Consider the following 72,089-nt stretch of genomic DNA (forward strand, 5'->3'; position numbering starts at 1 on the left):
TGGCAAGCTGAATAGTGACGTCAATAGGCTCTATCTCAACAGGTGCAATCTCATCTTTGATTTCATCATATAAGTATTGAGGTATTGCACTAACACTAGCACCCATGTCACATAAACCATGATAACAATGATCTCCTATCTTAATAGAAATCACAGGCATGCCAACAACAGGCCTATGTTTGTCTCTAGCGTGAGGTTTAGCAATTCTAGCAGCATCTTCATAGAAGTGAATATTATGTCCCTCAACTTCTTCAGACAGAAGATCTTTGATAATAGCAATGCTAGGTTCAACTCTAATTTTCTCAGGGGGTGTAGGTGTTCTAATATAGCCTCTACGTATCACAGTTGAAGCTTTAGAATGATCCTTTATCCTAACAGGGAAAGGCGGTTTCTCAATGTAAGCACTGGGAACCACATGATCATTATAGGCAATGACTTTCTCTTCAACTGGAGTGGGTATAACTACATTGACTTCTACAGGAGGATGATATTTAAACCACTTCTCTTTGGGGAGATCAATATGAGAAACAAAGGATTCACACAATGAAGCTACTATCTCAGAGTCAAGTCCATACTTAGCGCTAAAATCACAAAAAGTATTTGTCTCAACAAAGGATTTAACGCAATCAAACGTGAAATTCATACCTGACTCCTTACCTTCTTCAAGCTCTCAATCTTCAGAGTTGCGTTTAATTCTCTCCAATAAATTCCATTTGAAGTCAATATCTCTCTTCATAAAACAACCGGTACAAGAAGTGTCAGGCATGGTGCGATCATCATGAGAAAGCCGAGCATAGAAGTTCTGAATGATAATTTCTCTCGAGAGCTCATGATTGGGGCATGAATGTAGCATTGATTTAAGCCTCCCCCAAGCTTGAGCGATGCTTTCTCTCTCACGAGGCCAAAAATTGTAAATATAATTCCGATCACGATGTACTAAATGCATAGGATAAAACTTTTGATGAAATTCCAATTTCAACCGATTGTAGTCCCATGATCCAGTATCATCACATAGCCTATACCATGTCAACGCCTTATCCTTCAAAGATAAAGGAAATACCTTCTTCTTGACCTCATCCTCGGGCACACCTGCAAGCTTAAATAAACCACAAACTTCATCTACATAGATTAGATGCAAGTCTAGATGTGATGTTCCATCTCGTGTAAAAGGATTAGCCAACAGTTTCTCAAGCATACCCGAAGGAAATTCAAAGAAAATATTTTCAATAGGTGCAGCATGTTGACGAGCAACTCTTTGTTCTTCCGTTCGAGGTGAAGATACCCCGAACAAGCCCCTCAAAGGATTAGTATCCATAGTGACAAGTGACAATAAATTTCAGCACACTATGTGAATGTTTCCTTACCAAGTTCCACTTACCAAAGGCACTTCACTCCCCGGCAACTGGGTCAGAAAAGAGTCTTGATGACCCACAAGTATAGGGGATCAATCGTAGTCCTTTCAATAAGTAAGAGTGTCGAACCCAACGAGGAGCAGAAGGATCTGACAAGTGGTTTTCATCAAGGAAATATCTGCAAGCACTGAAATTGTCGGTAACAAGTGATTGTGTGGTGAGATGATTCGTAGCAAGCAACAAGTAACAAAAGTAGAAACGGTGCAGCAAAGTGGCCCAATCCCTTTTGTAGCAAGGGACAAGCCTGGACAAAGTCTTATAGGAGGAAAAACGCTCCCGAGGACACACGTGAATTTCTGTCATGCTAGTTTTCATCATGTTCATATGATTCACGTTTGTTACTTTGATAGTTTGATATGTGCGTGGACCGGCATTTGGGTACTGCCCTTACTTGGAAAAGCATCCCACTTATGATTAACCCCTCTCGCAAGCATCCGCAACTACGAAAGAAGAATTAAGACAAAGTCTAACCATAGCATTAAACTAGTGGATCCAAATCAGCCCCTTACGAAGCAACACATAAACTAGGGTTTAAGCTTCTGTCACTCTAGCAACCCATCATCTACTTACTATTTCCCAATGCCTTCCTCTAGGCCCAAATACTGGTGAAGTGTTATGTAGTCTACGTTCACATAACACCACTAGAGGAAAAACAACATACAACATATCAAATTACCGAACGAATACCAAATTCACATGACTACTATTAGCATGACTTATCCCGTGTCCTCAGGAACAAAAGTAATTACTCACAAAGCATAATCATATTCATGACCACAGAGGTAATGAGTAGCATCAAGGATCTGAACATAAACTCTTCCACCAAATAATCCAACTAGCATCAACTACAAAGAGTAATCAACACTACTAGCAACCTTACAAGTACCAATCGGAGTCGTGAGACGGAGATTGATTACAAGTGATGAACTAGGGTTTGGAGATGAGATGGTGCTGATGAAGATTTTGATGGTGACGAGTCCCCTCCGATGAGAGGAGTGTTGGTGATGACGATGGCGATGATTTCCCCCTCCGGGAGGGAAGTTTCCCCGGCAGGATCGTCCTGTCGGAGCTCTAGATTGGTTCTGCTCAAGTTCCGCCTCGTGGCGGCGGCGAATCCACGAAAAAGCTCCTCCCTGATTTTTTCCTGGACGAAACCCTTCATATAGCAAAAGAGGGGGGCAAGTGGGCCTGCAGGGTGCCCACAAGCCCTCATGGTGCGGCCTGGGGGGGTCGCACCGTGCAGGCTTTTGGCCACCTGCACGCCCCCCTCTGGCACTTCTTCGGCCCAATATTTTTGATAAATTGGGAAAAAAATCCTCGTTGATTTTTACGGTGTTTGGAGTTGCGCAGAACAGGTATCTCAAACTTGCTCCACTTTCAGGCCAGAATTCCAGTTGCCGGTATTCTCCCTCTTCATGTAAACCTTGCAAAATAAGAGAGAAAAGGCATAAGAATAGTACCGTCAAGTGAAATAACAGCCCAAGAAGCGATAAATATCAACATGAAAACATGATGCAAGGTGGACGTATCAACGCTCCAAGCAAAACACATGTCATGTGGTGAATAAAAATATAGCTCCAAGTAATGTTACCGATGGATTGAAGACGAAAGAGGGGATGCCTTCCCGGGACATCCCGAAGCTTTGGCGTTTTGGTGTCCTTGAATTTGGCTTGGGATGCCTTGGGCATCCCCAAGCTTGATATATTTCCACTCCTTATCTCTTTGTCCATGAGAACATCACCCAAAACTTGAAAACTTCACAACACAAAACTTAAACAGAAACTCGTGATATCATTAGCACAAGAAAACAAACTACCACCCCTTTAGGTACTGTAGCAATCTTGATTTCATTTATATTGGTGTTAGGCTGCTGTATTCTCACTTTTCCATGGCTAGTACCTCCCGATACTATCCATAGCTTCATCAAAACAAGCAACCAACTCAACAAAAACAAAATCTGTCAAAAACAGACCAGTCTGTAGCAATCTGTATACTTCGTATACTTGTGGTACCTTAAAAATTCTGAAAGCTTACGACTGCCTGGGAAAAAGGTATGTCAACCAGTAGAAAAAAGAATCAACTCAAAAGCTCTTTATGAATAAAAATTAAAAATTATCTCGTGAGCGAAAATTTTCTGTCTTTTTCGAGCAGGATCAAACAACCATCACCAAGACTAGTCATAAAGGTTTTGCTTGGCTCAAACACAAAAAAGAAACACACAAAAAAACACAATCATAACAGAATTATGATGGCGTGGATGCAACAAAATAGAAAGAAAAAGATAAATTCATTGGGTTGCCTCCCAACAAGCGCTATTGTTTAATGCCCTTAGCTAGGCATTGGTAATTCAATGATGCTCACACAAAAGACAAGAATCGAAGCACAACAAGAGCATCATAAAGCATGTGAAAATCACATCTAAGTCTAACATACTTCCTATGCATAGGCATTTTATAGGAAAACAGATTGTCAAGACAACCAATAGTTGCCATATGCAAGGAAGAAGAAAGAGACAATAGCAATCTCCACATAACGGGAGGTAATTTGGTAACATGAAAGTTTCTACCACAATATTTTCGTCTCTCATAGCAATTACATGTGGGATCATAATCAAATTCAAAAATATAGCTATCACAAAGGATATTCTTTTCATGATCCACATGCATGCAAAGTTGACGCTCTTCAAAAATAGTGGGATTATCATCAACTGAAGTCATGACTTCTCCAAACCCACTTTCAATATTATTTCAAATATCAAATTCATCATGAGGCTTAATCAAAATTTTAAGACCATAAGAAAAATCATCGCCCTAATCATGATTATTGCAACAAGTAGTGGACATAGCAAAACTAGCATCCCCAAGCTTAGGGTTTTGCATATTTTTAGCATGATTGTCATTAATAGAATTTACAATGAAATCATTGCAATCATGCTTTTCATTCAAGGAGCCCTCGTGAATCATTTCATAAATTTTTTCATCACGATTTTCAGATTCACACATGTCAAGCAAAACTCCATAGAGAAAGTCAAGTGCACTCACCTCACTAGCAATTGGATCAACATAATTGGATCTCTTAAAGAGATTAGCAAGTGGATGAGGATCCATATCAATAGATTTTCAGCAAGCGAAGATGCAAGCATATTGAAGGCACATAGCACACAAGCGAACATAAAGCAAGCGAGAGAAAAGGGCGAACGAAAAAGGCAAATCTTTTTGTAATTTTTTTTCACAAGTGGGGGAGAGGAAGACGAGAGGCAAAAAAGTAAATGCAAGATATGAGTTTGCGACACTTACTTGGATGAGTTCTTGACTTGATCCTCCCCGGCAACGGCGCCAGAAATTCTTCTTGCTACTTCTCAAACAACATCGCCAGAAACTGACACGTTGACGGAGACTTGCTTGCGTTGGTTTTTCCCTTGAAGAGGAAAGGGTGATGCAGCACAATAGCAGTAAGTATTTCCCTCAGTTTGAGAACCAAGGTATCAATCCAGTAGGAGAATCTCGTCAAGTCCAGAGTACCTATGCAAACACAAAAGAGCTTGCACCCAATGCTTTTAATGGGGTTGTCAATCCCTTCAAGTTTGATTGCAAAGTGAGATCTGAAGGCGGAAAGTGCAACGAAGTAAAAAGTGTAAGGCTGAAAATATGGTGTGGAGTAGACCCGGGGGCCATAGTGTTCACTAGAGGCTTCTCTCAAAATAGCAAATATCACGGTTGGTGAACAAATTACTGTCGAGCAATTGATAGAACCGCGCAAAGTCATGACGATATCTAAGGCAATGATCATACATATATGCATCACGTCCGAGACAAGTAGACCGATACTTTCTGCATCTACTACTATTACTCCACACATCGACCGCTATCCAACATGCATCTAGTGTATTGAGTTCATGACGAACAGAGTAACGCCTTAAGCAAGATGACATGATGTAGAGGGATAATCTCAAACCAATGATGAAAACCACATCTTTTTACCCTTGATGGCAACAACATGATGCATGCCTCGCTACCCCTTCTGTCACTGGGTGAGGTCACCGCACAGTATGAACCCAAAACCAAGCACTTCTCCCATTGCAAGAATCATAGATCTAGTTGGCCAAATAAAACCCACAACTTGAAGAGAATTACAAGGATATGAAATCATGCATAAGAGAGATCAGAAGAAACTCAAATAAGATTCATAGATAATCTGATCATAAATCCACAATTCATCGGATCTCGACAAACACACCGCAAAAGAAGATTACATCGGATAGATCTCCATGAAGATCATGGAGAACATTGTATTGAAGATCCAAGAGAGAGAAGAAGCCATCTAGCTACTAGCTATGGACCCGTAGGTCTATGGTGAACTACTCACGCATCATCGGAGAGGTCATGGTGTTGATGAAGAAGCCCTCCGTATCCGAATCCCACCTCCGGCAGGGCACCAGAACGTGCCCCAGATGGGATCTTGCGGAGACAGAAGCTTGCGGCAGCAGAAAAGTACTTTCGATGATCTCCTGATTTTTTCTGGAATTTTTAGGAATATATAGGTGAAAGACCTAGGGCAGAGGTGGCCCAGGGAGCCCACAAGCATGGGAGGCGCGGCCCCCCTGGCCGCAGCTAGGGGGCTTGTGGGGTCCCTGGTGGCCCCCTGCCCTGGTTCTTAGGTTCCCCAATCTTTTTCTATTTTGGAAAAAATATTTTTGCAAGTTTCATTCCGTTTGGACTCCGTTTAAAATCCTTCTCTGAAAAGGGTCAAAAACATGGAAAAAACAGGAACTGGCACTTGGCACTGAGTTAATAAGTTAGTCCCAAAAAAGATATAAAAGGCACACAAAACATCCAAAGTTTGACAAGATAATAGCATGAAACCATAAAAAATTATAGATACGTTGGAGACGTATCAGCTCCTCGCAGCCGGCTTCATCATGGAGGTTTTCCACCCGGACTGGTTGGCCAATCCAGTCCTGGTGCTGAAGAAAAACAATACATGGCGAATGTGTATCGACTACACAAGCCTGAATAAGGCGTGCCTGAAAGACCCTTTCGCTTTGCCCACGATAGATCACGTGATCGACTCCACAGCCGGCTGCGAATTGCTGTTGTTTCTGGACGCTTATTCAGGCTACCATCAAATCAAGCTAGATCCAGCTGATCGCCTGAAGACCTCCTTCATCACGCCCTTCGGGGCCTACTGCTACACCACCATGACGTTCGGTCTGAAGAACGTTGGTGCGACATTCCAACGCTGCATGCAGCAATGCCTCCTGCCGCAAATTGGCAGAAACATCCATGTCTATGTGGATGATATCGTCGTCAAGACCAAGCAACAATTCAGTCTCCTCGGCGACTTGCAGGAGACGTTCGCCAACCTGCGCGAGTACAAGATCCGGCTCAACCCGGAGAAATGCGTCTTCGGGGTTCTAGGCGGCAAGCTCTTGGGGTTCTTCGTGTCCGCTCGTGGCATCGAAGCGAACCCTGAGAAGATCAGCACCATCGAGCGGATGGTGAAGCCGGCTCGAATCCTCGACGTCCAGAAATTCGCCAGCTGCCTGGCGTCCCTTAGCCGGCTCGGCAAGAAGGCGCTTCCGTTCTACCAACTCATGAAGAAAACAACCAAGTTCGAGTGGAGCGACTAGGCGGACGGAGCCTTCAACGACCTCAAGCGGGTCATCTTAAGCGTGCCAATCTTGGCAGCACCGGCTGAAAGGGAACCCATTCTCATATACATTGCAGCGACCACTCGCGTGGTTAGTGTAGTGTTGGTAGTAGAGCCCAAGGAGGAGGGCAAGGTACTGTTAGTGCAACGCCCTATCTATTACCTCAGCGAGGTCTTGTCCGCTTCCAAGCAAAACTACCCCCACTACCAGAAAATGTGTTATGGTGTTTACCTCTTCCGCAAAGAAGTTGAAGCAATACTTCCAAGAGCATGCCATCACTGTGGTGAGCACTGCTCCGCTTTCAGAAATCATGGGCAACCGTGATGCAACTGGCCGGATTGCCAAGTGGTCCATCTCCATGGTCGACCATGACAGACGCTATGAGTCGCGCACTGCCATCAAATCTCAGGTGGTGGCCGACTTCCTTGTCGATTGGGCCGAGACACAATTTGAGCCGCCGCCTCGAGACTCCACTCACTAGCGGATGCACTTCGATGGCTTGAAGATGCGAACTGGTTTGGGAGCCGACATTGTCTTGCCGTCTTCGAAAGGGGATCAACTCAAGTATGCTCTCCAAATACACTTTGCTGCCTCCAACAACGTCGCCGAGTACGAAGCGCTCACTCATGGCCTCCGGCTTGCCAAGGAGATTGGCATCCAGTGGCTCCTTTGATTCGGTGACTCGGATTTCATGGTGCAGCAAGTCTCTGGCGAATGGGACGCCAGGGACGCCAACATGGCGAGCTATCGCTTCCTCATCCAGCAGCTCAACGACCCTTTCGAGGGTTGTGAGTTTCATCACGTTCCCAGGGCGGACAACGAGGCGGCGGATACATTGGCCAAGATCGGCTCTACAAGGCAAGCAATTCCAGCCGGCGTCTCCCTCGAACAACTGCACAAGCCATCCATCAAGCCATCTTCGGAGTCAGCGTCAATTTTTGTGCCGGTAGATCCCTTAGTACCGGCGCCGTCGGCTACACTGGCTCTGCGGACTCCAATTGATGTGCCGGCTACAACTACTTCGTCGGCTACGACCGCTTTGCTGGCTACAACAACAAATCCGGCTACGCCAAGCTTCGAATCCTGTCATCTCGACACCCAATGGGTGGACGTCAGGGAGGTAGACGACATGCTGGCTGCCATGACGGCATCGGAGACAGAAAGTCTCGAGCCTGCGACTACTTCATCAAGCGCGAGGACTGCACAAACCCCTGATACTCAGGTCGAGACGGAGCAAGCCCTTGTGTTGGCTCCGTCATGGGCTCAACCCATCTTGTCCTTCCTTCTTCGCGGCGAGCTTCCTCAAGATGAGGCGGAGGCAAGGCAGATTCAGCGCAGATGAGCAGCCTACGCTATTATCAATCGCGAGCTCGTTCGGCGTAGCATGATTGGCGTGTTCCAGCGCTGCGTCGAATCAGAAAAGGGGCAGGAGATCCTCAGAGACATATACCAGGGTGAGTGTGGGCATCATGTCGCCTCCAGAACCCTGGTGGCCAAGGCGTTCCGCCACGGATTCTACTGGCCCACGACCCTCGAGGAGGCCGTAGACATGGTCAACAAATGCGAAGGCTGCCAACGCTTTGGCGCGCAGAGCCACATGCCGGCTTCAGCCCTCAAAACCATCCCCCTGGCATGGCCGTTTGCCGTGTGGGGGTTGGATATGGTGGGGCCATTCAAGACCGCTCGAGGCGGTATGACACATCTCTTGGTGGTTGTCGATAAGTTCACCAAGTGGATCGAGGCTAGGCCCATCAAGAAGCTTGACGGCCCCATGACTGTCAAGATCATCAAGGACATTGCGGTCCGCTACGGCGTCCCCCACAACATCATCACCGACAATGCCACCAACTTCGCCAAGGGTGCTTTGGCACTCTACTGCTCCAAGGAAGGCATCCGGCTCGACTTGGCGTCGATGGCGCACCCGCAATTCAACGGCCAGATGGAGAGGGCTAACGGCTTGATCCTGGCCGACATCAAGCCAAGACTAGTGGCGCCACTCATTAGGTCAGCCTGCTGCTGGATCGAAGAGCTGCCGGATGTGTTGTGGAGCCTCCGCACCATGCCGAACCGGTCAACCGGCTTCACACCATTCTTTCTAGTATACGGGTCGAGGCAATCATCCCCACAGATGTCGAGTTCGACTCGCCTCGGGTCACCTTATACACAGATAAAGAAGCGAAGGAGGCAAGAGAAGACGGCGTCGATCTGCTCGAGGAGGCACGGGATCTAGCCTTGAGCCGGACGGCCATTTACCAACAGAAGCTGAGGTACTACCACAGCAAGAAGATCAAGCCTCTCTCCTTCAGTGAGGGGGACTTGGTGCTCAGAAGAATCCAGCGAATAGCCGGCCAGCACAAGCTCTCGTCCCATGGGAGGGGCCTTTCATCATTAGCCGGGCATTGCATAACAATGCATACTACCTGATCGATGCCCAGAAGTCAAGGAAGCGCAAGAGAGATGACTCCGACCAGGAGACGGAGCGTCCATGGAACGCGGCGTTGCTTCGCCCGTTCTATTGCTAGAATGTAAGTAAGAAAAATGAAAAGAGCATGTACGTATGTATCTTCCTCCCTCTGCGGGATTTCCAATGAATGCAATGGGTGTTTCAAGCCGATGCTTGGGACATGCCTCTTTTGGATTCATGACAAGAGTTTTCACTCATTTGTGAGTCCCTTGGTCCGGCTCCACGGGTTCGGGGGCTCGCTAGCCGGCCCGAACGATTTCCTTAGTTGTAGATGAGCGTATAGTGTACGCCGGGTCGAACCCTTATCGTCTCGTAACAGCTCCAGACTGGCTCCCGGATGTCCGGCTAGCGAGGCGGTGGCAGGGAAGGTTGGTTGCATGAAAAGTTCAACTACAAAAAGGGTTGCCGTCTCGGGTTGGTTTGATCATCTTTCGATCTTATTATTCTAGCTGGCCTCTGCTGGCTTGTGTTTGAATCTTTAAGTCTTGATGGCTTCGAAAAATCTAAGTCCAATCCTCTCAAAGGCAGAAGCCTCGTCCCAGTCACAGACTGGCTCCCGGCTGTCGGGCTGGCGAGGTGGATGTTAGAGGGAATAAGGGAGTTGGAGAAAAAGGAGTCAAACAGGAATCAAAAGATGAAAATACAAGGCAGCAAGCATGGTGTTTACGAATTTAATGCGGAATATATACATTCAAAAGCATTCAAAAGGCCCACGGCCGAAGTTCATTACAATAAACACCCCCAGTGGGTGGAACTATTGGACTGACGATACATTGCAGAGATAATGAAAAAACAAGGGGACCAGCTAAGGGGTGGCGGCTTCGTCTGTTGCCCCGGTGCAGCTCCTGAAGTGGTGGCTTCACCATCGCCGGCTACTCCCGAGGCGGATGCGTCGTCTCCACCACGAGAGCCTTCGGCTCCATCCCTTGCGGCCGAGTCCGCATAGGCCAAAGCAGTTGGAGTCGGTAGCCTCCTCCTCAAGGGCCGCCTCGTCGGAGCTGCCATCGGCGTCATACGGCTGAAGATGGAACAAATCCTCAGGGATCACGTTTCCATCTTCGTCACGGTCCAAGTTGAGCTCATCCCACGTGGCATAAGAGGCGATGTCGCTGGCCCTCATCCGCAGCTGGTCCTCCACGGCCTGCAGCTCCCCCTTCGAGCCGTCGCGCTGTGCGACAAGCTTGTCCAAGTCCAGGTTCCGATACCAGGACTTGGCCAAGCGCAGCGCCATGTAGGCACTAGCACGCGCGGCTGAGGTAATCGCCACCGGCTGCAAGCCAGCGGGACACCTGGCTCATTGACGCCAGCTCCACGGCCTCGGGCTACAGAGCCCTTATCATCAACGCACCGGCACTCTGGATCCGCTCCAGGGAGTCGGCCAGGACAAGCAGGCGGGCTCTGATGCCCACGACAATCTCCTCCACAGTCCAGCCGGCGTCGGCATCCACCTCCTCACCAGCAGCGCGACGCTCCTCACGGCTAGTCTCTACAGCCGTTTCAGCCGCTTCCCGTGTCTGAGGGAAGATTCCTGGGATATGGGAAGGGGTGCGAAGAAGAATAAGAGGGGAGATCAACAAAGAAGAAAAGATCAAGACAAAATAAAAGAAAGGCTTACGGTTGAAATGGATGTCGATCTCGCGGGCCTCCTCCAGGGCCTCGCGCTCCCGCATCGTGCTCGCTTGAGCTGCGCGGGAGAGCTCTTCCTGGAGGGCCACGGCCGCCTCCATCGCCTTGGCCAGCTGTGCCTGCTTCTGGATCAGGACCTCCTCCTTCTCCTTTAGGACGACGTCTTTGAGCTTCATTCCTCGAGATGAGCCGTCTTGAGACGCTCCGTGTCGGTAGCATGGGAGGTGTCCTTCTCCCGAAGGGTGGCGCACAGCTGCCCCAGTTCGCCCTGAAGGGCCGCCTCGCGATCCTTCTTCTCCGTCTGGAGAAGACTCAGCTGCTGCTGGAGCTGCTGGTCCGCCTCGCGCAAGGCGTCTCGCTCCGAGACGGCAGCGCCCAGCCGGCCCAGAAGATCAACAACTTGGTCATAAGCCGCCTGGGTCTCGGCCCGCAACACGTTGTACGCCTGCACTTGGGCGTCATGAAGCTCCTATGAGCAAAGCAAAGAAAACAAGAAGTAAGATTCGGCCCGACTAATTCATAGCCGGCCCGATTCTCGGGGGCTACACCCAGTGGGTGCGCTAGCGCGCCCCCACTGAAAAAGCAAAGACAAAGCATAGCAGAAGGAGATTCGATCCGGCCAATGCTTGGCTGACGCGATTCTCGGGGGATACACCCAGTGGGTGTGCTGGCGCGCCCCCACTAATTCAAGAGCAGAAAAAGAAAAAGCCAAAACCAAGGCAATGAAGACACAAAAGATGAAGGACTCACCTTGGCGTGTTCTTCCAGGTGCTCCAGATCGCTGTGGGACACCCGAGTCGCTTGCTTCACCTTATCCCGGCTACTGGTAAACAGCGCCACCAGTTCCGGGACACCGCTGAGCTTGGTGCCTGGGGGCAGCGTTATGCGCTCAGCGTTGGCCACGCGCCAAGTCTTCATGGGCCGGCTCCCGGTGATGGAGCCGGCTCCTGGAGCGACTGGGCCGCGGTTTACCACAATGATGGTGCCATCTCCAGGTGGTTGGTTGGTGGCCGGCTCCATGGACGTTCCGGCCGGTGTCGTCTCTGCAGCTGGGGGAGGATCGGCCGCCTCCGACGCATCCATGGTCACCTTCGGTGCCTCCAGGTTCATCTCCGGCGCGCCGTCTACGCCAGCCTCCGGCATGTCACGGATCACCTCGAGGTCTGCAGGTGTGGAGGCGGCCGGCTCGGGAGACTTGGCCACATCGGCTCCCCGGGCGTGCCTCGGTGCCGCCTCGCTAGTTGGCTCCTCCACGCGCGTTCGCTTGGAGGGGTCATGCCTGGCTTTGGAACGCTTCTCCTTGGGCTTCTCCTTGGGCTTATCAGCCCGGCTGGGCTGGGGTTGGCCCCCAGCCATCTTGTTCACCGCCGCTTCCCAACGGAGGGTGGATTCATCCTCCAGTGCCTTCTTGGCAGCGTCAGCAGCTGCCCAGCCGGCTCGCTCGGCGGCGGAGGAGGTTCCTTCCTCCACGTCTTCTGCCTCCCTGCCAAGTACTATTTGAGGAACCTATCCTTGCACGGCAAAACAAAAAGATATAACAAAGGACTCTTACCCCGCCATGACGGGCACCTGCTTCCTGCTGGCGCCGGCACGACGCTTCTTGGCGCCGCCTGCTCGCCCTCCGGCTGGAGGTCCTGTCGCGGCGCGTTTGGGGTCCGGCTTGGAGATGGTGACTCCCTTTCCTTTGTTCATGGCCGCCTCACTAGCGTGGCGGCGGCCTCGTGTCAGGGGAGGGCTGGTGACTTCCTCCTCAGAGTCCTCCCCGAAGGCTGCATCATATTAAGAAGGCGACATATCATCATCATCCATCCAGTCAACAAGGGGATGCTTCAGGTGCTCATCAGACGGCTCGGAGCCCTCCGACTCCAGCGCTCCCTCCGAGACGGCGGCCCGCGGCTCAATCATCTCCTCGTCCTCAATTTTCGAGGGGTTTGATGTCTCCACGTCGGCGGCTAGCGGGTTGAGCGCTTGCAGGCTCCCAAATAGCTAAGCAATAGAGTTGGCAACCGACTCAATATAGGAAACAACAATTTCAAAAACAAGATCCATGAAGATGCTTACCACTGGGGCCGGATGGGCTCTGTCGTAAGGGACTAGCCCCCATTCCCAATCTCCACCTTCATCCATGTTGGCGGAGGAGATCTGGTTCATGTTCTTGGCCACAGCGTCGGCATGGAAGTTTTTGGTGGAGAGCCGACAGGGGTCACGCCTGCCGCTCATCTGACAAATCAGATGGGGCCGTCTGTGCAGAGGCAGGATCCGGCGGGTCATCATGGTGGTAGCAAGTCGCGGCCCAGGAGGCCGCGAGCCTTCATGCTTTCGGGTATTTAGCCTGCCAGTTCTTCTTCGCCGTCGGAGGATCGATGGCGAAGGGGGGCATGTTGATGGCATCATGGGAGGGGTTGGCATTCTTCACGTAGAAGAATCCCCTCTGCCACTGCTTGATGGAGTCCTGGAGCGGCATCTGGGGGAAGCCGCACATCGTTTGATGATGCACCGATGCTGCGCCGCACGGGGTCATCGAACGAGGGCCCGTGAGCTTCTCCGCCTCGCCCTTGTCCATTTTGATGGACTGTTGCTTGAAGAAGAAGAGTCTTTGCCAGAGGTCGAGGTGGGGCTCGATCCATAGAAAGCCCTCGCACAGGATGACGAAGGAGGCGAGTTGAAGAATGGCATTGGGCGCCAGATGATGCGGCTGCAAGCCGAAGAAAGTAAGAAAGTTGGCGAAGAAGTTGCTCGCCGGGAGCCCGAAGCCTTTGTAGAAGTGTTCATCGCACACAACTACTTCTCCCTCCCTTGGCGTCGGGGCGGTTTCGGCTCCAGGAATCCGCAGGGCCATGAGGGATGCCGGAGGCAGCATATGGCGATGGCGGAGCGCATCGATATGGTCATCGCAAATGTCGCTGCCGAGCCAGGCACCGTTGTGCTGGGCCTTCTTGGAGGCGCCGCTCGACATGGCGGCGGGCGACGGGAGCTCGAGGGGGTTGGCGACGATGGTCTGCGCAACGGCGAAGAGGAAGACGAAAGCAAGTCTCTCTCTTTCTCTGGGCTCACGGAAGGAGGGGGCGCAAGTGCGGGGCGAGAAGGGGGCGAATGGCCTCCTCGGTACCCTCGCACCCCATTCAAACCCCACGATGGATCGTGGGGAGGGGATCCGGTGCGCACATGACCCACCATACCTGATTATTACGGGGACATTACGACTCTCAAAACCCAACCGTCGCGGAGTAAATCCGCAGAGGATCCTCCACGCGGGGGCCGAGGGGGCGTCGTGGCGAGACCCAGGGCTTTGGCCCAGTCCCGTCATCTGAGCAAACCTTCATCATGTCAGGCCGCGGCCTCGCACGTGGCGCAATCTGCGCGACTTGCGACGAAGCCGAGGCGTCTCTTGGAAGCCAGCCGGCTTCCGAGCCGACGTCTCCTGCCGCAGGCGGCGACAGGAATTCAACAACAAACAACTCAAGCCGGCGAGGCCACCCGCTCCAAGGCGGCGGGCCTCCCCTGCTTCGGGGACTACTGTCAGGGGGATAACCCCGGGGTAGGCTCATCGAGCCTACTCCTTTGCCTTCTACCATGAAGGAACTACATGAATCATTCTACAAAGCCCAAGTCCCCCTGGCCGGCTAGGAAGCACCTGTCGGCTGGGGGCGAGACGGCCAACTCTCTGGCCGGTCAGGAAGCTCCTGCCGGCTAGAGGCGAGACGGTTACCTCCCTCTAGCCGTCTAGGCTAAGCCGACCGGCTAGAGGCGAGGCGGCCGTGTCCAGGCCGGCTAGTTAAGCGACTAGCCGGCTAGGGAGCTCAAGTCACATCAGACCGTAGGTCATGACGAGACCCTACGGTTAAAGGTGGCTACGCGTCAACCAAGGTACTGGATTAGGGTGCACGGCACGTACAACGTCAGCGGCCATGCCACTGACCTACTCCGGCTCCGATTCATCATCCTGCACAGTGTCGGCCCGTCAAACTCCCACTCCATTACCGCACTCGACGTGGGAACAGTGGAGACGACCGTACTGGTGGCCCATGACGAATCTCTTAAGACGACGCCGGACGTACAATACGTGTCCTGCGTCATCCTTACACAAGAGTCTCACTGGCTAGCCGGCGGGTCCCACAGCCAGACAGGACCTCGCAGCCGGCGGGCACCTCGAGCGACAAGACAAGACCACCGTGGGCCCCCCGGCCAGCCGGCGAGGCTGCCAGCCGGGTCCCACTTCTGTACTTTTATCCTTATTGTAGGTCGGTGGGTTCGTCTATAAAACCCCCCGGCTCCCCTCCATGCAGAGGGTCGGTCAACTCAGCACACACACACCATACATGAGAGGTAGACACGAGCCGACTGCTCCTTCTTCTTCCTCCGCAGAACAGCTCAAGGAGCACATTGTAGCCTCATTGATACATTATACACTCCGGCAAGATTAGGGGTGTTATCTCTACGGAGAGCCCTGAACCTGGGTACATCGTGTGTTCCATGCTTGTACCAACCTCGTCCCGAGCGTCCTCCGGTGCCACTTCGGTTCCCACCATCTTTAGCCTACCCATGGTTTATGTTGTGAGTAAACACCGACACAATTTCTGATCTCTTATGTTCATGATTATGAAAGAACTTTATTTCCAAGCTCATATGTACTCCCTCCGTTCCTAAATATAAGTCTTTTTAAGATATTTCACTAAGTGACTACATACGAAGTAAAATGAGTGAATATACACTCTAAAGTATGTCTACATACATTCGTATATAGTCCACTAGTAGAATCTCTAGAAAGACTTATACTCCCTCCATCTTAGTTTATAAGTCCGGCACGTGTATCTAGGTCGTCGATTTGACCAACTTAATGATAAACATATATTACAAAAAATATATCATTAAAAACTTTAGATGTTTTATTTTCTAATGATATATTTTTTTATATTAAAAATAGATTTTTTATAAGTCAAATTGACGACCTAGGTACACGTGCGTGCCTTATAAACTGTGACGGAGGTAGTACTCCATCCTTTCCGGTTTACAGGGCTCATCTCAAAATATTCAGATTTCCATTATATTAGGCTTATTTTGAGTCTAATTGAGTTAAAGTGCTTTGAGTCACACGTCATATTTAATGCATAGAGTTTAGAGAAAGGAGATGAGTGGCTATACATACATCATTTTCTACATCCACTATCCAAGTCCAATGAGAAGGAGGTTGCTACATTTATTGCCTTGGAAATTGAATATGTGAGAAATATTTAATTGAGTAGTTAAAACTAGTGTCATCCACTCACAATTCACCTTGGTTGATGAGATTTCAGATTTGAGCCCTATAAAGGCATCTCCAATGGTCCTATGATCATCGTTGGTAAAATTGTCACATAGATGATTTTGATGACATGTCACATAATAAAAGAAGAGAGAGAATGAAACCGTATGAACTTGAAGCAACGGTTCATGCACAAGCTCCAAGGCAAACATGGTTATTTCTTCAACATTTAATGGACTCACTTAGTTATTTTACATACAGTTAACATACACTCTATTGAAGAGCTTGTATGATGTGCTGTTGGTTGATGATGTGGACACTTATAGCAACGATTGAACATACGGACCGTTGGAGATGCTCTAAACCGAAAAGGAGGGAGTATTTAGGAACGGAGGGAGTGGAGTAGATGCAATTGATAGACTTCAATAAATAATCACATGACGGCGTAGTAATCTATACCTAATAATAAGAAAGCGGCTATTGCTTCCGTCGGAAAACCCACCGCGGCATTTTTATAAAAAACCCCTATAATTTTTGTTATTCAACCCACACTCCATCATTTATCTGCAACGTAAAATGAAAAAACGATTTATATTAGTTTACACAGGAAGAAACTACGATCGGAAAAAATACATGAACTACACTGTGCATGCAACACCGGGAAGATTAGCTATGACGTGGTTGCCCAAGGAGCCAATAAAATCAGGAGCATGCTTCTGTTTCGATATAGAAGATGTGATGAACATAAGATGTGCATCTGTGATAGGAACACATAGTATATTGCATTATTATAAATCGACTACGTACGCATCTTGCGATACCTAATAATAAAGCGGCTATTGCTTCCGTAAAAAAACCCACCGCGACATTTTATAAAAAAACCCTGTATTTTTTGTTATTCAACCCGTGCTCCATCATTTATCTGCAACGCAAAAAGAAAAACAATTCGCTGCAAAAATTATACCCGTACGCATCGCCTCCTCCCGTCGACCCTGGGCCACCCTGGCCTGTGCCCAGGCCGCTGCCACACCACTCGCCGCCGCGACCGACCTCAACCGCCATCGCTGCCGATCTCAACCCACCCGCCTCCGCGGCCGTACCTCTCCCCGCTCACTTCCCCCGTTGCGGCGCTCGAGCACATCGCGTCGACCCTGATCCACCCTGGCGTGTGCCCAGGCCGCTGCCACACCACTCGCCGCCGCGGCTGACCTCAACCACCACTGTTGTCGATCTTAACCCACCCGCCTCCACGGTCGTACCTCCGTCCGCTTGTTGCCCCCGTTTCGGCGCTCGAGCACAACTTCTAGATCAAATCAACACGACGGCTACAGTGACTAGGGATGATGCGTCTGCTCGATGCAGAACAACGGTGGCGCAGATAAGGCGCGGCGGAGCGAAGTACTTGCAGGTGGAGGCGGGCCTCCATGGCTCACACGGGGAACTCCGAGGCTACGACGCGACAACAACGACTCCTTATGGCCAGATAGAGGCGGCTAACCCTTGCTCCCCTCATCGTATCCCCTCCTCCGCCAGGAACTCATCATCTGGTGTGATCCCCTCCCCATGCCTCCAACCGTGTGCCAAGCACCGGCAAGAAATTTTGTTTTGTGGGGATTTGTTTGCTCATAAATGAATGTATTGAATGTAAGATTGTATTGTTGTAGAGACAGAGAATGGAACACCACCTTGAGTTTGTCATCTGATCCCACCGTGACATTTTTTTAAAAAGCCCTTGTTATTTTTGTTATTCAACCCGCGCTCCATCATTTATCTGCAACGCAAAAGGAAAAAAACGATTCGCTGCAAAAATTATACCCGTACGCATCGCCTCCTCCCGTCGACCCTGGGCCACCCTGGCCTGTGCCCAGGCCGCCGCGGCCGACCTCAACCGCCACCGCTGCCGACCTCAACCGCCACCGCTGCCGATCTCAACCCACCCGCCTCCGCGGTCGTACCTCTCCCCGCTCACTTCCCCCGTTGCGGCGCTCGAGCGCATCGCGTCGACCCTGATCCACCCTGGCGTGTGCCCAGGCCGCTGCCACGCCACTCGCCGCCGCGGCCGACCTCAACCACCACTGTTGTCGATCTCAACCCACCCGCCTCCGCGGCCGTACCTCTGCCCGCTTGCTGCCCCCGTTTCGGCGCTCGAGCACAGCTTCTGGATCAAATCAACACGACATCTATAGTGACTAGGGATGATGCGTCTGCTCGATGCAGAACGGCGGTGGCGCGCGGATAAGGCGCGGCAGAGCGAAGTACTTGCAGGTGGAGGCGGGCCTCCATGGCTCACACGGGGAACTCCGAGGTTATGTCGCGACAACGGCGACTCCTTATGGCCAGATAGATGCGCCTAACCCTTGCTCCCCTCATCGTATCCCCTCCTCCGGCAGGAACTCATCATCTGGTGTGATCCCCTCCCCATGCCTCCAACTCATCAAACTTGGTGAGACGAGGTGTGAAGCTCGAGTCATCGACCTGCTTCCTATGCGGCAGGGGGAGGAGGATGGTGGCCACCTGTTCATAAAATGTAAGGCAGTGAAGGAGGCTTGGAGGCACCTGGGACTGGACCTAGAGCGGATTTGGCTCGAGGGGATCGGGAGCGTGCATGCAATCCTCGACTCTTTATGGGGTCTAGATGAGAAGAAAAGGGTGCTAATCATATCCTTCTGGTGGCATTGGTGGAACAACCGAAACAAAGTCAGAGAAGAAGAACTCCCAGTGCATGCGACAGAGATTGCGAGGCGGACGCGTTGTGATGCACTCGAATATGAGCAGGTTTTCTCGCCCGCTAAGCCTAAGAGACCCCCGGAGCAGTGGCAGCATCCTACAACCGAGATCACTAAATTCAACCTCGATGGCGCCTTCACCCCGGGCAACTCCCTCAGTGGGTGGGGTGTTGTGGCTCGCGACAGCTCAGGGCAGGTCGTCATCGCGCGGGCAGGACGGCAAGAGCTGGTTCATGTTGCCTTTGGTGCAGAGGTCAATGCCTCGACGACGGCGGTGACGACAACAACTGAACTGGGAGCCACAGAGTGAGTTTTGAGACGAATTCTAAGTTGTTGGCTGATGCGATGGATATTCGGCGCGTTGATACCTCGTCATATGCAGCAATCATTGAAGACATTAAATTTTAATTGAGGGTGTGGTTCTCCAACTGAAGTGTCAATGCGTGTAGAAGAACTCTCAATACGACTACACACGAGCTAGCCCAAATCGTTTGTAAATATTCCCTAAATGTATGTGTCGAATGAAATACTATTGTTTCACCGAGTGTGTCTACTTACATGTTGAGCAATATGCCCGAACGTCGTTGATCTATACAGCTTTGCTTTCCTTAATAAAAAAATACAGTAGTAACCAGGCAAAGATCGGTTCGCCGGTTCGCCAGCTGGGATCGCTATATAAACACTTCGCTTTACGTTGGATTGACTTCCTTGAAAGATCACCACACCACACCATACCAGCCAACTCAAATCCTCCTCCCCTCCCTCTCCTCCCTCCCATTCCGATTCCCCAAACTCTCTCGTAAACCCTACCTCGCCGCGCGGGATCGCCATGCCGTCGCGCGGGGACGCCAGCGGCGGCGGCGGAGCGCCTACCGCCTCCCCCGCCCCGCCGCAGCCGGCCAAGGGCAAGGGGAAGATGAAGGGGGACGACCTGGTGAGCAGCGACGACCTCGCCGCTTCTCTCCCTTCTCTTCCCCCGCCTCCTCCCCGCGGGGCGGGGGCGCCGCTCGTCTTCTCTCTTACCGGTGCGGTCGCGTGACTCGCGTCTCGTGCCTGTCGCAGTCGGAGGAGGACCGCGAGCTCAAGGCGCGTCTCGAGGAGTGCGTGGAGCGGGCACAGAGCCCCGACCCCCGCCTCCGGGTAGAAGCCATCGACACCCTGAGGTAATGCCTGCTCCCGCCTCTGAACTTCCCCGGGATTCGGCCGCGTCGCTCTCAAATTTGGATGACCAGTTTAGGCGCGAAAACCAGATTCCGTGTGATTCGGGCGCGAAAACGAAATTCGGTTCCGATGCAAGCGTTTGTCGCGGCGCTGCTCAGTTTCTAGTCTCCCGCACCGCTGTCAATTTTGGTTAGTTTCGGTTCTGGTCTCCTGCTTAGTTCCGGTTCGAATCCAGGCGCGTCGCTGTCAATTTTGGATGGCCATTTTTACGCGCGAATTCAGGCGTGTGATTCCGTGTGATCCGTTCTCTCGATTCGCATGCAAATGTTTGTTGCGCCGCTGTTTAGCTTGTAGTCTCCTGCACCCTAGTCTCTGGGTTGATTGCTCGATTTACCCACCGGTATGCACTGCAATCTGCAGGCGACTTTATGGGAAATGTTACGCTCTGCGAAATTCACTGTCATGAAAATTTGCAAGGGTACCGATTTCGGGCGCAGTTAGAGGCTTTTTATATCCCTCTACTCTTAAAGTTGGCACAGGATACTAGGAAATCACAATTCTTATTGCGTCATACTTTCGCTGTTGAATTTCCCTATCATGTTATGATGGGATATTTGATTTGATTTGTTCGTTTTGAATGGTGCATCCTACTGCTGCTATTGACTCCAGCACTGCATTCCTCAAACAGCTAATATGCCATTTTTCTTCTCCGTTCATAGTTAACTGTGATTAATGCTTAACAGGAAAGAGATTCGTGCGGCGACAAGCTCAATGACGTCTGTCCCGAAACCACTCAAATTCCTCCGTGCACACTACGGAACTCTCAAGGCTTACTTTCCGAGAATGCGGAATCCTGTACAGAAGGTATCAAGGGATTGCTGATGTCTCAGTTGAGCCAAGGTTAAGTACTGTGGTGCTCATGGTTGTTTGTTCTTATCGTGCAGAAACATATGGCTGACATTCTGTCAGTATTGGCCTTGACAACGTCTGCTGAAGGAGAAAGGGTATGCGGAAATACCAAAGCACTGTTTAAACATTTGTTCATTTCCTTCTGCTAGTATCTTTCTTTTTTATAAATGACCATCACGTGAAATTCCGAGCAAGATATACTCTACAAATTGTTTTCATTTATTTCTAGTTCATAGTGGTTAGAGTTTGCTTTAGCACTCATAAATATGCATCTTAAAAGCAGGCTAGATGGCATAAGCAAAGAGCAAATATGTGAAGGCCCCAAACAAAAATCTAGATTAACGGCCTCATCCCTTTGTTATGCGGTAACTAACCTGAACCCACTAAAATATTTAGTCGTGTGGGCCGCTGGGACCAAGGGCAAGGATTAATCTTCATCGTACTTACCTATGGCTCGATCATGTGTCATCCTGTATTACCCCAGTCGACCAGTATCGGCATCAACACAAGGGCCATCAATTGACTTATTTAACATCTGGATTGATCATCCTGTGCGTAATGTTGCTGGCGAAAGAACCACATCTGTCACTGCTGACTGCAACTTTAACAGTGTTATGCTTTGACACAAACCAGATAGCCAACAGGTACCTAGTCCTTTTGTTTGCTCGGATATTTTAACACCAGAACCTACATGTAGTTACATTTCCTTTAATACAGGTTTTCCCTCATCGTAAACCACCTAACTTCCATTATACTACTCCCTCCGTAAACTAATATAAGAGCTTTTAGAACATTACTTTAGTAATCTAAACACTATTATATTAGTTTACAGAGGGAGTACTTCATAGGCTTTTTTGGAAAGCTGAATACTGAAATGAGCATCTAGATTTAATTCACCATTACTGTATAGGGCTAGCTTGCTAAACCTTGCTTCCTTTTCTTGTTTTAGGAAAGCCTGAAGTACTGTATGATGGGCTCTTTAGTTGATATATGTTCATGGGGTCATGAATACGTGAGGTGATGACATTATTCAGTCCCCTAGCTGTAATTCTAAACTTACCTTTTCTTCATGTTACTTGCAACTGTTAGGCCTTGTTTGGTACTAGTGTATTTTAGGGAATTTGTAGGGATTATCCCGGTCAAACCCCTCAATCCCCACACATCCCATAACACCATTTGGTCCTAGTGTATTTGACATGTTTCATCCCCACATTTCCCCTCAAATCCCCAAACTATAGTACATTTTTCTCAATACCAAATACACTACCCGTACCTAGTGTATTGGGGATAAATGGGGATTTGAAGGGATTGGATGAAGGTTGGGATTTCACCCAATCCCTTGGAGGATTATCCCCACCAATCTTCTCAAAAACACTAGTACCAAACAAGGCCTTAGGAATAAGCAACTTGTATTCCCATGAGGCCATAGGCCGGTATATATACATGTACAGGTGATGGACTATATGCAGGAAACCCCTTATATATTGGGATAAATACAAAAGGGTACATGACTTATATTATAACTTTAACACCCCCCCTCAAACTCATGGTGGACGAACAACACTGAGTTTGGAGAGATAAAAGCCATGTTGTGCTCTAGTCCGGGCCTTTGTCAGGAAATCCGCCAACTGTAACTCGGAAGGCACATACTGAAGAGCAACAACCTGATCCTGCACAGCAGCGCGTACATAGAAAGCATCAACACTAATATGCTTGGTGAGCTCATGCTTCACAGGATCGCGCGCAATGCTAATAGCACCTGTACTGTCAGATAAGAGCAGAGTCGGTGTAGTGACAGAAACACCAAAATCCTGAAGTAACCACCGTAACCAAGTCACCTCTGCCGTCAAAAGAGCCATCGCTCGCAACTCAGCCTCTGCACTCGAACGGGAAACTGCAACATGTTTCTTCGTCTTCCAGGCAATGAGAGAACCACCAAGAAAAACACAGTAAGCAGAAAGTGAACGGTGATCTGAAGGATCACTAGCCCACGTAGCATCCGAATAGGCCTGAAGCTGTAAAGAACTGGAGTGAGGAAAGAATAGACGGTGAGAGATCGTGCCCCGAAGATATCGGAGAACACGGAGGAGATGACTATAGTGAACCGATGTGGGAGCAGAGACGAACTGACTCAGAATATGAACCGGATAAGAGATATCCGGACGAGTGACAGCTAGATAAACAAGACTGCCAACAAGATGACGATAACGTGTCGGGTCAGGCAGGGGATCACCATTAGTAGAAGAGAGGTGAACATTGAGCTCCATAGGAGTCTCAACAATGCGCTCATCAGTAAGAGCAGCACGAGCAAGAAGATCCTGGATATACTTTTCCTGGGATATAAAGAAGCCATCAGAGGTAGAAGAGACTTCAATCCCAAGAAAGTAGCGAAGAGGTCCAAGATCAGACATAAGGAACTGCTCACTAAGGCGGGCCTTGACAAAGGCAATATACTCGGGGTCATCCCCAGTGATGACCATGTCATCAACATAGAGAAGAAGAAGAGTCCGACCACGAGGAGAAAGGTGAATAAACAATGCTGGATCATGAACACTGGGTGAAAAACCAGCGGCACTCACCACAGAGGCAAAACGCTCAAACCAGGCGCGGCGGGCTTGCTTAAGGCCATAGAGAGAGCAACGAAGACGACATGCCATGCCATCAGGAACAGAATACTCAGGTGGTGGCTGCATATACACCTCCTCACACAGCTCACCATTAAGAAAATCATTCTTAACATCAAGCTGAGAGATAGACCATTGGCGTGTAGAGGCCACGGCAAGAAGTGTACGAACAGTGGTCATATGAGCCACAGGAGCAAAAGTCTCGTCATAATCACGACCATGCTCCTGCTGAAAACCACGAGCCACAAGACGAGCTTTGTGACGGTCAAGAGAACCATCGGAGCGAGTCTTAACCTTGTAGACCCACTTACAAGTGATGGGACGGACTCCGGGAGGAAGGGAAACAAGATCCCACGTACCAGTGCGTTCAAGAGCAGCAATCTCCTCTGCCATCGCAAACTGCCATTCAGGATGAACAACAACCTGATGATAAGTAGTCGGCTCAAGAACAGCAGCACCAGCGGTGGAAAATCCAAAGCGATCAACAGGCGGACGAGGACGAGAACGCAAGCCATAAGTAGGCTGAGATGAGGATGACGACACATCCACAGAGGCATCCACAGAACGTGAACGACGAGTGTAACACTGAGGAAAAGATGGAACAATGGAAGGAGGAATCGCCAAGATAGAATCGGGGAGTGGCGACGAAGAAGTCACTGGGGATGAAGGTGTAGAATCCGGTGACATGCTAGACGAGGAGACCGTGGAAGATGGTGGCGACAAATCGACTGGAGGTGGAGAAGCAGAGGGAGAAGCAGAGGGAGCGGAACGAATAGGCAAAGGCTCGACGGGTGTGATAGGTGTGTCAGGAAAAGTGAGGAAAGAGATATCCTCCACTGAAAAAGTCGAGGAAGATGGACGTGGGTAGAAGGGACGAGACTCATCAAAAGTCACATCCCGAGAGATACGCATCCGACGACCGATAGGATCCCAACAACGATAGTCCTTATGCTCATCACTATAGCCTAAGAAGACACACTCAACAGACTGAGCGGTCAGTTTGGTGCGTTCGCGGGGGGCAAGAAGAACATAGCAAACACAACCAAACAAGCGAAACATCGAATAATCGGGAGAACGATCAAAAAGACGCTCGAAAGGAACACCACCCTGTAGAGCAGCGGAAGGCTGGAAATTGATGAGATAGGTGGAGGTGGAGACGGCCTCAGCCCAAAAATGAGGCGGGAGAGAGGCAACAATCATCAATGCACGAGTCGTCTCAAGAAGATGACGATGCTTGCGCTCAGCCACGCCATTCTGAGCGTGAGCACCAGGACAAGAGAACTGAGAGAGTCCCTTGCTCAGCAAGAACACCACGCAACATCTTAGAGATATACTCGCTAGCGGAGTCAGCACGAAACACACGAATGAGAGAAGAGAACTGAGTATGGACCATGGCAGCAAAACACTTATAAATGGACAACACCTCACTACGAGAAGTCATGAAATAAAGCCATGTGTAACGAGAGAAGTCATCTATGAAAATAATATAGTATTTATGACCCCCTTTTGAAGTGAAGGGAGCCGGACCCCATACATCGGAATGAACTAAATCAAAAGGATGCTTAGACACTGACTCACTATGTGGATATGGTAACTGAATCTGCTTGCCAAGACGACAACCCTGACACTCTAAAGAGGCATCTCCTGAGACAGACCCCAGAAGACCTCGACGAACTAACGACGATAAACGAGAACCACACAGATGACCAAGTCGATGATGCCACTGCTGGAAGGAACTAGTAGCCGAGGCGACCAAAATGGAAGAACTGGCGATAGAGTGGGCAGCGGAAGGAACATGAAGCCAGTCCAACTCCCAAAGACCCTCAGAATCACGGCGGCGAGGACCAGCCCCAACCAGAGTGTGCGTGCGACGGTCCTGGACAGAACAAGAGTCAAGGTCAAGGATGACGCGACAACCAGAATCAGCAAGTTGACCAGCGGAAAACAAATTCATGGTAAGGCGAGGAACATGAGCAACATCAGGAACAAAATAAGGAGTGGTAAGATTGCCTCTACTAACGACAGAAAGGGGAGTACCATCAGCGGTGAGGACATGAACAGGAGAATCAAGCGATCGAAGAGAGGACAGAGTGGAAAAATTAGAAGTCATATGAAAGGAAGCTCCAGAGTCCAGAACCCATGGGGATGTACCTGACTATGTAGAAGGTGGTTGCTCAATGCGGGAAGTCTCAGTCACAGAACCAACAGTACCTGTCGAGGAAGAACCTGAAGCAGCGAGCAGACGCTTAAGTCTCAGAATATCCTGCTCAGTCAAAGCGATGGCTGAAGCTGTCGAGGTAGATGACGAAGTCTTCGTAGATGATGATCGCGCCTTGCGCAAGTGTCTCTTCTTCGTGTAGCAGTTGGACTCAATATGACCATCATTGTTGCAGTAGCCACAATGTGGACGGGGGCGACCTGAGCCTCCAGAAGGAGTGGGCAAGAGCGGCGGAGCACTCGAGCGAGAAGGGGTCGGTGCAGCAGGTGGCGTAGGATAAGACCGAGCAGCGAGCACCTAGGGAACCTCCAGCAAATCAGCACCACGTAAGCGAGTCTCCTCAGCACGAATCTCAGAAAGCGCCTCCATGAGAGAAATATGGCCACGAGCAAACAGCTGAGCACGCCGGGGCTCAAACTCCTTACAGAGCCGAGACAGGAACTCGTAGACGCGATGAAACTCCAAATCGGCCTGGACAGCCTGGCAACAGGGGCAAGTACGACAACCAGCAGTGCGGAGAGAATCGAGCTGGCGCCAGATAGCAGAACTCTGTGCATAGAAGTCATCAACAGTAGAGTCACCCTGCGGAAGAGCATGCTCCTGACGGACCACAGAGAGGTATAAGGCATCACCAGAGGGCTCATAGCGCTGACGAAGGCGGGTCCACATCTCAAAGACAGTAGGAAGGCCCAGAAACTCTAAGGCAAACTGAGGCAGAACGCTAGCAGTGAGAACAGCTGCAGCACGAGTCATCATCAAGCCACTGGGTCTAAACAGTTAGAGCACCACGATACACCTGAAGAGCCTCCTCATAAGCCAAGACCTTCTCATCATAAGCACTCACAACGGCCTCATCAGCAAGCTTAGCCGCATCCTTTGTGGCCTGAGGAGCATCCGCAGGAAGAGCCGGTGGGGTCGGCGGAGTGGGAGCCACGGGAGGAACCGGACATGGCGGACAGCAGACCTCACCAGAAAGAAAACCCCATAGGCGAATGCCACGCATGTGAATGCGCATGAAGCCAATGAACTCGGTGTAGTTAGTGCCATCAAAGATCACCGAGCAACGAGGAACAACAACGTAGCCGGATGCAGCAGACTTTTTTTTTTTGAGATCACGTCGGGATAGGAGAATCCGGCGAAAAGATGGGATCCAGCAGGGCGCCTCGATCTGGCGGGATTAGGTGGCGGTAGCGATGGGGACGGGATCCAGCAGGGTGCCTGCGCGTATATCTGGCGGGATCAGGTAGCGATGGATCAGCGCTGGCCAGCGCTTGGTGTGACGAGAGGCGGCGGCGAGATCCAGTACCCAGGAGCGACGCGGCCGGGGGTTGACGTTGACGCGATGGATCAGGGGTTGCCTCGATCTGGCAGGCAGCCAGGAGAGGCGGTAGAGAGATCCAGGCAGCCAGGAGCAACGCGGCCGGGGGCTGGCGTTGACGCGAGCGGGACGCAGACGCCAGATGCGGACGAGACAGATGGCGACTGCGGGGAGACGAGATTGGATCGGAGCACGAGTTGCGCGTGCGAGAAAAAACCCTAAGGCTCTAATACCATGTTAGGAATAAGCAACTTGTATTCCCATGAGGCCATAGGCCGGTATATATACATGTACATGTGATGGACTATATGCAGGAAACCCTTTATATATTGAGATAAATACAAAAGGGTACATGACTTATATTATAACTCTAACAGCAACTACCTCCCTATTATCTTTATGTACTATTTTGTCTTTGTATACACTATTTTCCATCCTTGTAGCTACAAATACAACATGATGTGATTTTATGTTTGATATGCTCTCAAATGCAATACTAAATCTAAAGAATCACTCTTAAGTAAGTTTTTGTTGTTCCAGTTTGAATGTTATTGACTTGCCATCCTAGTAATTCTGCCATGTCAAATGTAAGCTATATTGTTTGGAAATTAATGGGTTATAGTATTGCTCTTAAGTTTTTTGTTGTTGCCGAGGCTCAAGCTGTTTCATATAGTGGGCTCTAATTATGTCAATGTCTTGTTCGACAGAAACTTGGCTTTTGAAATTGGAAAAGAGTGGAAGGTTAGATCCTAATCCACTTCATCGTTTGTATTGCATGATTTTTTATATGTTCTTCAGAGTACCTTGTTCTGTAGTATGATATCCACTTTCTGTCTGGATGGCATGCCACTTCGCGTGTTAGTTCCGTTTTTCCTGAATATATACATACTATATGCTAGATATACATAGTTTTCGGCAAAAAACTGAACAGGGGCCCACCCCTTGCTCTCTTCACGGTAGTATGACATCCAATTTCTGTCTAGACGTTGTTGCTCATAACCAATAGTGTTTTAATCGTTCTTCATGGTAGCATGACATCCAATTTCTGTCTAGATGTTGTATATTGGAATCGAAAGTGTTTTGATTGTTTTTCCTCGGACCTTTTGACTTTATCGTCAGTATGTATATACTCCCTCCGCCAGGAAATACTTGTCATAGAAATGGATGTATCTAAATGTATTTTAATTTTAGATACATCCATTTTTATCTATTTCTCCGACAAGTATTTTTGGACGGATGAAGTACGATGTACCATAATTTCTGTGGCTCTCCAGTTGACAAGACTCTTGAAGTTGTGATTGGTGGTTTGCTATCTCTTAATGCATTTTATTTTGTTAGAAAAGAAGTTCCATCAACTCTTTCTTTTGTTATCTATGCTATAGTCTATTAGTTGTTTCATGCAGTTGGGCTTAAATATGCAAACTTTTCTTGTTCTGCAGCACAATGGCTCATCAACGCCAATTGAATCCAAAATAGAATTAGTGCTGGAAATTGTCAAATTTCACATGAAGGTTAATTCTGATTAGATTTTGTGTTGCATTTGTTTCATTTTACTACTTCATCATATAAAAATATTAACTTATGTGAAATATGCTAATCGTTAATTGATAAACAATGGTAATTGTTTAAAATAAACCTAATAGTGATTAATTCATTGATGGATTGAAATTTTCATGGGTTTTGTTATTGTAGCATAATGCTGAAACTGAAGCTCTGGATCTTTTGATGGAGGTTTGGTGAAACAATTCTGTTAGGATTAATGGATCATTTTTATGCTTATTGAGATGCAACTGAAGCATGGAATTTCTTTTTACATAATAGGTTGGATACCTTAAGATGCTTTTAGACGAAAAATATGAAGAATACCTTGCAAAGTTATTTCGTCTTGTTGACTCTACCAACTACAAAAGGGTGTGCTTGTATTTGACTACTCGTTCTAAGTACGTGAGTCAATTTATGCACTCTCTAATTTATCGAGATTATACTTGTGAACACTTGTTATGTTGGGGTGGAAACTGGCAGATACGATGATGCCTGTATGGCCACACTTGACATTGCCCTTGCCATCTACATGAAGTTTGGGGATCTTGCAAGTGCTTTGCGGATTGTGCTTTTTGTCAACGACGACAATGTGGGTGAATGAAGTATGCCTGTGATTTGATGTCCGAAATTCAATGGCACTAACATCGATTCCAACGTCTTCTAGTGTTCTGGTCAGACTGTGAAGATTGTATTTGCAGAAACTGAAGATTTCTCCCTGAAGCAGCAACTCGCATTCATGATAGCACGCTATGTGAGTCTCATCCTTGCTCACAGACAGGCAACAGAAGCAAAATTACCTATTCTTGCCACTGTCTGCTGATCTACAGTTCTGATAATTGGGATAGTTTGTATCTATAGATTCAATACTACAGATAGTTTAAATCTTTTAGCAGACTCTCTGAACTTTATTTCCTTTATCACTGAGCTCTTTTTATTGAAGGGTTTAAGCATGGAGATTGATGATGAGATGATTGCAGATGAAAATGAGAAGAATGCTTTGCAGGAAGTAGTTTATAACACCAAACTGAGTGAGTGGTACCATATCCTTGCGCGGGATATTGGTGTCATGGAGCCAAAATCTCCAGAGGACATATATAAGGTAATTCTTTGTTAGGTTATTTGCCAATTAAGTTTTTAAGCAGTTTTTTAGTTTGTTTAGGCACTCCAGTTAAAATTTAAAAGACATGCTCATTTGTTAGGTTCATCTGATTGGTAGTCAAGGTGCCAAAAGCTCCAGCCTTGATTCTGCAAGACAAAATTTGGCCGCAACTTTTGTCAATGCATTTGTGAATGCCGGTTATTGCCAGGTTAGCTCCTATGAACTCCCTCGCCATCTTTAGGGAAAGTAATGATATTAAGATCATATTCTTGTTGCAGGACAAACTCATGACTGCAATACCAGATTATTCTGAAAATTTGCTATTCAAGAACAACGGACTTGAGAAAGCCAGTGCAGTAGCTAGTCTGGTACTGATATAATTCTATTTCTATCAAATGCACCTTTTAGATTACTAGATGATACTAGTATTTGATAAGATAACAGTACTAAATACTAACACACCATTTTCAGGGAATGATACATCTATGGGATCATGATTCAGGATTTGCCATACTTGACAAGTACCTGCAGAGCGATGATACTCATGTCGTTGCAGGGGCTTTGTTAGGTATAGGAATTGTCTCTTGTGGTGTGAAGAATGACTGTCATCCTGTATGTGCCACCCTACCCTACTCCATCCATCCTCTTACTCTTCTAATACAAGTCATCTGCTGTAATAACCTCTTATATTTTCCAGGCACTTGCTCTTATTTCTGGGTATAGCACGGGTCCAGAGTCAGTTACACGTATCGGGGCAATCTTGGGCCTTGGTATCGCTTATGCTGGGTCCCGGAAAGACGAGGTTAAATCAATGCATTCCCCTGTACCTGAAATACCTTTATTATCTTGCATTGATATAGTTTCCGAATTTTCAGCTTAAATCGCTGTTCTCAATTACCTTGAGTGACTCCCTAACACCTTTGGTGGACTTAGTGTTCTCTGCCATCTCCTTGGGATTGGTGTTTGTTGGTTCCTGCAATGAAGAGATTGCACAGTCAATCATATCTGTCTTGAAAAATCTTATTAAAGCAGAGCTTGCACAGCCCATTATTCGTCTGCTTCCAGTTGCTATTGGCCTTCTATATCTTGGAAAACAGGTAATTTTGTTGTTCCTCCTTAGTAAGATTGACAGCTTCCTGTACATTTTTTTTCTTGTTTCGGAGCATAGAATAATTTTAAAACATGTATTCTATGTTTCGGTGCCTGCCCTTATATTTGTGGACACCCTTTGATGATATATCTTAAACCCATGCTTTTGCTGGTTTCTCTCATTATTGTAAAATAGGTTCATCTGCTGATGTGATTTATATTTAAATACATTTTATTTCGAATGTGTCTGCATGTGCACAGGCTTATGAATTTTTCCTATTCAATTTGTTGATCTTAACAACATTGTATCAGGAGAGGCCGAAGGCTAATGCTGTTAAGGTTTCTAAAACATTTGATGAAATAATGAAGGAGGTTTCTAAAACATTTGATAAAATAATGAAGGACTATTGGGATGTAACTCTTATGTCTTTGGCATATGCTGGGACAGGGAATGTGCTTAAGGTAACTTACCTTCAAAAGATACATGAATTGCAGAGAGATTCTATGATACCCAAAAGTTCAATGCATAGCTGTTCTTAATGAACGACGCCATTTGATTTTTCAGGTTCAGGAGCTCCTTAGTATCTGCTCTAAAAAGGAAGGTGGAATTCACCAAGGGCCAGCAGTACTTGGAATTGCTCTTATTGGCATGGCTGAAGAATTAGGAGTTGAAATGGCTGTACGGTCCCTTGAGCAACTTTTAAAGTATGGTGATTATAATATTAGAAGAGCGGTTCCTCTTGCTCTTGGCATGCTCTACATATCCAATCCAAAGGTACTCCTATATTTTATACAAGTTTTGCTTGTTTTCTGTAACATTAAATGGGAACAAATCAAACTTTTGCCATATTAACAGCCCTTCCAAATGCACCATGAAATTAAATGGAAACATTTCTTGGGTTGGCGGATGGATCAATCCCACAAGATGGAGCATTTGCATCTCTCTATTCTTGCACGCATATTTGTAGTAATATATTAATAGCAGTAGAAGCACAATAGCCTAAGAACATGCATGGCTGTTAGTTTTTCATCTATTGCAAAGCCATCCGTTTCGGTCTGAATGTGCTTCAGGAACATGCTTTGTTAGACATATTTGGTCTTACTTGATTATTGGCGACTACTCGCTCCGTTCCTATATATAAGTCTTTTTAGTGATTTCACTAGGGGACTACATGCGAAGCAAAATGAGTGAATCTACACTCTAAAGTATGTCTATATACATCCGTATGTAGTCCTCTAGTGGAACCTCTAAAAAGACTTATACTCCTTCTGTCCCAAAATTCTTGTCTTAGATTTGTCTACAAATGGATGTATCTAAATACCAAAACATGACTAGATACATTCATACCTAGACAAATTTAAGACAAGAATTTTGAGACGGAGGGAGTACATGCTTTGCTGCTTCTTATTTGATTCTACCTCATCGAGTACCTGCAGTTATGGTATACTTGTTGTAAATAGATTTTATCTTCCAGATGTCTAGTTTCATACTGTCTGCATATCATGTAGGTAGACGTTGTGGCCACACTGAGTAGACTGAGCCATGATGCGGACGGTCAAGTAATGATGGTTAGTAACTTCGTCACAATATAAATATTGATTCTTCTTATTGCTCAGATTACATATTTGATCAAATCACTACATGCAGGCTGCAACCATCTCACTGGGTTTGATAGGTGCTGGTACAAACAATGCACGTATAGCCGAGTTGCTTCGTAACCTCTCAAGTCAGGAACATAGCGTTTACCTGTTTTGTGTAAGTACGAACCTACAGCAAAAAACACTATCCTTGTTTTAAATGTTAGGATGATTTCCTTTGGTTATTTAGGTTTCAGATTTGTTGATTTCATTTGATTTCAGGTGAGGATTGCCCAGGGTCTTGTTCACCTTGGGAAGGGCTTGCTGACACTTGCCCCATACCACTCTGACCGGCTACTTCTATCCCCGTGAGTAATGTGTGTAGGATAGTTCCTTTGGTTTTACTGGAATCACGACTTTAAAGCTGTTGTGTTGTCACTTTTCAGCGTAGCGCTAGCTGGGCTTGTAACCGTTCTGCACGCATGCCTTAACATGCAATCCACCATCCTCGGAGACTATCCCTACATGCTGTACATCCTTGCCCTTGCTATGCAGGTATGCATCTCCAACTAAGGACTCAGTGGTAGGGTTAAAGAAGAATCACATGATTTGAAATGTGTGTTTCTCTGCTGGGAACAGCCTAGGATGTTACTGACCGTGGATGAGGATCTCAAGCCCCTCAATGTGCCTGTTTGTGTCGGCCAAGCAGTCGACGTGGTCGTTCAGGCAGGAAGTCCCAGGACCATCACTGGCTTCCAGACGCACAACACGCCTGTATTGCTCGCTGCAGGGGAGCGAGCTGAGCTAGCAACTGAAAAGTAACTACAGAACGTTTCTCAGATGAATCTTATGTTCAGTAACTTGATTCTTGCTTGAGCTTATTGCTGTTCCTGCGTGTAGATATATTCCGCTGACACCAGTTCTGGAGGGCTTTGTGATCCTGAGGAAGAACCCAGAGCATCATGAAGATTGAGAGATCGGTGTGGATGGAGTGTCATGAAGAGGGGCTTGGTCAACATCTAACTGTCACACAAGCAAGCGGCAATGACTATTGTGAAGAGGCTGCAAATATTCCTTGAACAGAGTACAGCGACAATACAAAGTATAGAATAGCTCAGGGGCCAATGTACAGAGGGAGGTTGGAACTTCAAAAAGAGGAGAAGCAACTTTGTCGAAACGGAAACAGTGGGGTGGCTGATGGCTGCATAGCATAGCCTCAATCAAATTTTGTGTTTCCACTCACTAGACTGTCCATGTTCCTTAACATGCGCATATTCTTTTGAGATGCATATATACTAGACGTACTCAGTTGTCTGATGATTTCTCCCCTTTAACAAGTCACTCATAATGTATGCACAATGCTAAAGACATCTGCAAATGATCAACTTTTTGCACCCATTTGTTACAAAAGCAAACACTAGATGGATAAACCTGCATTCTGTAAGAAAGCTAGTAGTGCACTGCCGAGACTTGAGTATCTGTCATTCCCGACTTCATTGCTGAGGGTGATACTTTCTGTAGATCGACTTACGATTTCATTGACAATACCATCCATATTCATCATACCCAGAAATATTCTGTCAACGGAAGCTCTGGAACCTTGACAGATGGTGTTTCTGACCAAGTATTGAAATGTCAGCAAAGCTATGGAAGTAGCAACTCCGAAGGTGAAAAACTGAAGACTTATGCTAGTTACCTGTCTCAACTGGAATGTATCTAAGCACATCATTCAGAACAAAATAGCCTTCTTTTTGTGGAGCAAGGAAGAACGACTGAGTAAATCGACGCTTCATGGCATCAGGGACAGTAAAAGACCCACTAACAAAAACGAGCAGACCGCCCTCGTGGGATGGCTGAGAATCTACATTATCTATCTGCATCGAACATCCCTTGAGGTATGTAGATACGAAGTGTTCATTGATATCCTGGTTAAGCACACACACACAAAAAAGTATCGATTACAATCAATTAGGTAACTATGGACCTGAACACTGTCTAGAGAACAAGAAAATAGGGGATGGCTTCCGCTCCGCTCCCGCTCTCGCTCCGCTCCTGCCCTCGCGCCTAGCCTAGCCTCGCCGCCCCCCGCCGCCACCGCTAGCGCCAGCGCAACGCCCTGCCCCCGTTCCCTCTCAGGTCCCGCGCGATGGCCGCCTTCGCCGCCGCTGACCCTGCTGGCTCCCGAGAGACCCCCTCCGGCGAGCGCGTCTCCTACGGGGAGCACTGGAGCAGCTCGGAGGGAGAGTCCTCGTCGAGGTCGTACAGCGACGTCGCGCGCTCGCTCCCCTCAGGCCCGCCGGCCGCCGCCGCTCCCAGGCGCGCCGCCGCCGCCTCCGGACGCGCCGCGCCCGCTCCTCGTCCCGCGGTGCAGGACCGCCTCGGACCCCGCTCGGAGGTACGCCGCGCGACGGGTGGGCCGGTTGTCAGGACCCGGCTTGGTGATCAGCCGTGTGTTTGAACGACGTTGTGGCGCGAAGCAGCAGGAGCCCTCCATCCCAGATCCAACGCGCCAGATGACCCCATACCGCTTCGCTTTAAAGGAGTCAGTGGCTACCGTGGATGCTCGATCGGATGGCGATCCGCGTGCCGGGCGTCCCTGTCGCTAATCCGGCACGCCACCTTTCTTCTTCTTCTACTTTTTGCTTTACTTTCGTTCCTCCTTTGTAAGGCTATATAAGCCACGGATCAGGCTCGTTTGAGCTCATCTTTTTGTTAGGGTTTACCCCGTTGCGCCGCCAGTGTTCCTGGCCGGCTTCCGTGTACTGGACCCTCTTAATTCCTCCGTGATTTGCCCAGTAAAGTGGCTAGTTCGAGTGAAATTCGACCCTGTTCTTGATCTTCACATAGCAGAGTCTGACAATGGTATTCAGAGCCAGTCCTTCCTCGGAGTAGTTCTAGATCTTCCGGTGGCGTGAATTGGGGGAAGAGCAGGGAAAATCCTCCCTCCCTCCCGATCCAGGCGGCGGTGAGCTGACGGTGGCGCTGGTGGTGGCGATCATTCGGTACAGATCTGGTCAGGTTAGTGGTTGCAAAAGCTCATTGCTTGTGTAGTAAAATCCCACCACCCTCCCGGATCCGGTGTACTTGGTGGCGCGGCGTCGGCGGCGGTGTTGGCGGCGGCAGAACTAAGAACACCAGTTCGGGTTGCAGCTGCGGCTGTGGTAAAATTCCTCTCTTGTGTTGTCTAGTTTCAGTGGGGTTTTAGACACTCTGTCAGAACCCTCTCTGATCTTCTCATGGCTAAGGTGGTTGCTCCCACATACTCCTCCACCACTAAACCTGAGAATGGTTTCATACTTGAACCATACTTGAACCATACCCGTACATTTATCTCTCAAAATCAAACTTAAACCATACCCATTTGATGTTATTTTTAGCCCAACCAAAACTAAACCCATTGTTTTTCCACCCAAACCAACTTAAACCCAATACATAACCGTGGGTTTAAAACCAATACATAACTATAGGTTTGCTTTAATGTATATATAATTGCGTAAATTGACAAGTTAAGAAGAAAATGAGATAGAAAAGGCATAAGAGCATCTGCAACAGTTTAAGAACAAAGTTATCCTTGAGATACAGTTAACACACAGCAAAAGGTAAAAAAATGCACACGTCTAAATAGCTCACTAACAGGTGTATTAAAACAAAATTACTTAGCCCAAGCACAAACAAACACTTCCGATTTTCATGTGGTATTTCCCCATAATACGTAACTACATAGTGCATTACAAAATGCATGCGGATCAAAGATATTCGTACCACCACTGATCAGTTGGAGTTTACCTCCCTCCAGCTTGATGTCCAACTTCTGCAGAAAAACAGGGAACAAGATAGAGTGGAGTTTGATGAGTTCAGGGACTATGTGCATGACAACTTCCACAACTTGCAGAAATCTTTGGGTGACTTGCAGGGCACACTGTCTACTTTTATCTCTGGGTTTCCTAAAGTCAGAGAGGTGCACCCCAACTCTCAAGATGTTCCTCAAGCAAGTGTTATTGCTCATACACCACAAGGCCCTGTGAACAAGTTCCAAGATACTCAGCAATCCCCTGTAACTGTGGGTTCTGCAACATTGGTATACAAGAATTCTGGAAAAGAATTAAACCTTGATGGTACACTCAAATTGCCCTACAGACGTCCCCATTTTGCAGACAACAAGCAGGCAACTACTGAAGCTAAGAACCCAGTTGCTGCTAACCAAGTGCCCCCTGGCCAGCAAGTCACTAACTTGGAGCAGGATCAAGGTGAGGGACAAAATGCTCACTTGGACAGAAGGTTTGGCACTACAAACAGAGACTGGCCTCCAGAGAACAGACGAGTGCACACTCTGGTAAAACCTGCCAAGTACAACATCCCTGAATTTGAGGGCACCAACACTGACTCCTGGAGTCAGACAATTGAAATGTATTTTGAAGCTGCCAGAACTCCCCTGGAACAAAAGACTGAAATTGATGTAACTCCTGACAGGCCCTGCAATTGAGTGGTGGAGAGGCACATGTATCATTGCTAATACCTTGCCTTGGTACAGGTTCTGCAGACTGATTGGTGACAGATTCTCTGAAACTTCAGTTTGTGACAATGTCAGAACATTCCATGCCCTTACCCAGACTGGAACTGTCAATGACTATGTACTACAGTTTGAGAAATCTATGAACCTAATCAGAAGAGATAACCCAACACTGCCCCAGGAGTACTACAAAACAAGCTTCATTGCTGGCCTATCTGACAACATTCAACACCATGTCCAATTGCATGAACCTCCTGACTTACAAAAAGCTATTTGGCTAGCTAGAAGAATGGAGCAATCTCAGCCAGCTAAGAAAGTACAACAACCATTTTTCAGTCACACTCTCAAAAGGCAAATACAGAAAGACAAATACAGTTTGACCCTGGCAAACAACCTTCCAGTTCCACTGCCACTGTTATTCAACAAGCAAGGTTGAAGGGCATTTGCTATAGGTGCAAGGACCCATGGTTCCCAGTGCACAAAAAGGTCTGTAAACTAGCAAATCAAATGCAAATACAGGCACTACAAGAGAGCTACCCTGAGGATGCAGAGTTAGTATATTATACTGCTGAAAGTGATGATGCCGACACTCCTCCTCCTGTGGAAAGTGATGACCCTCCATTGCAAATATCCATGCATGCCTTGATGGGAATGAGAGCTACTAGGGAAACTGAGCTTCACTGTGACTGTTCTGTTAGGGAATATCCCTGCCACAACCCTCATTGACAGTGGTAGCACTGGTACATTCATCACACCATCTTTAGCTCAGAGAGCAAAATGTACTATAACACCAACCAAGAGTAGACAGGTGATTGTGGCTAATGGTGCTACACTTTGGTCAGAGTTCATTGCCCTTAACCGCCCCTTTTCTCTACAAGGAACTAACTTCTCCGCAGATTTCAGTGTTGCAATTACAAGGTTATGATGTAATCCTAGGGGCTGATTGGATGGCTGCTTTTAGTCCTGTGGAACTTGACTTTGATGAAATGCAGGTCACAGTCACATTACCTGAAGGTGAAAAGAAAATATTCCAAGATGAGAGTCTACCCACTGTACCAGTTCAAGAAATTCTTCCCACTGAATCAATTCCCAGTGAACCTATGTGTGGAGCTGTTCTTTTGCTTCACAGAATTCTAGTGAAAGACCCTGTAGATCTACCAGTGCCCGAACCAATATAGAAGATTCTTAAGGACTATTCCCCTGTTTTTAGCACTCCAACAACTTTACCCCCCAAAAGGGCTATTGATCGTGTTATCACATTCACTCCCCAAGCTAAGGTCATTAACCAGAGACCTTATAGATGGCCTCACCACCAGAAAGATGCAATGGAAAACATAGTGCAAGAGCTGATCAAGTCTAAAGTTATCAGGGACAGTAACAGTCCTTACTCTTCTCCTGCCCTTTTGGTGAAAAAGAAGGACATGACATGGAGGCTGGTAAATGATTTCAGAAAAGTGAATGAGCAGACTGTGAAAAACAAATATCCCATCCCTGTTATTGAAGATCTCTTGGATGAACTGAAGGGTGCAACAGTCTTCTCCAAGTTGGATCTGAGAAGTGGTTATCACCAAATCAGAATGAAAGAGGATGACATTGAGAAAACTGCTTTTAGCACACACTGTGGGCACTATGAATACTTGGTGATGCCCTTTGGACTCACCAATGCTCCTGCCACATTCCAGCTCCTCATGAACACTATCTTAGCCCCTTACCTAAGAAAGTTTGTACTGGTCTTCTTTGATGATATCCTAGTCTATAGCAGAAATATGAAGGAACACCTGCAACACCTCAAACTTGTTCTAGAAGCACTGCAGTCAAATCAGTTATTTGCAAAACTTAGCAAGTGCTCTTTTGCTCAACCACAAGTGGAATACTTGGGTCATGTCATCAGAGGTGATGGGGTTGGTACTGATCCTACAAAAATTGAAGCCATTATTCAGTGGCCAGCACTTGAGAATGTAACTCAGTTAAGAAGTTTCTTGGGCTTAACTGGTTACTACAGGAGATTTATTCAACACTATGGGTTTATGTGTAAACCTCTGTTCAGCTCCTTGAGAAAAGACAATTTCCAGTGGGGGTCTGACCAAATGGAGGCTTTTAACACACTAAAACACAAAATGACTCAAGCCCCAGTCTTAGCACTTCCAGACTTTTCTCAGCCTTTTATATTGGAAACTGATGCTTGTGCATATGGCATTGGTGCTGTGCTGATGCAAGAGGGTAGACCACTCTCTTACTTCAGTAAAACTATTGGTCCAAAAGCTGCAGCAATGTCCACTTATGATAAAGAGGCTTTAGCAATTATTGAAGCACTGAAGCACTGGAAACATTACTTTGCTGCATCAGCACTAGTAATCAGAACTGACCAGCAAAGTTTGAGATACATTCAGGACCAAAAGCTAACATAGGGGATCCAACATAAATTGTTAATCAAGTTGCTGGGATATAATTTCAGAATTGAATACAAGCAAGGGAAGAACAACAAAGTTGCTGATGCATTATCCAGAGTCCAATATAGATTACACTCATTAATTGCTACCCAAGCTCAGCCCAACTGGTTAACTGAGGTTGTTGCTAGTTATGCTCAGGACCAAAAGTGCAAAGATCTGCTAGCTCAACTGGCCATCTGTGCAACTGCTGTCCCTAACTTTACCTTGCAACAAGGACTGTTGAGATACAAAAACAGATTTGTCATTGGTTTGGACAATACCCTTAGAACCAAACTAGTATCAGCAATGCACAACTCTGAACTAGGGGGCCACTCTGGACACAGAGCAACTTACCAAAGGATGAAGCTCCTTTTTCACTGGCCAGGCATGAAGAAATTTATTGTGGAATTCATCAAAAAGTGCCCAACTTGCCATATCAACAAACCTGAGCATTGCAAGCACCTAGGATTACTGCAGCCCCTCCCAGTTCCTGACTTTGCTTGGTGTCACATTAGCATGTATTTCATTGAAGGTCTCCCTACCTCCCAGGCAAAGGACATGATCCTTGTAGTGGTGGATAGATTCACCAAGTACAGTCACTTTATTCCAATGAAACACCCCATTACTGGCAGTACTGTGGCAAGAGCTTTTACTGAGAATATATTCAAGTTGCATGGACTCCCTTCAGTTATTGTCACTAACAGAGACAGAATCTTCACCAGCAACCTCTGGCAAGAACTGTTCAAGAAACTTGGCATCAAACTGCACATGATCACTTCCTACCACCCTCAGTCTGATGGTCAAACAGAGAGGGTTAATCAATGTCTGGAGAACTACTTAAGATGCATGGCTTTCCTCCAACCTCAAAAGTGGCTGCAGTGGCTTCCCCTAGCTGAGTGGTGGTATAACACTAGTTACCATACATCACTCCAGCTCACACCTTTCCAAGCCTTGTACAACAGACCACCTAACATGCTTTCTGAAGCTGCTCTTTATCCTGTTGAGATGGTTCAGGAATTCTCCTCCATCCTAAATGCAGAACAACTGGCAGCCCAGATCAAGGGTAACCTTCTCAAGGCACAGCAAAGGATGAAGCTCTATGTTGACAGAAAGAGATCTGAGAGAACACTGGAAGTGGGAGACATGGTCTATCTGAAGCTCCAACCCTACAGGCACACCACCCTAAGCTTGCATAGATGCCTTAAGCTACATTCCAAATACTATGGACCCTTCAGAATTATCCAGAAAGTGGGGCCTGTAGCTTACAAACTATTGTTGCCTGATCATTGCAAGCTTCACCCTACATTCCATGTCAGCCAGCTTAAAAAGCACCTGGGCCCACAGGCCATACCCAACCCTCACCTCCCTCTACTCCATACAGATGGAACCATCTTATTGGAACCTAAGAAGATACTGGAATGAAAACTCATTCCTAGGGTGCAGGGAGATATTCAAATCCCAGTGGTCAGATGGCTCATTAAGTGGACCAACCTTGCTGAACAGGATGCCACCTGGGAGGATGCCTCTTTTATCCAAAAAGTATTTCCGGCATTCCAGCCCTGAGGACAGGTCTGAAGTTACTGGGGGGGAATTGTGAGGACCCGGCATGGTGATCAGCCGTGTGTTTGAACGACGATGTGGCGCGAAGCAGCAGGAGCCCTCCATCCCAGATCCGACGCGCCAGATGACCCCATACCGTTTCGCTTTAAAGGAGTCAACGGCTACCGTGGATGCTCGATCGGATGGCGATCCGCGTGCCGGGCGTCCCTGTCGCTAATCCAGCACGCCACCTTTCTTCTTCTTCTACTTTTTGCTTTACTTTCGTTCCTCCTTTGTAAGGCTATGTAAGCCACGGACCAGGCTCGTTTTGAGCTCATCTTTTTGTTAGGGTTTACCCCGTTGCGCCGCCAGTGTTCCTGGCCGCCTACCCTGTACTGGAACCTCTTAATCCCTCCATGATTTGCCGAGTAAAGTGGCTAGTTCGAGTGAAATTCGACCCTATTCATGATCTTCAGTTAGCAGAGTCTGACAGAGCGCTACTGCTATGGCACTTAGCAGTAACGCTTTTCACAAGCGCGCGCTGCTACTACAGCTACTCGCGGTGGCCTCATTGGGCCCCTTTTAGCAGTAGCACGCAAATAGTTCTAGCACTACTGCTAAGGCCATTAGCAGTAGCGCTTAATATTTCCAGCGCTGGCTATTTTCCAGCGTTACTACTTGGTTCCTACCTATAAAGTTTTTCCTACTAGTGTCTTGTTGGTCCACTTACTGTAGTAACGTGATCACTTTGGCTAAATTGCAGTTCCAGATTTACCCGGCCGTATACAAAACAACAACTTCCCGGTTCTTCCAACACATTGCTAGATCCGGCTGGAAACCTCGAGCTCGGTTATGTGTGCACTGCATGAACTTAAAACCACTCCAGTGAATGTTGAGGTCCTGTTTGGATTGTCGGTTTGCTCGTGGATACCTTCGTAATTAATATAGATCTTTCGTTGTCGTTTTCAATCTAGACAAACATAATACTGCGGTCGATAATATACATTTGTAAATTTAATCCGGATGTATAAATTTACACCGAATCCAAGCAAAGCCTGAGCGGGTTGATTAGGAGTCTGTATATATGTACTTATTTCTCCCAGCATACGTGTGTGTATCTAAACAAAAAAGTGTAGGTTGATTAGGAGTTTAGGACATACAATGGCAGTATGTCACCCTGTAAGCTCACGAGTAGAACAACCTGGATATGGACTCAATAATCCTTCAACCTTTTTTACTTCAATAAAGAAAAGCTTTTATTGACCCTTGTGTGTCTTAACTTGGCAGTTTGCCTATCCTCTATTCTTAAAGGGAAACGCTTCTTAACAGACGTCTGATACGAAGATTTCTTCAAACCGTTCTTGCATCGTCGATGCTTCCATAATCCCTCGGCCAATACTTTCCTAGCAATTCTTTAATTCCCGTAAATTGAGGAAACCACCCGATTTTCTTCCATCCACGTAAATCTTGCATCCTCCATCCCAGCCACCTCGCGCTGTCTAGTGTCCCCGGGTGAGAGAAACCCTGAGCTCGCCGAGATCGCTCCCCCGACGGCAACCTCCGCCCCATCTCTTCCCCGCACCAACAACTACACATTCCTACAGCTACTCCACGTCGTCGGTGCGTCGTTCCGCCCCTGCTCGCTACTCCGACCTCCCACCCCCGAGCGCCGCCCCGGTTCCACACCAGATCCTCCACGGTCACCCTCCCTCCGCACCATGTTTGTTCATCGTTTCGGTTGGGGAACAAAGAAATCAGGGGGCTCACAACCCCCCTCACATGCATCCCCGTCCTCTCTACCAGGTTCGGGTCTCGCGGCCGGCCTATAAGTCAAACGCACAAGAGCGACGTATCGGTTGGGAAACGAAGCAATCATGCATGGCCGTTCCCTAAGGAACCATTCTCAGCCTAGGTATCAAGTCTTCTCATGCTTCCTGTAAACATTTAGTTTCATTGGTCTACCAAATTTCTTCTATCCATCATGTGATACAATTCAGTTTGTACGTTGGCGACACAAAAGATGCATCCTCGTGATGGTGATGGTCTTAGTTTCTTATCTACTATAATGATACATGCTTCATTCCGAATTCTCTAATGTCCAGTTCAAATATTTTTCATGCTTCCTGCATTCTTGTTGTACTGCGTTCAACAAATAAGCGTTCTTATTTCTACGGCCTTGCTTCATACAACTATTTTCATCAGAAATCAAACGTACTTGTTTAGTCCCTGTAATCCCCGTTTTCAGATTTGCTGATATACTACAGCTAGTATGTTCTCAGGATGACACTCAACAATGAAGCAAGACAAACTAGAGTATATGTTCAAGAGTCGATATGCCGTTGATCGGTTAAACGATATTGTCTTATTCTGTTTTCATCCTTCCTACATTTTATTTAAATAACATGCTTCGTACAATTTATCTTATTCTGTTTAGCAAATGAGCTTCTTACTTATAATGCCTTGTTTAAATACAAGTTTAGCACACATCTTTATGTCTCAGTTTATTCCGTCAATTCACATATCTTCAGATTTGCTGACATACTACATTTTTTATGTTTTCAGTAGAGCCACAATAATGAAGCATGCGATATGCTCAAGGGTACACACCCCGCCTCTGATACCCCCATCCTCTCCGACAGTGACACCATGATTCGATCCTGTATACACTCTACTCCCAGGCCACCTGCACCGCCCCCACTCCTCGACGCACCCGCCGAAATCTGGTCGCAAACCGTGCATCCCCATGTTGGCCTTAGTCTTAGTTTGTTTCCATGTCCAATGTTCTATGCTTCCACTTAGATGAGTCATATTGAGATACCATATTTTCATGCTTCCTACAATTGTTTTTGCCATTGTTATCACCACTGAACATGTCATGCTTCCATATTATATTACATATATGTTTCTTTGTTCTAGTTACTTGGCTTCCAGTTTTTTGTTTTCAATTTTTCTAATTTACCTGCATCGTTGTTACGTAAGAATTATATTCTTCATTACTAATGTACAATGCAAATACTATCAAATGTTGCTTCCTACCTTGGATGCGTATGCATCAGGCCTAACTGATATATGCTTCAAGCAGTTGTGTGCTAGCTTCGAGGAAGATAAGTGTTGGCGAGACATGTATATATGGCGAATTCAAGCACTAACATGCATGAAGACACTTGGATCCATCTCACAATGAAGACTACCACACCCTAGATGAAGGGAAGTAGGTCACTTGTCTTTAGGAAACATATAGTATGACTTAGGAAGCACTTGTACTTCAAGGAATTATATTGTATGAATGGAGGAAGAATGAAATCAAATTCATGAATTTAGGAAGCATCACATAGCTAAAGACTTGAAAGAAATATAATGTATGAATTGACGAAGGCTGGAAACACATTTATGTTATGTTAGAAGCAGAAGAGTTTTGCGATGGAAACCATTAACTTTTTGTGGAATGGGGATGGACGCAAATAAAAATCTTGGGTTTAAAACCTAATAAAAGATATAAGGAACCGACATTTTCCCATGTGGAAAAAACAATTCTTGGATGCAAGATTTTGCTTTATTGAAGTAAAGTTCTTGGACAACTATTTTTAGGTCGAACCGAACTGTGATTTCAATAGAAGCAAATTTTGCGTCGATGGAAGCAAAATTTATTGTGTTGGGAAAAAAGTTGAGTGAATTTTACTAGCAACCAAAAAAACACTGGATGAATTTTTCAAAGAAATAAACAAGAATGAATTATTATTTTTACAAGTGAAGAATGGAATTTAACTAATTTCGAAATTTAATTGAGTGATAAAGCAGAAGCGGGATGGTCAACTCGGTTTTGAGATGCAATGATATCAAATGTGAATTGGTAGACGTATGTTCCGGATCTGTTATAGGAAGCACACAATAAATGGAAAGTGTTACGTATAGAACTACCAAATAAGAGCACCTTTCTTGAACAGGATCCAGCATCCATTAGGCAATAATCGTACGGCAATGCACTAGTCTGATGGGATCCTAGGGATCAGTAGTCTGATCCCTAGTGGTTCCCATTCTTAAATAGTTGTAATTCACTATTTATTTTTCCTCTTCATGCAAGCATACCACATCATTAAGCCATGCATATGGTCAGAAGTTACATTTTGTCCGCTAATCTATCCATGCAACCATGCCACCTCATCAATCATGCATGTTAATTCTTTTTAGTATTTTTTGTGCAGATATAGACTATGATTTTTTTTTTTGGAAAAGGAGGTTCAAACCCCCGGCCTCTGCACCAATCGATGCATATGGCCATTTTTATTAATTAGTCAACATAGGTCTAACAAGAACATACATAAAATCATCTGAAGCCACCACTCACACCTACAAAACTCGATAATGTGAAGTGCTCTCACTCCCCATATCTAAAACCGGTGTCGTCACCGATACATCCACATAACGTATTGGAACCCACAACCGGGGCATTAGACATAAAGCGTACATCACGTGCACACGTTTTAGATGCTGCCATCATCATCAGGCCGCTAACCCATCTTCACGAGAGAGATCTGTATCATCCTTGTGAGTCCATCCATCCGTCGACGCCACCATGGCTCGTCAGTCCAGACGCGAAGATTCTGGAAGATCTATCGTGCGTAGCATCTGCCGACCAGGCATGACACAGCATAGCACCTGTCGGCCAAGCATGACTTGACATCTCCACCGAAAGCTCTGTGCAAGATGATCGACGCCACCACGACGCCAAACAGCGCCACCGCCCTGCACTCATTCGTCCGGACACGAAGATTCTAGAAGAATTGTCGTGCGTAGCACCTACCAACCAGGCATGACTCAGCGTAGCACCTGCCGGTCAGGCATGACTTGATAGTTCCACCAAATCTTCGGGCCAGACAAAGCCGCTCCATCTCCTGCCTCTGTCATCCAGCGCTGCTCCACAAACGATGCTCCCAAGGGAGAAACGGCACCGCAGTACCGCCATCGTCCAATCTGAAAGTCAGATCTTAGGGTTTCCCCCGAATCAGTGCCAACCACCAGCAACTGTCGAGGACCCACATAGTGCCCACTACCACTCAGCCCTCAAGGAGACGCCTTCAGGAAGGTCACGACGTCAAGGACGCCGCCATCGCCCACCGGAGTTAGGGTTTTCACTCGAGAGGCAGTGAGGTAGGAAGTGGAGGAGCAGACGTAGACCGACGTCTCAAGGAAGAAAAACGGCGCCCTTGAGCATCGTCGTCGGCGCGGCCGGCTAGGGTCGACCAATGGGTTTCCCCTTATTTGAATCTCCTCCACCAGCTTCATCTGCGGCCACGCCGGCAACGCCAGGAAACCGCAGGAGAGAAGCATGATACGTCTCCGTCGTATCTACTTTTCCAAACTCTTTTGCCGTTATTTTGGACTCTAATTTGCATGATTTGGATGGAACTAACCCGGACTAACGCTGTTTTCAGCAGAATTTCCATGATGTTGTTTTTGCGCAGAAATAAAAGTTCTCGGAATGACGTGGAAATTTACGAGGATTTTTTGTGGAATATATAGAAAATACTGGCGCAAAAATCAACCGGAGGGGTGGAGCGAGGAGCCCACAAGCCCACCAGGCGCGGCCCCCTGGCCGCGCCTAGCAGGCTTGTGGGGCCCATGCAGCTCCACCGCCTCCAATTCCAGCTCTATTTAGTCCCTTTCGTCCGGAAAAAAATCAAGGAGAAGAGTTCATTGCGTTTTACGATACGGAGGCGCCGCCACCACCTGTTCTTCCTCTGGAGGGCAGATCTGGAGTCCGTTCTGGGCTTCGGAGAGGGGAGATCGTCGCCATCGTCATCACCAACCTTCCTTCATCGCCAATTCCATGATGCTCTTCACCGTTCATGAGTAATCTCATCGTAGGCTTGCTGGACGGTGATGGGTTGGATGAGATCTATCATGTAATTGAGTTAGTTTTGATGGGGATTGATCCCTAGTATCCACTATGTTCTGAGATTGATGTTGCTACTACTTTGCCATGCTTAATGCTTGTCACTAGGGCCCGAGTGCCATGATTTCAGATCTGAACCTATTATATTGTCGTCAATATATGTGTGTTCTTGATCCTATCTTGCAATTTGTAGTCACCTACTATGTGTTATGACCCGGCAACCCCGGCGTGACAATAGCCGGAACCACTCCCGGAGATGACCATAGTATGAGGAGTTCATGTATTCACTAAGTGTTAATGCGTTGTTTCGGTTCTCTGTTAAAAGGAGAACCTTAATATCATGTAGTTTCCATTAGGACCCCGTTGCCACGGGAGGGATGGACAATAGATGCCATGCAAGTTCTTTTCCCTAAGCACGTATGACTACATACGGAATACATGCCTACATTACATTGACGAACTAGAGCTAGTTACATATCTCTCCGTGTTATAACTGTTGCATGATGAATATCATCCGACATAATTATCCATCATCGATCCAATGCCTACGAGTTTTTCCTTCTGGTCCTTGTTATGGTTACTTTGCCGCTACTGCTGTCACTGCTGCTACTGTTACTCTGTTGCTACTGATGTCGCTGCTGCTACTGTTACTCTGTCACTACTGCTACTATTACTGTTGCTACTGTTGCTATCACACTACTTTGCTACTGATACTTTGCTGTAGATACTAAGTCTTTCAGGTGTGGTTGAATTGACAACTCAACTGCTAATACTTGAGAATATTCTTTGGCTTCCCCTTGTGTCGAATCAACAAATTTGGGTTGAATACTCTACCCTCAAAAATTGTTGCGATCCCCTATACTTGTGGGTTATCAAGACTATTTTCTGGCGTCGTTGCTGGGGAGGCATAGCTCTATTCTCTGAGTCACTTGTGATTTACGTCTGCTGATCACTATGAGGAATCCGAGAGATCCAAAAACTAAAGTCTTGCCCTCAACTACGAGGACTGGTAAGGAACGGCCATCTAGCTCTGCACTTGATTCACCTTCAGTTATGAGTAAGTTTGCTACACCACCTCCTGTTAGAAATTTTGATGTGTCGCCTATGCTTGATGATGCTACTTTTGCTATCCATGATGCTTGTGATGATGCTATGCTTGATACTGTTTTGCCACTAGGTGCATTCCTTGATGCACAAATTGCTAGAGTTGCTGCTGCTTGTGATGATACTCCTGAAACTGCTGAGATTATTGAAGTAGAACCTGCTATTTCACCTGTTAGAACTAGCTCTCCTAGATATGAATTGCCTGATATGCCTAAGGGTTATGTTATGGAGGGAGAGATAGCTGAGGACTTTCTTGCTTGTAAGGATAGCTATGATGTTGAGAATTTACTGCGCAAGTGGAAAGAAAAATCTCTGAACGCTAGGATGAAATACGACCCGAAGTTTTCTACTTCGCCTATATTTGTGACCGATAAGGATTATGAATTCTCTGTCGATCCTGAGTTAATCACTCTGGTTGAATCTGATCCTTTTCACGGTTATGAGTCTGAAACGGTTGTAGCACATCTTACCAAACTGCACGATATAGCCACCCTATTCACGAGTGAGGAAAAGATCCGCCACTACTATATCCTTAAGTTGTTTCCTTTCTTGCTAAAGGATGATGCTAAGACTTGGTTCACTTCTCTTGCTCCTGGTTGTGTGCGTAGTCCCCAGGATATGATCTACTACTTCTCTAAGAAATTTTTCCCTGCCCATAAGAAGCAAGCTGCCTTGCAGGAAATATACAACTTTGTGCAAGTTGAAGAAGAGAGTCTCCCACAAGCTTGGGGGAGGCTCGTCCAGCTACTGAATGCTTTGCATGATCACCCTCTTGAGAAGAATGAAATACTTGATATCTTCTATAATGGACTAACCGATGCTTCTAAGGACCACCTAGATAGTTGTGCTGGTTGTGTTTTTAGGGAACGAACTGTAGAACAAGCTGAGATCCTATTGAATAATGTCTTGTGCAATGAGAATGCTTGGACTATTCCTGAACCACCTCCGAAGCCAACTCCTAAGAAAAGAGGTATCCTATTCCTCAGTCCTGAAGATATGCAAGAAGCTAAGAAATCTATGAAAGAGAAAGGCATTAAATCTGAAGATGTAAAAAATCTACCACCTATCGAAGAGATCCATGGTCTCGATAACCCGACACAGGTGGTAGAGGTAAATTCTATCCGTAGATTCAATGAGAGTGATATTCCTTTTGATAAACCTGCTAGCTTATGCCTGGATGAATTTGATAACTTTGTTGCCAAACAACAAATTTTCAATGATTATGTTAGCAGACAATTGGAACAGAATGGTCGTATGCTTAGTCATTTAAGTGCTTGTGTGGATAGAAACGTCAATGATCTTAAGCTTTTGAGTAAACATGCCTCTATGGTTACTACTCAAGTAGAACAAGTACTTAAGGCTCAAAATGACTTGCTCAATGAGTTGAATGACAATTCTGTCAAAGTCGTCACTAGAGGCGGTAGAATGACCCAGGAACCTTTGTATCCTGAGGGTCACCCTAAGAGAACTGAACAGTATTATCAAGGAGTTAGCACTGATGCACCTAGTCATCCTAGAAAGAAAAAGAAAGATGATAGGAATTTGCACACTAGCAACCCTCTTGCTGTTACACCTGAGAATCCAAACGATGTCTCTGTTTCTGATGCTGAAACACAATCTGCTGATGAACATGAGCCTAATGATAATATCGATAGTGATGTTCATGTTGATGCTCAACCTAGCAATGATAAGGATGTGGAGATTGAACCTGTTGATCTTGATAACCCACAGCCTAAGAATAAGAGATGCGATAAGAAAGACTTCGCTGCTAGGAAGCATGGTAAAGAAAGGGAACCATGGGTTCATAAACCCATGCCCTTTCCTCCCAAACCATCCAAGAAAAAGGATGATGCGGATTTTGAGCAATTTGTTGAAATGATTAGACCTGTCTTTCTGCAAATGCGTTTGACAAATATGCTCAAAATGTCTCCGTATGCTAAGTACATGAAGCATATTGTGACTAATAAGACGAGGATACCTGAGGTTGAGTTTTCCACCATGCTCGCTAATTACACCTTCAAGGGTGGAACTCCTAAGAAACTAGGTGATCCCGGAGTGCCCACTATACCTTGCTCCATTAAAGGCAACTACGTTAGAACTGCTTTATGCGACCTTGGAGCCGGTGTTGGTGTTATGTCTCTCTCTCTTTATCGTAGACTTGAATTGGATAAGTTGACACCCACTAAAATCTCCTTGCAAATGGCCGACAAATCAACTGCTTTCCCTATCGGCATTTGCGAGGATGTGCCTGTTGTGGTTGCTAACGTTACTATCTTAACGGACTTTGTTATTCTGGATATTCCCGAGGATGATGCCATGGCGGTCATCCTTGGAAGACCCTTTTTAAACACTGCAGGGGCTGTTATTGATTGCAACAAAGGCAATGTCACTTTCCATGTCAATGGTAATGAGCATACGGTGCAGTTTCAAAGAAACAATATTAGGTACATTCTATCAATGCTATTGAAAAAACTTCATCGATTCTTATTGGGAGCTTTGAATGCCCTATACCTACTGTTAAGATGAAGTATGATTTGCTTGTTGGGGATATGCACATCCCCATTGAGGTAACCTAGTGACTATTAAAAAATTCTCTGTTTTTCGTGATTCAAAAAGAGTTTGTGAAGGAGACTTGATCAACCTCATTGACGGATTTCTTTTGATGACCATGAGATGGATGAATCTGAGAGTCATAGCCCTCTGTTCCAAACCTTTACCTTCGGTTGCTTAGAAGAAAAATGATAGATTTAGCTTTAGTTTCTCCTGTTTTCTGCTTTTTGCGTCCCGTAGAAAAGTGTCCCGAAAATAAAAGTTCTCCGAATGCCCTGAAAATCAAGTATGATTTTTTCTGGAACTTTTGAAAAATTCCGAGATGAAGAGCTACTCAGGGGGATGCACCAGTGGGCCACAAGCCTTGGAGGCGCGGGCACCCCCGGCCGCGCCTACCAGGCTTGTGGGGCCCACGTGTCCCCCTCCACTTATTCCAGCTCCCATCTCCTTCTCCTACCTCTAGAAAAAAAAATCATTCTACAGCTCAAACCCGTGTTCTTGCTCTTCTTGCTGCGATTTTCGATCTCCTTACGCAAAGCCCCATTCACCAAACTATTTTCGGGAAATTGCTCCTTGGTATGTGACTCCCCCATTGGTCCAATTACTTTTTGCTCTAGTGCCTTATTCGTTGCGTATTTTTGCTGCCTTAGTGACCCTGTTCTTGAGCTTTGCATGCTAAGTTTAGCTGGTCCCAAGTAGTTTTGATGCGTGATATGACCTCTAGGCATTTGTCGGAGGAGTTGCTATGAGTTTAGTTGAGCCTTGTTCACTTTTCCTTTGAGTCACTGAAAATTTGAGAAAAGGAAGATGTTCACGAGAAACTATCATGGTGGTTCCTCAAGCAAGTGGAGTCCCCGTCTCGCGATTCGGGAACCCGATCCTTACCAACCGAGGAACGCACACGTAAAACCATGTGAATGACCTTCTGATGAATTCATGATTGATCCAGGTTTCAAAGACGAGTTTGATACACTTGTTCACAATGTTGGACTTGAAGAATTCACCTCCGATAAATGTGAACAGTACACTACTCTCACTGCGTCTTTTGTTCGTAGATCAAATTTTCAGTTGGCCGTGACACATCCGTACTATTTGATCTCTATGACAAATCGTATACGATGGATTTAGAGGACTTCAATAGAATTTGCAAGATACCTAATTGGGGTAGTCTCAATGATCCTCCTAAATCTTCGATTAGAGATTTTTTTTCTCTAGTATAACTGTCGGAGAAACTAGAGATATTATGCAGGCTACCATGGGGAGCATTCATTTTCCTGCCTTGCATTACTTTGCCCTCTTCATAGGTAGATGCATTAACGGCAAGATCGAGCATTGTGACCTCTGCGCACCTGACCTTAGTATCCTTAAGAGCGTAGTAACGGGTGATAGAAGTTTCAACATGGGAGCTATAATTGCGAGGAGGCTAAATAATAATGCTAATGAAGGGGATTTCTTTAGTGGGATCTATGCCACTCGCATAGCAAATTTTCTTGGAGTACCCATGTGCGAAGGAGATCCCCCGCTCCATGCAGCTTTCCTTGATCGTGCCGCTATGACACGCTATCAGTTCCTTGAGAGGGATAATGAATCCCTCCTATACCAGTTAATATTTAACCGACAACGTGTTTTCCATATTACCCTTCCTGCTCCTGCCTTCTTTGACTTTTAGGTAAAACGAAGATATTACATAACCAGTGGAGTATGAGAGGGAGGCAAAGGCTGCTCGCCTTCGTGAGGCAGCTATTCAGGCAGTGGCTGCCGCGCTCCCGTACAACCCCATTATGATTTTGGATATCGCCCGGACCAGCCATGGGAGTATACCAACTTAGGCCAAAAGCCTAAGCTTGGGGGAGTACGTGTTTCTCACCGACTTTATATTCTTGCTTACACTTTCACTTTATTAGTCGGTGTTCACACTTTGCCACTGTATCATCCATGCTAGTTTATTTCTTTTTCTCGTTTTCTTTTCGTGTGTTTGTCTAGTTTGAGAAAACCCAAAAAGATTTCTCGTTCTTCTTTTGCTTGTTGGGAGCTTTCCCGTGTAAACAGTTTTCTTTTTTCTTTGGGTCAAGGTAGAAGACCATGGTTACAATGTTTAGTAGCTCTCGTATGCATATCTGTTTATCTGTCAAAGAGCCATATTGCTTTGTCTTCTCCTTTGTGTTTGCTTGCAGATTCCAGCTTAGTCCAATGCACGAACACTCTTATTATTGTTCACATCATTCGGTCATGCAAGTGAAAGGCAATAATGACGATATATGATGAAGTGACTGAACCTGGAAAAGCTGGTATGAACTCGATCTATTTTGTTTTTGTAAATATGACTAGCTCATCGTTCCAGATTCAGCTTTGTTGTGAGAGAAACATGTTTGCAATGACAACTTAGAGATCATAGTTTCTGATGCCATGCTTAATTAGCTAGGAGCTTATAATGGTTTGTCTTGGATGCCAACATGAATTTCGAGATGCTTATGATGTAGTATGATAGGATGGTATCCTCCTTTGAATGATTCAAGTGGTTTGACTTGGCGTGTGTTTACGCATGTAGTTGAAACAAAATCAACATAGCCTCTATGATATTCATGTTCATGGTGATTTATGTCCTACTCATGCTTGCACTCAATGTTGGTTAATCTCAATGCATTTTGATGACTGTTGTCGCTCTCTAGTTGGTCGCTTCCCAGTCTTTTGCTAGCCTTCACTTGTACTAAGCGGGAATACTGCTTGTGCATCCACTTCCATAAACCCAAAGTTGTTCCATATGAGTCCACCATACCTACCTATTGTTGGGGAACGTCGCATGGGAAACAAAAAATTTCCTACGCGCACGAAGACCTATCATGGTGATGTCCATCTACGAGAGGGGATTTCTGATCTACGTACCCTTGTAGATCGCACAGCAGAAGCGTTAGTGAATGCGGTTGATGTAATGGAACGTCCTCACGTCCCTCGATCCGCCCCGCGAACCGTCCCACGAACCGTCCCGCAATCCGTCCCACGATCCGCTCCGATCTAGTGCCGAACGGACGGCACCTCCGCGTTCAGCACACGTACAACTCGACGATGATCTCGGCCTTCTTGATCCAGCAAGAGAGACGGAGAGGTAGATGAGTTCTCCGGCAACGTGACGGCGCTCCGGAGGTTGGTGGTGATCTAATCTCAGTAGGGCCCCGCCCGAGCTCCGCAGAAACGCGATCTAGAGGTAAAACTGTGGAGGTATGTGGTTGGGCTGCCGTGGCAAAAGTTGTCTCAAATCAGCCCTAAAACCCCACTATATATAGGAGGGAGGGAGGGGAGGAGGCAGCCTCAAAACCTAAAGGTTTGGCCGAAATTGGAGGTGGAGGAGTCCTACTCCAATCCTACTTGGAGTAGGATTCCACCTTCCCACTTGGAAACTCTTTCCACCTTGTGTTTTTTCCTTCTCAAACCTTATGGGCCTTAGTGGGAACTTATTCCAGCCCACTAGGGGCTGGTTTATCTCTTCCCATATCCCATGAGACCCCTTGGGGCGTGACACCCCTCCTGATGGTCCCCGGCACTCCCAGTACACTACCGATGAGCTCGAAACTTTTCCGGTAATGCACGAAAACCTTTCGGTAACCAAATGAGGTCATCCTATATATCAATCTTCGTTTCCGGACCATTCCGGAAACCCTCGTGACGTCCGCGATCTCATCCGGGACTCCGAACAACATTCGGTAACCAATCATATAACTCAAATACGCATAAAACAACGTCGAACCTTAAGTGTGCAGACCCTGCGGGTTCGAGAACAATGTAGACATGACCCGGGAGACTCCTCGGTCAATATCCAATAACGGGACCTGGATGCCCATATTGGATCCTACATATTCTACGAAGATCTTATCGTTTGAACCTCAGTGCCAAGGATTCATATAATCCCGTATGTCATTCCCTTTGTCCTTCGGTATGTTACTTATCTGAGATTCGATCGTGAGTATCCGCATACCTATTTCAATCTCGTTTACCGGCAAGTCTCTTTACTCGTTCCGTAATACAAGATCCCGCAACTTACACTAAGTCACATTGCTTGCAAGGCTTGTGTGTGATGTTGTATTACCGAGTGGGCCCCGAGATACCTCTCCGTCATACGGAGTGACAAATCCCAGTCTTGATCCATACTAACTCAACAAACACCTTCGGACATACCTGTAGAGCATCTTTATAGTCACCCAGTTACGTTGCGACGTTTGATACACACAAAGCATTCCTCCGGTGTCAGTGAGTTATATGATCTCATGGTCATAGGAACAAATACTTGACACGCAGAAAACAGTAGCAACAAAATGACACGATCAACATGCTACGTCTATTAGTTTGGGTCTAGTCCATCACATGATTCTCCTAATGATGTGATCCCGTTATCAAGTGACAACACTTGCCTATGGTCAGGAAACATTGACCATCTTTGATCAACGAGCTAGTCAACTAGAGGCTTACTAGGGACAGTGTTTTGTCTATGTATCCACACATGCACTGTGTTTCCAATCAATACAATTATAGCATGGATAATAAACGATTATCATGAACAAAGAAATATAATAATAAATAATTTATTATTGCCTCTAGGGCATATTTCCAACAGTCTCCCACTTGCACTAGAGTCAAAAATCTAGTTCACATCACCATGTGATTCCAACGAATCCAACACCCATATAGTTACGGGGTCTGATCACGTCTTGCTCGTGAGAGAGATTTTAGTCAATGGTTCTGAAACTTTCAGATCCGTGTGTTGTTTACAAATCTTTATGTCATCTTATAGATGCTGCTACTATGTGCTATTCGGAAATACTCCAAATATCTACTCCACTATACGAATCCGTTTCACTACTCATAGTTATTCGGATTAGTGTCAAGGCTTGCATCGACGTAACCCTTTACGACGAACTTTTTAACCACCTCCATAATCGAGAAAAATTCCTTAGTCCATCAGTTACTAAGGATAAATTTTGATTGCTTCTAGTGATTCAATCATGGATCACTCTCTGTACCTCTCAACAGACTTTGAGTCAAGGCACACATCAGGTGCGGTACCCAACATGGCATACTTCAGATTCTACAGCCAAGGCATAGAAGACGACCTTCGTCTATTCTCTTTATTCTGTCGGGGTCGGGTGTTGAGTCTTACTCAAATTCACACCTTACAACGGAACCAAGAACTCCTTCTTTGCTGATATATTTTGAACTCCTTCAAAAACTTGTCAAGGCATGCATCTTGTTGAAACTTCTATCAAGCACTTTCGATCTATCTCCATAGATCTTTGATGCTCAACGTTCAAGTAGCGCAATCCAGGTATTCCTTTGAAAACTCCTTTCAAACAACCTTGTATGCTTTACAGAGATTCTACATTACTTCTGATCCACAATATGTCAACCACATATTCTTATCAGAAATTCTATAGTGCTCCCACTCACTTCTTTGGAAATACAAGTTTCTCATAAACCTTGTACAAACCCCAAATCTTTGATCATCTCATCAAAGTGTATATTCCAACTCCGAAATGCTTGCACCAGTCCATTGAAGGATCGCTGGAGCTTGCATACTTGCTAGTATCCTCAGGATCGACAAAACCTTCTGGTTGTATCATATACAATCTTTCCTCAAGGAAACCGTCGAGGAAACAATGTTTTTGCCTTCCTATGTGCAATATTTCACAAATAATGCAGCAACTACTAACATAATTCCAACAGACTTTTAGTATCGCTACGAGTGAGAAAGTCTCATCATAGTCAACTATTTGATCTTGTCGGAAACATCTTTGCGACAAGTCGAGCTTTTCTTAATAGTGACGATTCACCATCATCGTCTGTCTTCCTTTAAAGATCCATCTTTACTCAATAGTCCTATGACCATCAAGTAGTTCTTCCAAAGTCTACACTTTGTTTTCATACATGGATCCTCTCTCGGATTTCATGGCCTCCAGCCATTTGTCGGAATCGGGCCCACCATTGCTTTCTCCATAACTCGTAGGTTCACTGTTGCTCAACAACATGACCTCCAAGATAGGGTTACCGTACCACTCTGCAGTAGTACGCGACCTTGTCAACCTACGAGGCTTGTAGTAACTTGATCCGATGCTCGATGATCACCATCATCAGCTTTCACTTCAATTGGTGTAGGCGCCACAGGAACAACTTCCTGCGCCCTGCTACACACTGGTTGAAGTGATGGTTCAATAACCTCATCAAGTTCTACCACCCTCCCACTCAATTCTTTCGAGAGAAACCTTTCCTCGAGAAAGGATTCGTTTCTAGAAACAAACACTTTTCTTTCGGATCTGAGATAGGAGATGTACCCAACTGTTTTGGATATCCTATGAAGATGCATTTATCCGCTTTGGGTTTGAGCTTATTCGACTGAAACTTTTTCACACAAGTGTCGAAGCCCCAAACTTTCAAGAAACGACAGTTTAGATTTCTCTAAACCTCAATCTATACTGTGTCATCTCAACGGAAATACGCGGTGCCCTATTTAAAGTGAATGCGGTTGTCTCTAATGCATAACCCATAAACGATAGTGGTAATTCGATAAGAGACATCATAGCATGCACCATACCAAATAGTGCGTGGCTATGACGTTCAGACACATCATCACACTATGATGTTCCAGGTGGCATGAACTGCAAAACAATTTCCCCATTGTCTTAACTGCGTACCAAAGCTCGTAACTTAGATATTCATTTCTATGATCATCTGGTAGACAGTTTATCCTTTTGTTACGACGAACTTCACTCCGAAACAGAATTGAACTTTTCAATATTTCAGACTTGTGATTCATTAAGTAAATACTCTTGTATCTACTCAAATCGTCATTGAAGTAAGAACATAATGATATCCACTACGTGCCTCAGCACCCATTGGACTGCATACATCAAAATGTATCACTTCCAACAAGTTACTATCTTGTTTCATCTCAATGAAAACAAGGCCTTGCTCATGTGGTATGATTTGCATGTCACTAGTGATTCAAAATCAAGTGAGTATAAAGATCCATCAGCATGGAGCCTCTTCATGCAATTTATACCAACATGACTTAAGCGGCAGTGCCACAAGTAAGTGGTACTATCATCATTACCTCGTATCTTTTGGCACCAATATCATGAACATGTGTGACACTACGATCGAGATTCAATAAACCATTGAAGGTGATTATTCAAGCAAATAGAGTAACCATTATTCTATTTAAATGAATAATCGTATTGCAATAAACACGATCCAATCATGTTCATGCTTAACGCAAGCACCAAATAACAATTATTTAGGTTTAACACCAATCCCGATGGTAGAGGGAGCGTGCGACGTTTGATCATATCAACCTTGGAAACACTTCCAACACATATCGTCACCTCGCCTTTAGCTAGTCTCCGTTTATGCTGTAGCTTTCATTTCGTGTTACTAAATACTTAGCAACCGAACCGGTATCCAATACCCTCGTGCTACTAGGAGTACTAGTAAAGTACACATCAACATCATGTATATCAAATATACTTCTTTCGACTTTTGCCAACCTTCTTATCTACCAAGTATCTAGAGTTGCTCCGCCCCAGTGACCGTTCCCCTCATAATAGAAGCACTTAGTCCCGGGCTTGGGTTTAATCTGGGGTCTCTTCATTAATGCAGCAACTGCTTTGCCGTTTCACGAAGTATTCCTTCTAGCCCTTGCCTTTCTCGAAACTTAGTGGTTTTACTAACCATCAACTATTGATGCTCCTTCTTGATTTCTACTCTCGCAGTGTCAAACATCGCGAATCGCTCAAGGATCATTGTATCTATCCTTGATATGTTATAGTTCATCACGAAGCTCTCACAGCTTGGTGGCAATGACTTTGGAGAACCATCACTATCTTATCTGGAAGATCAACTCCCACTTGATTCAAGCGATTGTCGTACTCAGATAATCTGAGCACACGCTCAACGATTGAGCTTTTCTCCTTTACTTCGTGGACAAAGAATCTTGTCGGAGGTCTCATACCTCTTAACAAGGGCACAAACATGAAATCACAATTTCATCTCTTTAGAACATCTCTCATGTTCCGTGACGTTTCAAAACGTCTTCGACGCCTTGCTTCTAAGCCATTAAGTATTTTGTACTGAACTATCATGTAGTCATCAGAAACGTGTATGTCGGATGTTCACAACATCTACAGACGACGCTCGAGGTGCAGCACACCGAGTGGTGCATTAAGGACATAAGCCTTCTGTGCAGCAACGAGGAAAATCCTCGGTTTTATAGACTCAGTCTGCAAAGTTCGCTACTATCAACTTTCAACTAAATTTTCTCTAGGAACATATAAAAAACAGTAGAGCTATAGCGCAAGCTACATCGTAATTCGCAAAGACCATTAGACTATGTTCACGACAATTAGTTCAATTAATCATATTACTTAAGAACTCCCACTCAAAAAGTACATCTCTCTAGTCATTTGAGTGGTACATGATCCAAATCCACTATCTCAAGTCCGATCATCACGTGAGTCGAGAATAGTTTCAGTGGTAAGCATCTCTATGCTAATCATATCAACTATACGATTCATGCTCGACCTTTCGGTCTCATGTGTTCCAAGGCCATGTCTGCACATGCTAGGCTCGTCAAGCTTAACCCGAGTGTTCCGCGTGTGCAACTGTTTTGCACCCGTTGTATGTGAACGTTGAGTCTATCACACCCGATCATCACGTGGTGTCTCGAAACGAAGAACTGTCGCAACGGTGCACAGTCAGGGAGAACACAATTTCGTCTTGAAATTTTAGTGAGAGATCACCTCATAATGCTACCGTCGTTCTAAGCAAGATAAGGTGCATAAAGGATTAACATCACATGCAATTCATAAGTGACATGATATGGCCATCATCATTCGCTTCTTGATCTCCATCACCAAAGCACCGGCGTCACACCATGATCTCCATCAACGTGTCGCCATCGGGGTTGTCGTGCTACTCATGCTATTACTACTAAAGCTACGTCCTAGCAATATAGTAAACGCATCTGCAAGCACAAACGTTAGTTTAAAGACAACCCTATGGCTCCTGCCGGTTGCCGTACCATCCACGTGCAAGTCGATATTAACTATTACAACATGATCATCTCATACATCCAATATATCACATCACATCGTTGGCCATATCACATCACAAGCATACCCTGCAAAAACAAGTTAGACGTCCTCTAATTGTTGTTGCATGTTTTACGTGGTGACCATGGGTATCTAGTAGGATCGCATCTTACTTACGTAAACACCACAACGGAGATATATGAATTGCTATTTAACCTCATCCAAGGACCTCCTCGGTCAAATCCGATTCAACTAAAGTTGGAGAAACCGACACTCGCCGGTCATCTTTGAGCAACGGAGTTACTCGTAGCGATGAAACCAGTCTCTCGTAAGCGTACGAGCAATGTCGGTCCGAGCCGCTTCGATCCAACAATACCGCGGAATCAAGAAAAGACTAAGGAGGGCAGCAAAATGCACATCACCGCCCACAAAAACTTCTGTGTTCTACTCGAGAAGAAATCTACGCATGAACCTAGCTCATGATGCCACTGTTGGGGAACGTCGCATGGGAAACAAAAATTTTCCTACGCGCACGAAGACCTATCATGGTGATGTCCATCTACGAGAGGGGATTTCCGATCTACGTACCCTTGTAGATCGCACAGCAGAAGCGTTAGTTAACGCGGTTGATGTAGTGGAACGTCCTCACGTTCCTCGATCCGCCCCGCGAATCGTCCCACGAACCGTCCCGCAATCCGTCCCACGATCCGCTCTGATCTAGTGCCGAACGGACGGCACCTCCGCGTTCAGCACACGTACAGCTCGACGATGATCTCGGCCTTCTTGATCTAGCAAGAGAGACGGAGAGGTAGATGAGTTCTCCGGCAGCCTGACGGTGCTCCGGAGGTTGGTGGTGATCTAATCTCAGCAGGGCTCCGCCCGAGCTCCGCAGAAACGCGATCTAGAGGTAAAACCGTGGAGGTATGTGGTCGGGCTGCCGTGGCAAAAGTTGTCAAAAATCAGCCCTAAAACCCCACTATATATAGGAGGGAGGGAGGGGAGGAGGCAGCCTCAAAACCTAAAGGTTTGGCCGAAATTGGAGGTGGATGAGTCCTACTCCAATCCTACTTGGAGTAGGATTCCACCTTCCCACTTGGAAACTCTTTCCACCTTGTGTTTTTTCCTTCTCAAACCTTATGGGCCTTAGTGGGAACTTATTCCAGCCCACTAGGGGCTGTTTTATCTCTTCCCATAGCCCATGAGACCCCTTGGGGCGTGACACCCCTCCTGATGGTCCCCGGAACCCCTCCCGGCACTCCCAGTACACTACCGATGAGCTCAAAACTTTTCCGGTAATGCACGAAAACCTTCCGGTAACCAAATGAGGTCATCCTATATATCAATCTTCGTTTCCGTACCATTCCGGAAACCCTCGTGACGTCCGTGATCTCATCCGGGACTCCGAACAACATTCGGTAACCAACCATATAACTCAAATACGCATAAAACAACGTCAAACCTTAAGTGTGCAGACCCTGCGGGTTCGAGAACTATGTAGACATGACCCGGGAGGCTCCTCGGTCAATATCCAATAGCGGGACCTGGATGCCCATATTGGATCCTACATATTCTACGAAGATCTTATCGTTTGAACCTCACTGCCAAGGATTCATATAATCCCGTATGTCATTCCCTTTGTCCTTCGGTATGTTACTTGTCTGAGATTCGATCGTCAGTATCCGCATACCTATTTCAATCTCGTTTACCGGCAAGTCTCTTTACTCGTTCCGTAATACAAGATCCCGCAACTTACACTAAGTCACATTGCTTGCAAGGCTTGTGTGTGATGTTGTATTACCGAGTGGGCCCCGAGATACCTCTCCATCATACGGAGTGACAAATCCCAGTCTTGATCCATACTAACTCAACGAACACCTTCGGAGATACCTGTAGAGCATCTTTATAGTCACCCAGTTACGTTGCGACGTTTGATACACACAAAGCATTCCTCCGGTGTCAGTGAGTTATATGATCACATGGTCATAGGAACAAATACTTGACACGCAGAAAACAGTAGCAACAAAATGACACGATCAACATGCTACGTCTATTAGTTTGGGTCTAGTCCATCACATGATTCTCCTAATGATGTGATCCCGTTATCAAGTGACAACACCTGCCTATGGTCAGGAAACATTGACCATCTTTGATCAACGAGCTAGTCAACTAGAGGCTTACTAGGGACAGTGTTTTGTCTATGTATCCACACATGCACTGTGTTTCCAATCAATACAATTATAGCATGGATAATAAACGATTATCATGAACAGAGAAATATAATAATAACTAATTTATTATTGCCTCTAGGGCATATTTACAACACCTATATGAAGTATCTACCTGCCGTTCCAAGTAAATTTGCATGTGCCACTCTCTAAACCTTCAAGAAAGTAATTTGTTTTGCATGCCCGAATCGCTCATGTGGTGACAAGGGGCGATCAGTATCTTCCATGCTAGGCGTGTTATCCTCGATACGTGTTTATTCACTATCATTCACGAGAAAGGGGCCGTTAATTGGAATGCCCAGTTCCATGCTCAAATCGAAAAGAGAATTGCAAACAAAACTCCCCATGGATTGTTGTTGTTATGGACGACACCCGAGTATTCGGCTAGTCGTGGAGTGTGATTGATCGGTGGTGGGGGAGTCAAAACTTTACTTTTCTGTCTGGGAACCGCCTATAGTATGTGTAGCATGGAAGATGATGAAAACTCTTGGTCATTGCATTGACAATGAAAGCATGCCACCCAAAATTATTTATCTCTGTCTTCAACGCTTGAGCTCTGGCACCTATGTAAATCAATGCTTCCCTCTGCGAAGGGCCTGTCTATTTATGTTTCTGTTGAGTCATCCTCTTCTTATAAAGGCACCAATTAGAGAGCACCTCCGTCATTTCTATGCTTTGCTTTTAATTGTTATTGAGTATGATTGTGACTGGATCTTCTTTGCCATGAATTACAATGTTCAGTCAGCCCTTGGTCTTTGAAGGTGCTCTGCATTTATGTTTTGCGGTCTCAGAAAGAGCTAGCGAGATACCATCTCTTCATGTTGCTTCATGATTGTTTTGATTGAAGTGTTAACACTTGAAACTCATTATTATTGCTCGCTATTTATTATGCCATTGATATGAGTTTGCCATGAGACCTAAATGTCATTGCTTATGTGGTATGCTTATGATCTTGCTGAAAATCTCAATATGAGTTTGCGATGGTGTTGTTTTTGCACAGAAATAAAAGTTCTCGGAATGACCTGGAAATTTACGAGGATTTTTTGTGGAATATATAGAAAATACTGGCGCAAGAATCAACCGGAGGGGTGGAGCGAGGAGCCCACAAGCCCACCACGCGCGACCCCCCTGGCCGCGCCTAGCAGGCTTGTGGGGCCCATGGAGCTCCACCGCCTCCAATTCCAGCTCTATTTAGTCCCTATCGTCCGAAAAAAATCAAGGAGAAGAGTTCATCGCGTTTTACGATACGGAGGCGCCGCCACCACCTGTTCTCCCTCTGGAGGGCAGATGTGGAGTCCGTTCTCGGCTCCGGAGAGGGGAGATTGTCGCCATCCTCATCACCAACCTTCCTTCATCGCCAATTCCATGATGCTCTTCACCGTTCGTGAGTAATCTTATCGTAGGCTTGCTGGACGATGATGGGTTGGATGAGATCTATCATGTAATCGAGTTAGTTTTGATGGGGATTGATCTCTAGTATCCACTTTGTTCTGAGATTGATGTTGCTACTACTTTGCCATGCTTAATGCTTGTCACTAGGGCCCGAGTGCCATGATTTCAGATCTGAACCTATTATGTTGTCGTCAATATATGTGTGTTCTTGATCCTATCTTGCAAGTTGTAGTCACCTACTATGTGTTATGACCCGGTAACCCCGGAGTGACAATAGCCGGAACCACTCCCGGAGATGACCATAGTATGAGGAGTTCATGTATTCACTAAGTGCTAATGCGTTGTTCTGGTTCTCTATTAAAAGGAGGACCTTAATATCCTGTAGTTTCCATTAGGACCCCGCTGCCACGGGAGGGATGGACAATAGATGTCATGCAAGTTCTTTTCCCTAAGCACGTATGACTACATACGGAATACATGCCTACATTACATTGACGAACTGGAGCTAGTTACATATCTCTCCGTGTTATAACTGTTGCATGATGAATATCATCCGGCATAATTATCCATCACCGATCCAATGCCTACGAGTTTTTCCTTCTGGTCCTTGTTACTGTTACTTTTCCGCTACTCATGTCACTGTTGCTACTGTTACTCTGTTGCTACTGGTGTCGTTGCTGCTACTGTTACTCTATCACTACTGCTACTATTATTGTTGCTACTGTTGCTATCACACTACTTTGCTACTGATACTTTGCTGTAGATACTAAGTCTTTCAGGTGTGGTTGAATTGACAACTCAACTACTAATACTTGAGAATATTCTTTGGCTTCCCCTTGTGTCGAATCAACAAATTTGGGTTGAATACTCCATCCTCGAAAACTGTTGCGATCCCCTATACTTGTGGGTTATCAAAGCACACCGCGGGTATCTGAATCAATGAAGATCCAATCTGAACAGTGACGAGTACCACCACCCTGCGCTGGCCGACGGCGTCCGGGCGCCGGATCCAGAAGGATCTGACCCAAACTCGACGACGCACGCGACCACCATGTCTTGCCCCTTTCGCAGCCACCACACCGCACCGGAAGAACGAACCCCAGTCGTCGATGCGCTCCGCACGCCGCCGCTAGGATCCACATGCAGCGCCGTTGCACCGCGCGCTAGTCCGGCACCTCCTCACGAACGGTCGTCCCGCGCGAGCCATGTCGCTGGAAGGGGAGAGGATCCTCACCGCCGCCCCTGCCGGCCAGGCTTCGCCCGGCAGCGCTGCTAGCGACGGCGAGGATGAAGGAGGAGCGAGGGAGGACCGACGACGACGGCTAGGGTTACCCCCTGGTCGCCCACGGAGGCGACGGGAGGGGGTTATGCGCGGGGGGGGGGGGGGGGGGGCGACGGGAGGCGGTGGCTAGGGTTACGTGAGGAGGAGGCGGCGGCTAGGGTTACGGGAGGAGGAGGCCCCTTCCAGATATAGACTATGATGCTACGCATTTTTATATCATGACCCTACATATATTTCTACATTGTACCCTTGGAGCATATACATTTGTACCATTTTAATATTTTTAGCATCTATTTATGCATATGTTTTATCATGGTTTTCACAACAACGCGTGGGGCATCATCTAGTTTCTTTAATATGTTCGTCTGATTTCTCATGGTGTGGCCGGACATATATATATATATATTATATTCCGTACTCACGTGGCTATGCATTTGAGTCTGACGATAAGGGTCCCGATGAAGAAGTTGATGAGGAAGGGTTCACGACAAAGTAGGTTGAAGCTTTCACGAAGGTACTAAAGTGGGATCACCGGACACCATTGTTCGAGGATCTTAGCCTTAAGGATGAAGCCATGGTTGACGGAGGCGAAGGCATATTGTTTGGAGTTAGGCCACCTTCTCACCGGGACAAACATGGGAAGAATATTATTTTGCCGGGGTCAAAGTTCCAAACATCCTTGAACTGAAGATGTGGTTGGATGAATATTCTGTTACGCATTATAGGCCACACAAAGTTGTTCGTTCAAACATGAAGCTGCGTTACACGGTTGCATGTGAGGATAGAGGGTGTCCTTGGATTGTCCGTGCAAGACCTTGGAAAGGAGGGCCAGGATGGAACATTGTCAGTTGTATGCCTCACACGTGTCGAGGCAAGAGGATTGATGGTGATCTTTCGTCTCAAAGCCATAGACAACTCACCTCCGAGTTCATCGCTTATAGGCTTTCCAACTCCATCTCCTCTCTTCCTACAATGAGCATAAAAAGCGTACAAGACCTTGTGAAAGCCCTCTTTCACTACGAGGTGAAATATGGTAAGGCATGGAAAGCAAAGCAAGCCGCATTCAAGATGTTGTATGGTGATTGGGAGCAAGCATACAACCGACTACCTAGGTTGTTGGGAGCTATTGCCGCCACAAACCCGGGCATGGTTCATGTGGTCGAGCCGTATGGGGAGAAAACAAGGATTCTTAATGGAAATAGGGTTCGTGTATTTGGCCGTGCATTTTGGACATTTGAGCAATGTGTGAGGGCTTTTCAGCACTGTCGGCCTGTCATCTCCATCGATGGCACGTTTTTGACCGGACAATTCAAGGGCACTTTGTTGGTTGCAATAGCAAGTGATGCCAACAACCGGTTGATGCCTTTGGCTTTTGCTTTGGTTGAAGAAGAGAACAATGTTAACTGGGAATGGTTCTTGCATATTTTGAGAACCAAAGTATTACCGTTTGGAAGGGAAATATGTGTCATATCGGATCTCCATCAAGGCATACTTAACGCGGTTGAAATTTTCATTCCCGGCCATGCTCCTTTGCACCATCGATCGTGCATGAGGCATTTCTGTGCAAACTTCTACCGGGCATGTGGTAACAAGGAGTTGGCGAATGATCTTCAAGATTGTTGTCAAGCATTTTCGGACAAACGATTTGCAAGATTGTACAACGCTTTGCTTGCAAACAAAAAACTTGATGCAGGTGGGCTTGAGTTTCTCAACAGGCACATTCAACTTCGGCCCAAGTGGGCACGAGCTTATGACGAAGACGACCGAAGATATGGTCAAATGACAAGTAACATGGCAGAATGCTTCAACCGGGTGCTGAAGGGTGTGTGTGCATTGCCGGTGGCGGCAATAGTTCAATACACATTCGACAAGTTGAGAGCATACTTTCTAAAGTACTCGCAAGAAACAGATGATCAGATTGCGGGAGAGAACAAGAAAAAGTACAAGTACCAGTTTCCACCAAAGGTTGACAAATGGATGGTATTTCAATCACGGAAGGCTGACTCCCAAACGGCTACGTTGTACAACAACGAGGATTGGACATACCAAGTGAATGAGCCCGGAGGAACGACAAACGATGGCCAGCAACACAAAAACAAGGCGTTCAAGGTATCTTTATCGTTGTGTGATTGCTCTTGTGGGAGGCCAAGGTTGCTTCATCTTGCATGCTCGCATTTGTATACGGCAGCTCGCACTAGGAATGTGGACGTCAACCATCCACTAACCGTGAGGGAGTCCGAGTTCTCGATCATGACCACGAAGCATACATGGGCTCCTAGATTTGAACCATACTTTGACCATTCACAATGGCCGGAGTATCATGGAGTACAACTATGGCCCGACCTAGAGTGGAAGATTGTGAAACGGGGAAGACGAAAGACAAAGCGTTTTAGAGGAGACATGGATGGATGGGGCCATGGTGGTGGCAGAGAAATTGGGAACAACCAATTCCAAGAGCCTACTGAGAGGTCACATTGTGGAGAGTGCGGTGTAACAGGGCACAACACAAGAAGGTGTACGAAGCCAAAGAAGAAGTCCAAAAACAATGATTCCAGGTCAAGCCAACCAAGTCCTAGCCAACATGGTCATAGCCAACCAAGTTCAAGCCAACAAGGGACGGGTCAAGCAAGCACAAGTCAACAAGTTCCTACTCAACATGTTCCTAGCCGACTTGGGCTTACTGGAGGACATGGTGGTGGTGGTGCTAGAGGCAGGGGTGGGATAGGTCGTGGTGGTGCTAGAGGCAGGGGTGGGATAGGTGGTGGTGGTGCTAGAGGCAGGGGTAGGATAGGTGATGGACTTAGTAGGATTAGTATGCGTGGATACCTATGAGGACCATTTCCGTATGTCACATTTTGACTTATCTTTATCATGTTGTTTTTCATGCTCCTTTGTATGTTATTTTACTAACTCTGAGCCTTGATGTTTTTATGTAGGTATGGCGGCGTCTCAACCCAACAAGGCAAAAGCGGAGTGGGGGGAGGAGAAGGATGCAGCCAGTGAGGAGCAGCGGTTGATGGAGAGGGCTGCAAAGAAGTTGAGAGAGGAGGACGCAGCCGAAGCGCGGAAGAAGAAGGAAGAGGAGTATAACGCAAGGATGGAGGAGTTTCAAATAGACCTTGCGCACTGGAGATATGAGAAAAGGATGAAGGAGCAGGACAAGAAGACGATAGAGAAACGTAAAAAAGAATGGGAAGCTAACTTTAAGAAGGTGATGGCAGAGGACGCAGCAAAGAGAGAGCGGGAGCATCAACGCTTCACGGAGAGGGTGATGGAAGAGGCTTCAAAAATGCGCAAAAGGGAAGAGGAAGAGGAAGAAGAGAGGAAGAAGAAGAAGAAGGGAAAGGGGGCCTTGCTCGACCCAATAGAGCCGGATGCTTCTATTATCATGGGTGCTTTCATCTTCGAACCCTATGTGTTGTTGAACCCTATGTGTTGTTGAACCTTGTTCGCTTGCGCGCTTTCTTACTATGAAACTCCACTATGTATGTACTTTTGGACGTGTGTACTTTAAGAACCCTATGTATGTTTGAACTCCACTATAATTGTGTTGTATGTTTGAACTCCAGTATTATTGTGTTGTATGTTTGAACTCCAGTACTATGTCATGTATATTTGAACTCCACTACTATGTGATGCACTTTCCAGCATGCCAGAATGTGTGGCGCCTAAGACTTGGGCGTTGCACATGTGTGGCGCCTGAGGCGCCACACATGTGAAACAGAGTGTAACAAAAAGTCCACTTCAGATGCCAGTAGGTTTTCACATGTGTGGCGCCCGAGCCTTAGGCGCCACACATGTGAAAACATACTGGCATCTGAAGTGGACTCTCTGTTTCACATGTGTGGCACCTGAGTCTTAGGTGCCACACATGTGAAACAGAGACTAACAGAAAGTCCACTTCAGATGCCAGTAGATTTTCACCTGTGTGGCGCCTAAGCCTTAGGCGCCACACAGGTGAAAACCTACTGGCATCTGAAGTGGACTTTCTGTTAGTCTCAGTTTCACATGTGTGGCACCTAAGCCTTAGGCGCCACACATGTGAAACAGAGAGTAACAGATGCTTGGCTACTCTCTTTAACAAGAATTATTTTTGAAGTAAAAAAAGCTTGGCTACTCTCTTTAACAATAATTATTTTTAAAGTAAATAAAGTTTGCCTACTCTTTTAGTAAAGAAGGTCTAGGTGCCATGGACAAGAAATCAGAGGAGGGTAGAGGTAACAACTGTTTTTACACGACCAGTCTTGGTTGCCCCCTTTTTTTACAATTGTGGTCCTGGGTACACAGTATGACCATTTTTTCGACTCCTCCACCATGGCCCACACAGGATACACAGTATGACCAGGGTGGATCCGAAATTCATGTGTTGGTTATGTATGAGATTCGTGTGTTGGTTATGTATGAGAGTTATGTGTATGACCAGGTTGGATAACACATATACTACCAAGAACTTTAGATTACAAACAAAGTAAGATACACCTTGCCGGAATTAAAATACAACTTGATGAAATTAAGATACAACATGCTGATACAACTTTCTGAAATTAAGATACAACTTGCTCATACAACTTGCTGAAATCTACTGAGTCTAACGTGGATATTTTCCTTTTCCATCACTGGCTTCTTCTGCTGCCTTGGCCGCACGAGCCCTTTCTCTCTTTCTCTCCCTCTCAGCTTCATGGGCCTGTTCCCGCTGTCTGTAAACCTCCTCCAGACGAAGTTTCTCTTCTTGGTTTTTCCTTATCATCTCATCAAGAAAAGCCCTCTGCTCCACAGAGTACTCTTCCCACTCTTTCTTCTGCGCAACTTTCTCCTCTGCTTCAGCCTTCTCGCGGCGCTCTTCCAAGTCCAAGCTAGCCCATGCATGGCGATCTCTTTCACGAATCTCGGTCACCGCCCAGTCCGGCATTTTCGTGTCAATCCAATGATAGTACATGCAGAGAGGAGGAGGAGACTACAAAAAAAATATAAATATGAAGTAAACAATAATATCAAGTAAACAATAATCTGGATGACTTGAGCATACCGGAGGCCTGATTTACGCAGAAATAGATTCGGGTGGATCAGATTCATAATTGGCGCACATGGAAAACTTCATGCCCAACCAATCTGAAAAATCCGTCACCTCCTTCACCTTGGAGAGATCACCGCACAAACATCGAACTGCTTCCACCCCCCGAGGCAAACTCGCACTCTTCATTTTCTTAGGCCTGATGCTTTGGTCCGAGCAAGGCAAACTCATATTGACTAAAGAGGTGGTAGTGTTCTCAAGTGAGGCTGGATGACGGAGGAAGGCAGTCCAATGCCTCCTTTTATAGACTCAGGTGACCAGGAAGATGGCAGGAAAACGGGGAGGGAAATGAGGCAGGAAAATTTTGGCGGAAAGAAGACGTGGAAATATTGGCGGGAACGGAGGAGGGAAAGGTGGCGGGAAAGGGTGTGCTCAAAATTTGGCGGGAACGGAGGAGGGAAAGGTGGCGGGAAAGGGTGTGCTCAAAATTTGGTGGGAATGGAGGAGGGAGAGGTGGCGGGAAAGGGTATGCTCAAAATTTGGCGGGAACAGAGGAGGGAAAGGTGGCGGGAAAGGGTTTGCTCAAAGGGTTAATACACTGTGTGAAGGGAAAGGTGGCAGTAGGTTTTCACATGTGTGGCGCCTAAGCCTTAGGCGTTGCACATGTGTGGCGCCTAAGCCTTGGGCGCCACACATGTGAAAACCTACTGCCATCCCTACTTTCACAGCATTTTGACAACAATTTACAACATATATTTCACAGCACTTGACATCATATATTTCACACTTGTTTCACAGCACATTTATCCACAACAATTAACACAACACCCACGGTAAGAAAATGGTTCACAATTCATAGCATTAAAACAGAAAATGGTTCACAACACGTAAGCAAATGGTTCACAATTCATAGCATTAAAACAGAAAATGGTTCACAACACCCACGGTAAGCAAATGGTTCACAACACCCACAAGTGAAAATGCTTCACAACTGCAAATGGCTCTGGTTCACATCTTGGGGCCTCGTCCCCTCTTAGAAGCTAGCTTCTTTCTTCTCACAACTACAAATGGCTCCGGTTCATCCAACTCATCGTCATCGTCATCCTCATCCTCATCGTCCATGCTTCTCATCCTTGACAAACTAGAACCCCCGGCGACCGGGTTCTTTCCTTTGTGTGCATAATCATCCGGTGAGTACCACCTAAATTCCTTTCTAGGCTTCAACATGTAAGAGGAGCGTTGGAAAGCCTTCAATGTCATTTCATCCGCTACCTATGATGCGAAAACGATATCGTCATACATATGAAGGTTGAAAGTGCACAATGTATGATGGCTATGTCATACCTCTGGAGTGTCAACATAATCCTCTAAATGAGCTGCCGAGGTAATGTCACCATCGTCCATACAAGCTCCCGAAGAAGTTGAATCGTCTAGAGTATTTCTTTGGGATCAACCGGATCTCGAAGGTGAAACATATTCAGGGTCACGGCAACCTAAAATGTTGGATACACGCCGCAACTTCTTGCCCCGTTCCTGTTAGATTGAAATATAAATGACATATATAATGTAACGTATGTTGCATTCGTCGGCAAAATCTTAATAATGACACAACACCTTTACAAAAAGTCGAAGTGCAGATTCTCCCTTTTTTCCTCCAGGTGTCTTGTCTAGAATAGCTTCGATTTCATTAGCTTGTTTCTTGACCTCTTTGCGCTATGATCACAAGAAAATGACATGTAAGGCAAGTGCATATGTGTACTAGCGTTCATACTTAACATAGGTGAGCACACTTACCACAAAGTTCAGGACAAGGGCGAAAGAAGTTTGGTACCCTTCACAAATTAGCCTGTTGTATTCGCCATGGGCAAGTGCATCGTACTCAGTGGGTTCTTCCAATATGTCCTCCTCATAAGCCGAACAAATCTCGACACGAGTACTCTCCTGAAACCATCTTACGTAGTTGTTGAACGCAAGCGGACAATGCTCGCGGGGCTGGGTTCCTTGCGTACTCGTAGCTGCCTGCACACTTTGCTCGAACATGACGACATAGTTCTTATGATGCTTCTGCCAATCCTTGATCTTTCGCTGCCTCCTCCTATCCAACCTGCTTTTTACAAAACCCATCAGTAGCTCGCTCAACACTAAAAACAAAACCCATCAGTAGTTCTTTATTGTGCATGATTTGTTACCTGTGAAACTGCGTGTCGGTGTCCACCCACTCCGGCGGGTGTGGCTGAAACAACCCAAATTGATGCATCACACGATGCGGGAGATGAAACTCAACCGCCCAATTGCATATAAGGGGACAACGCATTAGCCAAAGATGTTTTTCCTGCAGGCATATTGGATTGAGCTGGAACATGTGTGCATCACCAAAGTTTGGCCCGACACCATATGGTTGCCATTCCACCTACAGCACAACATA

The 72,089-nt window shown here is 46.4% G+C and overlaps 1 protein-coding gene across 1 annotated transcript; it reads left to right on the top strand.

The window, feature by feature from the left end:
* Nucleotides 1-19,878: 19,878 nt before the first annotated feature.
* On the top strand, nt 19,879-34,056 carry LOC123411462 (26S proteasome non-ATPase regulatory subunit 2 homolog A-like). The gene is made up of 24 exons (XM_045104409.1): nt 19,879-20,283; nt 21,025-21,145; nt 21,226-21,285; nt 22,140-22,207; nt 28,058-28,091; nt 28,790-28,861; nt 29,043-29,081; nt 29,172-29,290; nt 29,373-29,481; nt 29,557-29,643; nt 29,833-29,991; nt 30,092-30,199; nt 30,270-30,359; nt 30,463-30,603; nt 30,689-30,793; nt 30,867-31,088; nt 31,393-31,542; nt 31,646-31,855; nt 32,590-32,649; nt 32,729-32,836; nt 32,941-33,026; nt 33,105-33,213; nt 33,298-33,476; nt 33,559-34,056. The coding sequence occupies exons 2-24, from the start codon at nt 21,053-21,055 to the stop codon at nt 33,629-33,631; spliced, it is 2,481 nt and encodes an 826-aa protein (XP_044960344.1). The 5' UTR covers nt 19,879-20,283; nt 21,025-21,052; the 3' UTR covers nt 33,632-34,056.
* Nucleotides 34,057-72,089: the final 38,033 nt, after the last annotated feature.

The sequence above is a fragment of the Hordeum vulgare genome, chromosome 7H (genome assembly GCF_904849725.1).
Source record: "Hordeum vulgare subsp. vulgare chromosome 7H, MorexV3_pseudomolecules_assembly, whole genome shotgun sequence".
Lineage (NCBI taxonomy): Eukaryota > Viridiplantae > Streptophyta > Magnoliopsida > Poales > Poaceae > Hordeum > Hordeum vulgare.

Coding starts and splice junctions, on each gene's coding strand:
- LOC123411462 (XM_045104409.1), top strand. CDS start 21,053: ATGACGTCTGTCCCGAAACCACTCAAATTCCTCCGTGCACACTACGGA. Junction 21,286..22,139: donor CGTCTGCTGAAGGAGAAAGG/GTATGCGGAAAT, acceptor TTCTTGTTTTAG/GAAAGCCTGAAGTACTGTAT. Junction 28,092..28,789: donor AAATTGGAAAAGAGTGGAAG/GTTAGATCCTAA, acceptor CTTGTTCTGCAG/CACAATGGCTCATCAACGCC.